This window comes from Salmo salar, chromosome 24 (genome assembly GCF_965601325.2).
Source record: "Salmo salar chromosome 24, fSalSal1, whole genome shotgun sequence".
Taxonomy (NCBI): Eukaryota; Metazoa; Chordata; class Actinopteri; order Salmoniformes; family Salmonidae; genus Salmo; species Salmo salar.
Window position 1 is genome coordinate 23,653,116 of NC_138314.1, and position 72,089 is coordinate 23,725,204.

A 72,089-nucleotide genomic window follows, 5' to 3' on the forward strand; every position below is an offset into this window, starting at 1 on the left:
ATAATGACCAAGCAAAAACATGTTTTTAGACATTTTTGCAAATGTATTAAAAATAAGAAACAGAAATACCTTATTTACATAAGTATTCAGACCCTTTGCTATGAGATTCGAAATTGAGCTCAGGTGCATCCTGTTTCCATTGATCATCCTTGAGATGTTTCTACAACTTGATTGGTGTCCACCTTTGGTAAATACAATTGATTGGACATGCTTTGGAAAGGCACACACCTGTCTATATAAGGTCCCACAGTTGACAGTGCATGTCAGAACAAAAACCAAGCCATGACGTGGAAGGTGTTTTATTTTTTATGTTTAATACATTTTACAAACATTTCTAAAAAACTGTTTTTGATTTGACAATGTGGGGAATTGTGTGTAGATTGATGGGAAAAAAACATATATTTAATCAGTTTTAGAATAAGGCTGTAACATAACAAAATGTGGAAAAAGTCAAGGGGTCTGAATAAATTCCAAAAGGCACTGTAAGTCAAAACTGTAACTCGGCCACTCAGGAATATTCACTGTCTTCTTGCTAAGCAAATCCAGTGTAGATGTGGCCTTGCGTTTTAGGTTATTGTCCTACTTAAACGTGACTTCATTTCCCAGTGTCTGGTTGAAAGCAGACTGAAGCAGGGTCTCTGCTAGGATTTTGACTGTGCTCCATTCCGTTTCTTTTTTATCAAAAAAAGTGAATTGTTTTTCCACATATTTTGCAGTATTACTTTAGTGCCTTTTTGCAAACAGGATGCATGTTTTGGAATATTTGTATTCTGTACAGGCTTCCTTCTTTTCACTCAATTAGGTTAGTATTGTGGAGTAACTACAATGTTGTTGATCCATCCTCTCCTATCACCGCCATTAAACTATGAAACTGTTTTAAAGTCACCATTGGCCTTCCTCTCTGGCATCTGAGTCACAAAGGACGCCTGTATCTTTGTAGTGACTGGATGTATTGATACACCATCCAAAGTGTAATTAATAAATTCACCATGCTGAAAGGGATATTCAATGTCTGCTTTTTTTTTACCCACCTATCAATAATGTAGGTGCCCTTCTTTGAGAGGCATTGGAAAACCTCCTTGGCCTTTGTGGGCGAATATGTGTTTGAAAATCACTGCTCGACTGAGGGACATTACAGATAATTGTATGTGTGGTTACAGAGATGATGCAGTCATAGTTAAACACTATTATTGCACACAAAGTGAGTCCATGCAACTTATTATGTGAGTTATTACGATTGTGGACTACAGGAAAAGGAGGACCGAGCATGCCACCATTATTATCAACGGGGCTGTAGTAGAACAGGTTGAGAGCTTCAAGTTCCTTGGTGTCCACATCCCCAACAAACTAACATGGTCCAAGCACACCAAGACAGTCGTGAAGAGGGCACGACAAAACATATTCCCTCTCAGGAGACTGAAAAGATTTGGCATGGGTCCTCAGATCCTCAGAAGGTTCTACAGCTGCACCATTGAGAGCAACCTTACTGGTTGCATCACTGCCTGGTATGGCAACTGCTCGGCCACTGACCGCAAGGCACTACAGAGGGTAGTGCGTACGGCCCAGTACATCACTGGGGCCAAGCTTCCTGCCATCCAGGACCTCTATACCAGGCGGTGTCAGAGGAAGGCCCTAAAAATTGTCAAAGACTCCAGCCACCCTAGTCATAGACTGTTTTCTCTGCTACCGGAGCCTTTTAGCCTTTTATGCTGCTGTTACTCTCTGTTTATTATCTACGCATAGTCACTTTAATAACTCTACCTACATGTACATTTTACCTCAATTACATAAACTAACCTGTGCCCCCGCACATTGACTCTGTACCGGTACCCCCGTATATAGCCTCGCTATTGTTATTTTACTGCTGCTCTTTAATTATTTTTTTTTGCATTGTTGGTTAAGGACTTGTAGTAAGCCTTTCACTGTAAGGTCTACACCTGTTGTATTCGGCACATGACAAATAACACTTGATTTGATTTGATTAAGCACATTTTTACTTTTTTACTTCTGAAGCTTACCATAACAAAGGAGTTGAATACTTTTTGACTCAAGAAATGTCATCTTTCCATTTTGTATTAATTTGGAAACATTTGGAAAAACATAATTCCACTTTGACATTATGGAGTATTGTGTGTAGGCCAGTGACAAAAAAAATCTAAATTGAATCTATTTTAAATTCAGTCTGCAACACAACAATATGTCAACGCTACACTTTCTGAAGTATATCCACCAGTCTATCAACTCTTTGAACAGTTGCTTGGCATCACACAGTGAAATAAAGATTGTATGCAGTTCAGGAAAGGCCAAAAGACATACTTAAAGGACATTAGGGACAGTAGGATGAACGTGGTGTTATAACAGCATCATAATGAATTATACCCACAGGCTTTAGAAGAAGACTGTTACTAACATCTTTATAAAATAAATGTAGTGAGTGTCAGAACTTCTCTTAGAAATACCCATGATTACATTCTTCTATTCATTTTACAGTACTCCATTCATGAATATGTCCATCCTAACATTCCATTCTCTTCTCCATTTGTATAATTATTCCATCCACACAAGCATCCATGGGACACTGACAAATGCAATTGTAAGTGATGTTGTGAGTTTTGTCTTGCTTGAATTAATAAATCACAGAAAATATGAGATATCTGCATGTCCAAAATGTAATCTGTGAATTTGCTGTATAGCAAACCCTGTATAATTCACAGGTAGCCTCATGATAGCTATTCAAAAATACAATATGTCATGCAAAATGTGTTCCGAGAGAATAAGTTTCAGGGGGAAAGCTAAAATATTATGAGAGGGAGCCAGTAATGTTATCTGCACTCTTCTCACACACTCTCTTTAATTACATTTCACAGATTGTACTGCTACAATAGCTGCTTGTAACCTTTAGAGGATGGGCTTTTTAATAATGCAAAGTACACATTTTCATATCTATTTTTTCCAGTGCGCTCCCCATTTATTAATTTGCTGAACATAATAAACCAAAGACTAGAAGTAATGTGCTCCTTTGCTCAATAGGCACCCAGCGAGAGGAAAATACAATGCTGTCGTATTGATATGAAGAATGGGCTTGCATGCAAACAAGTGGCATAACCTCTCATGTTTCCCAATTGAAACGGTACTGTGCTACTAATTGTAAAACTGTATGGATGAAACACCAGCATTTAGTGTCTCTCTTTGGCTTTCTATGATAGTTATTCAACTATTAATTTCCTCAATTGATGAGTAAAGTTATGTCTGTGGTATTAACATTCATGGGAACATACTTACAAACATGTTTAGGTGGCTAGCTAGAGCTTGGAAACATAAACAAATGCCATAATAAGATTTTGCTGAACATGCCAACACAGTTTTGAAGGCCTCATACATAAGCGATCTATTTGTAAAACATGTTGAATATCTTTATCATTACACTCATGAAAAGCTTGTATAATGGCGTTATAGTACCGTAAATGTGAAGTATAATGTGGATTATAGTATTTCATTTAACTGGATAGAGATTCATTTGCTGTCAGTGTTAACCTTGGAAATGTCTACCATTTCAGCTATCGTTATACTCTTATCCTTTTATCTTTGTGTAGTCCAACAATGCTGAGTAGGAGCTTCACTGTTCATTTTTTTCATGGAAAGCAAATGAGCTGGCAGGGTTAGCTGGAGGCAAGTGGCCACATCTGGCGACCGTACTAAGGATCAGAGTCCGGGTAAAGAGTCAGGGGTGATATGTATGTGCCCAGCATGACTTTATGTTAGAGCATATAATTCAACACCACTGCATATGCTAGAGTACACAGGGGAAGCTTTGCTTTGAGCAAATAACTACCGTAAATTCCGGACTATAAGCCGCAACTTTTTTCCCAGGCTTTGAACCTCGCGGCTTAAACAATATATATGGATTTTTCCATATAGACAACTAAAGCTTACTGCTAATTTTTTACTTTTTTGTTAGAAGCCGTGTTTCGTTAAAGCCTATTTATTTTTGTTACAAGCCGTGTTTCGTTAAAGCCTATTTATTTTTGTTACAAGCCGTGTTTTGTTAAAGCCTGTGTAAAGTTAATTTGTTTCAATGTACCGGTAGGCACCTGCGGCTTTTAGACATGTGCAGCTTATTTATGTTCAAAATAATATATATTTTTTAATTCCGTGGGTGCGGCTTATATCCAGGTGCGCTTAATAGTCCGGAAATTACGGTAATTGGATGATCCTTTGTCTCCATACACAAAAGTTGGGCAGGCATATGTGACGCATTCAACAAATATACACAAGTACTTGTAATGGAACTGTCACGGTTGTCGTCGGGAAATGAGGACCAAAATGCAGCAGGAATGTGGATGCTCATCTTTACGTTTTATTAAACTCAAAATGAACACCAAAACAACAAAACGAACTCACGAACAACGAACAGTCTTCTCAGGCTCACATACGCTAGACAAGAAACAATCTTCCACAAAACCTACACCAAACAATTACCCATATATAGGACTCTCAATCAGAGGCAACGAGGAAGCACCTGCCTCCAATTGAGAGTCCCAACCCCCCCATTAATCTAACATAGAAATACACTCACTCGACTAAACATAGAAATACCTAAACATAGAACATAAACCAAAACCCGGAAATAATAAATCAAACGCCGTTCAACAAACACACCACCCGAACCACATAAAACAAATACCCTCTGTCACGTCCTGACCAAACTACAATAACAATTAACCCTTATACTGGCCAGGACGTGACAGGAACTTAGGACCAATTATGTTGGATATTTAACATTTTTACAACGGGTGGGTCTAATCCTGAATGCTGATTGGTTAAAAGCGCATTTCAGCCGGTGTCTATTCCACAAGTTACCACTGGCTAAATCTATGATGTAAAAATGCATATTTACTCTGTTTCGTCTGACTGCGCAATCCACTGTCTCATGAGCCCAGCCAAGAAATTTATAAACTTGATCTCCACTATAAAAAGCATCTAGACGGGCCTACAGAATGTTGCAGTCGTCTAAGGCACTGCATTGCAGTGCTTCAGGCATCACTACAGACCCGGGTTCGATCCCAGGCTGTGTCATAACCAGCCGTGACCAGCAGTCCCATAGGGTGATGCACAATTGGCCCAGCATTGTCCGTGTTAGGGGAGGGTTTAGCCGGTGGGGCTTTACTTGGCTCATCGCGCTCTAGTGACTCCTTGTGACGGGCCGTGCTCCTGCAGGCTGACTTCGGTCATCAGTTGAATGGTGTTTCTTCTGACACATTGAGCCAGCTGGCTCCCGGTGGGTGTTAAGAAGCGTGGTTTGGTGGGTCATGTTTCGGATGACTTGACCTTTGCCTCTCCTGAGCCCGTTGGGGAGTTGCAGCGATCAGTCAAGATCTTAATTGGATCGCAGTTGGATATCACGAAAAAGTGTGTGAAATACACAAAAATAAGCATCTAGACATTATCTCACATTTCTTTTAGACTAACATTTAGTTTTCAACATCGGAGATTTGTATAAACCTTGCTGTCTGTCTCTTCGACATTTGTAACATTGTTTCAATATTCAAATGCGATCTCCAGCTGTCCAATAGTAACGAACGTGTTGGGAGTCGGGATTTGGGATGAGACAGATTGGCAGGCTGTAAGTCAACTGTAGTTGGGTAGCTAGCAAGCAAGGGATAAGAACATTGCCAGCCAGTATGGCAAAGGAACATTTAGAACAAACGACTGGGTTGCGTCCATAGATACAGAACAAAAAGACTGAATAACTGGGTCGTGGTTCTAGCAACCCAACTGATAGAACAACCGACCAGCCGGCTTGGGTAGCAACCCTAGATTTGTGTTGGGACTATATCTTGTGGAAGGATGAAATTCAGTAGTATAAATAAATTCATCAAAATAACGTTTTTAATGAAAATATGTCAATCATTATTGTTGGTAACCGTTGTATAAAAGTGATAATGCCCTCAAAGCCAGTGTTTGGAGTATATATTGACATGGTTTGCCGGCCCTCGACTTCGACTCTGGCCTAACAACACCCGTGCCAATTACGGGTATTATCACTTAACTGGCTTGCATTTAAGTTAGTAAAGCATTTATTTTGGGGAAATTCATTTAAATGGGATGTTATTCGTATGGTTATTCTTATTCTTTCAATACATTATTGTCTATTGAAATTACACAATAAAAATGTACATTACTTTTAGAAACTCTCTAGCAGCTAGGGGTGGCAGGTAGCCTACCCGTTTGAGTGTTAGGTCGGTGAACAAAAGACTGCTAGTTCAAGTACCTGACCTGACATTGTTAAAAACCAGTCAATGTGTCCTTGAGCAAGGCACTTAACCCTAGTTGCTCCAGGGTAGCTGTTGATAATGGCACACCCTGTCTGTGACCCCACTCTCTGAGGTTGTCTCAGGGAAATATGCAAAAAACAAATTTCCAATTCACACATGGGTATAGTGCAGGTTAGCGTTTTTTGTCATTAATCGTGTTCTGGAGTAAGTCTGCAGAGTGGTCACCAGCTGGCACAGCCACAAAGTCATAAAATCTGATTTTAACCCTAATCTCAACCACACTGCTAACTCTAATGCCTAACCCTAACCTTGCATTTCTACAATATAGCCAATGTTGACTTTGCAGCTAGTCCATCTAGCAGAAATTGCTCAGATCTGCTTACAGGACAAGACTCATCCCAATAAATGTCAAACTGCGAGTATAGTACACACTTGTACATGTGTGAAATAGGACTAATATAAGCACCCACCAAATATTATTATTCTAATTTTGATGTTGACAATTGGTGATACAGTTTGCTTCATGCTGAAAATAAAATGTTCAGTTGATACAAATCATCCATGGCAGCTGCTACAAGGGCTTTTTTAACTGAATTATTATTGTATTATTAAACAGTTGTTTTTAATGGAGCGTGCATTTCTGCAATTACTTCCACTTTAAGGACCTGAACCCTTAGCAGGTCTTTACAGCCATAGACCTTGGATTAGCCTGCACATACAGTATGCATAGTATATGTAGGTTCCCTTTTATTCTTAGGGGTATCAGTGGACAGTTCTGAATGTGATTTCAATAATAGCAGCAGAAATGCACCATCACCACCTCATCTCTCTGCTTGTGGTTAATCGGAGAAATAACCCTCATCATACTTAATCAGTTAAGGGGACATCAAAAATAAGATTTTATCACCTCCTCAAACTGGGTTGAGTTTGATTAAGTGGTAAGCTTATCTATAATCAGACAATGTGGATTCCCAATGACATGTGGAGAAAGCCTTTAGTGCCATGTGGCATTATGGCCTGGGGGTAACCCTCCCCTGACCTGCAGTGCAGACCAGGCCGAAGCCAGAGACGATCCAGGTTCATTTGGGTGCCACAGAGCAGGTGAATAGGCTGAACTTCTACTCCTCTGTGTTAGGACAAGACCAGCTTAATCAGCATGGCTGCAAGGCCAATGTGCTGCAGACCTTGCACATCTGCAAAAGTGCACTTGGGCGTGGAGAACATAAAGCGCATTGGCTGGCTTCAGGACACAGAAACTTGAATACGGTGGGCAGAGCAGAGGCCTGGAGCATCAGTTGGCAATGTTGTTGACAATCATCAGACATCCTCTGGAACGGGCATAAGGTCATGTGACCAGAAGGGTCTGGGTCAGATTATGGGCATGTAAGAAAGACAATAGTGCCTTGTATTAGAAGAGTAAGCCTGTATTCAGTTACTATGCATTTCACTGGATGCACCTAAAGCTTACAGATCAGTTCCAGTGTTACAGAGACTGGTCAAAGTCAAACCTGGCACTGTTAACAATATGTTTTTAAAGGCAAGATTGGTCACCCCTGGTGAGTCGCTCTTTCTTATCAGAAGGGTTTAACGGGACCAGTTAGTTTACAAGTAGGCCTAATTTGATTGCAAGTAGTTGGATTGCTGTATAACAGAAGGCACAAACATACAGGAAGGATACTCCAGTAAGGGGTTCATATACACAAGCTGTCATCCAGGCACAGGGTGGCAATTTGAAGAATCTCAAATATATTTTGATTTGTTTAACACTTTTTTTGTTACTACATGATTCCATATTTGTTATATCATAGTTTTGATGTCTTCCATATTATTTTACAATGTAGAAAATAGTAAAAATACAGAAAAACCTTTGAATGAGTAGGTGTTCTAAAACTTTTGACCGGTATTGTGCATATGAGTGTTACGCTCGTCGATGGAAAGATCTGTCCAAGGTGCAGCATGGTAAGCGTACATCTTTCTTTATTAGATGAACACCGAAACAAAACCAAAATAAATACAAAACGAAAACGTAACTTTCAGTAGGGCATACAGCTCAGTATCAAAAACAAGATCCCACAATCTAAGGTGGGAAAAAGGGCTGCCTAAGTATGATCCCCAATCAGAGACAACAACAAACAGCTGCCTCTGATTGGGAACCATACTAGGCCAACAAAGAAATAGAAACATAGATATCCCACCCTAGTCACACCCTGACCTAACCAAATAGAGAATAAAAGGGATCTCTAAGGTCAGGGCGTGACAGTACCCCCCCCCCCCCCCCCCCCCCCCAAAGGTGCGGACTCCGGCCGCAAAACCTGACTCTATAGGGGAGGGTCCGGGTGGGCATCTAGCCTCGGTGGCGGCTCCGGTGCGGGATGTAGACCCCGCTCCGCCGGAAGCTCCGGACTGTGGATCGTTGCTGGAGGAACCGGACCGTGGATTGTCGCCGGAGGAACCGGACCGTGGGTCGTCGCCGGAGGAACCGGACCGTAGATCGCTGCAGAAGGTTCCGGATTGGGAACCCCCACTGGAGGCTCTGGACCGCTGACCGTCGCTGGAGCCTCTGGACTGCCGACCGTTGCTGGACCGCCGACCGTCGCTGGAGGCTCTGGGCCATGGATCGTCACTGAACGCTCCATACCATGGATCATTACTGGAGGCGTCGGGCCATGGATCATCACTGGAGGCTTCGTGCCATGGATCTTCACCGGAGGTTCCAGACCGTGGACCGTCTCAAGAGGTTCCGGACTGTGAAACGTCGCCGGAAGCTCTGGACTGTGAAACGTCGCTGGAAGCTCTGGACTGGGAACTGTCGCCGGAAGCTCTGGACTGGGAACTGTCGCTGGAAGCTCTGGACTGCGAACTGTCGCCCTAAGCTCTGGACTGGGAACTGTCGTCGGAAGCTCTGGACTGGGTACTGTCGCCGGAAGCTCTGGACTGGGTACTGTCGCCGGAAGCTCTGGACTGGGAACTGTCGCCGGAAGCTCTGGACTGGGAGCTGTCGCCGGAAGCTCTGGACTGGGTACTGTCGCCGGAAGCTCTGGACTGTGAAGGCGCATTGGAGGCCTGGTGCGTGGAGCCGGGACAGGTGGCACTAGACTGGTGATATGAACTTCAGGAGGAGTGCGAGGAGCAGGCACAAGACGTACTGGGCTGTGGAGGCGCACTGGAGACCTGGTGCGTAGAACCGGTGCAGGATATACTGGACCATGGAGGCGCACTGGAGGTCTGGAGCGTAGAGCTGGCACATCCCGCCTTGGCTGGATACTCACTTTAGCCCGGCAAATGCGGGGCGCTGGCACAGGACGCACTGGGCTGTGAAGGCACACTGGCGACACAGTGCGTAGAGCTGGCGCAGGATATCCTGGACCAAGGAGGCGTACTGGAGACCAGGAGCGCTGAGCCGGCACAACCCATCCTGGCTGGATGCTCACTTTCGCCCGGCAAGTGCAAGGAGCTGGCACAGAACGCACATGGCTGTGAAGGCGAACTGGCGACACAGTGCGAATCACCGCATAACATGGTGCCTGTAAGGTCACACACTCCTTAGAGCGAGTGCGTGGAGGAGACACAGGACGTACCGGACTGGGGAGGCGCACTGGAGGCCAGATGCGTGAAACTAGTGCATATGACACCGGACTAGTGTCACGCTCCTCAGCACGCCCGCTCTGCAGCGCTCTCAATGCCAACACCTCTCTCGGGTATCTTTTGTCGAGTTCCTCACTCGACTCCATGACTGGCTCTGGTTCACACCTCGGCTTCGCCGACCACCCCGTGTGCCTCTCGGGCTTCCGTCGTGGTCGTGAACTTCAGAGTCGCCATTGTTCCTCCCTCGCTGCCTCCGTCTGCTCCCATGGAAGGCGATCCATTCCTGCCTGGATCTACTCCCACGTCCAGGATCCCTTTCCGTCCAAGATATCCTCCCATGTCCAGGATGTCTGCTCCTCCTGGCCACGCTGCTTGGTCTGTTTGTGGTGGGATCTTCTGTTACGCTCGCGATGGAAGGATCGGACCAAGGTGCAGCGTGGTAAGCATACATCTTTCTTTATTAGATGAACACCGAAACAAAACCAAAATAAATACAAAACGTAAGGTTCAGTAGGGCATTCAGCACAGTACCAAAAACAAGATCCCACAATCTAAGGTGGGAAAAAGGGCTGCCTAAGTATTATCCCCAATCAGAGACAACGACAAACAGCTGCCTCTGATTGGGAACCATACTAGGCCAACAAAGAAATAGAAACATAGATTTCCCACCCTAGTCACACCCTGACCTAACCAAATAGAGAATAAAAGGAATCTCTAAGGTCAGGGCGTGACAATGAGGGTTATATTAGTGGATTGTGTTAGATATTACAAGAGATGTCTTGGTAGGAAACTGAGTGCCCTGTATAGATATTTAGGGGGCAAGTGGCTTTGTCAGTCCGTTGAGAGAGAGCAAGAGAGAGAATTAACCACTGACAATATTATTTCCTTTCAGCAAATCTTTGTGTTAGACAGGACCTATTTCACTGTCATTTATTTAATAATACAATCCATAATCTGGGAAATTTTAAACACGAGTGATCTCTTTCTTAGTCCTTCTCTGAAGAGTGTTTGTCATTGCTCTCTCCTCTTTAACTGCCCTACCCCCAAAATGTCCAACCCCTCCCCTGACAGTCAAGCACCCACCCCCCTCCACCACCACCACAAACCCCATCACCCATCTCTGTCAATACCAGGGGGACTCAGAGTCGGGTGCACTGGGTTGTCCCTGCTCACCCGAGCCCCAGTGAACCTCCGATGGGGAAATGCTTGGCAGCGGAGAAACCTGCACGAAATTAAATTCTCCACTTGGCTGACTAGGGCGAGTCGTCTTGCTCCGCCGGCCTGTTCCTTCATTATTCCTGGGCCGATAACTGACTGAGTGGGATGTCTTGTCTGCTTAATACCAGCTCAGCTGCTTCATGGGAGGAATGGCTTGTCACTCTCCACTATAACACACTGTATTACCATCCCCACTTCATTTATTTTACTCAGATTTCACACGCCCGTCAAGGCACTTGCCCCCCCAAAGACACTCGCCTGTTTCCCCCCATTGTTTCCCTGTTGCATTTTTAGACACTCGCCTGTTTCCCCCTATTGTTTCCCTGTTGCATCTTTTAGACACTCGCCTGTTTCCCCCCATTGTTTCCCTGTTGCATCTTTTAGACACTCGCCTGTTTCCCCCCATTGTTCCCCCTGTTGCGTCTTTTAGACACTCGCCTGTTTCCCCCCATTGTTTCCCCTGTTGCATCTTTTAGACACTCACCTGTTTACCCCCATTATTTCCCTGTTGCACCCTAAAAAAATTTTGGTTATTTATTTCAGTGAGAGATTCACAAAATAAAACATCTATTTCAAACATGGACAGAAAACCATATTAGCTTAAAAAAAAAAGTTAAATGGTAAACCTCACTAACATACCAACCCAATGTTAATGCACATTGATTACAGCAAACACTATCATAGAAGTTAGCCTGCTGGTGCTGGTGTAAACAGTAAGCCTTGGTTCCCTGCATTTATAGGCATTGAGTTAAAGGTTTCTGCATGAGGGGATTGCATGATTGAGCGCTGTGAAATGGAAATTCAGCCAGGCAGCTATTGTCAAAGACATAACTTGCACTTGACCTCACAAGCACTCAGCCCCCATGCACCACCCACCCCCACCCCATCACAGGAGCCTCAAAACGCCTCCCTTTCCTCAGCTCGTAGCATTACTCCCCTTCAGAAGCACTTGAAAAATGTAAATTAATAAATCCATTCCTTTTGTCATGATACAGATTATAGTTCATCACCTTGGGTTTAGCTGTGCTTGTTGGTAAGGGGCTGGTCTAGGAGCTGGTCTACGTCTCACAAGTGGACAATTCTGATCTACTGTCTCATCAGTCATTTTCCCTTCAAAATACTTGTTACATTGCTATAATACTAGAAGGTACAGTACATCCAGGCAAATTCCTGGTGTGGCAATGTCATAACCAGTGACAAAACATACCACCTAGGCTTTATTCATATCAATTTCAAACACTATGTGGAGTAAAAATACATAGTCTTAACATACCATCATGCTTCATCATTGCTCTGCTTTGTGTGGGAGCAGACCAAAGCCAAAGCAAGGGTGTGGTGAATAGTAATGGAAGTTAAAAAAATAAAAGAGAAATTGGTATTTGGAAGTCATTAAACAACCAACACCCACTTCTTCTGTGTAACCACAAAGCCAATAGTATTGTGGGACAAAATGCTTTCCATTGTGACAATTGATTCCTTTTTGAGGGAGTTGTTGGTTGATTTCATAATTGGTATAATTTTTCACAAGTACATGAGTGTCATGCGATGATGGGCTTTAGAATTCTGGCTCTAATGCAAAGGCCCTGAGTTCAACCCAAAGATCAATAATGTATTAAAACCAAGTGCTTATTGAAATAATATAACGTTTTTGCTGAGGACAATGGGAGGGAAGCTAAAATGTGTCAACAATAGTCTCAAATGGAAGTAAGCGCCATGTCTTCTGTATGGAGTGCACTGTTTTAATTCCAACACGCTTACATAAAAAAAGAAAATTACTGGGAAAATAAAGAAATAGACAGAAGAAGGTCTGAGTGTGTGACAGAGTCATTCTTAACAGTAAACAAACGGTATGATTCAGTGTCGACAATATGTGATTAATATTGAGATTAAGGGGGGTTCATTCTGGTGATGCTGGCTCTACTTGATCAGCTGTTGACATTTCCCCAATGTTGTGTCATACTGATCAACTGCCATTCCGTAACATTCCATGCTGCTGTCCGATCCTATAGTGTTCTGTTTCTGACAGTGTTCTTAGAGAGGAACAGTCTGTGAGATGTTAGGTAAAGACTGCAGTATATGTGACAGATTTGGAAGGAGAAACAAGATAAGACAAACAGGCAGATACAGTGCCTTCAGCAAGTATTCACACCCCTTGACTTTTTCCACATTTTGTTGTGTTGCAGCCTGAATTTAAAATGGATTATGTTGAGATTATTTGTCACTGGCCTACACACAATACACCATAATGTCAAAGTGGAATTATGTTTTTCAAAAATGAAAAGCCGAACTGTCTTGAGTCAATAAGTATTCAATCCCTTTGTTATGGCAAGCCTAAAAAAGTTCAGGGGTAAAAATGTGCTTAACAAGTCACATAAAACGTTGCATGGACTGTGTGTGCAATATTGGTGTTTAACATCATTTTGGAATGATTACCTCATCTCTGTACCCCACACATATACATTTCTGGAAGGTCCCTCAGTTGAGCAGTGAATTTCAAACACCGATTCAACCACAAAGACCAGGGATGCGTAAAAATAAAAAAGCAGACATTGAATATCCCTTTGAGCATGGTGCAGTTATTAATTACACTTTGGATTGTGTATCAATACAGCCATCACTACAAATGTCAGATGTATGGCGATAAGTGTTGTTAACATGAACATGACAATCTGGCAGCAGTTAAGCTCAGGACACGCAGTCCCACTGGAGGCCCAGGACTGGACAACATTCTCAGTGATTGCTCTACGTGTTTTATGTGGTTAACAAAACACTTATAGTGAGAATTAACAAGTAAGAAGAAGAGCCCCCACTCCAACCAGCTCTACCTGCACAATCTCATGTCTTTGATGTTTCCCTGTTTCTCTTAGACAGTCAGCTTTGGTTTTGATCAAGGTTTAATTTCCCTTGACATATCTGATACATATTGTTAAAGCAATACAAACCCACTGAGAGGAGGTAGGAATCTCCACGCTCCACTGCTGGAGAGGAATGTACAGTAGAGAACGACAACGCCACTGCACTTCATTCCCACGTTGGTACACTCTGAGAGAAAAGGGTTCCAAAAGGGTCATTTGTGGAGGGATAGGGTTCTACCATTAACATTTTTTTTTCATCTGAAGAACTGTTTTTGGAAGAAAGGGTTCTTTGATCATTCTTTGGAAGGCAAAAAATAAATGTGGGATGCAAGAAGGTGTCACGTTCGTCGTAAAGATGGGACCAAGGCGCAGTGGGAATGTGTATGCTCATCTTTTATTACGAAGAAAACCAAAACAAACACTTAAACAAAAACAATGACCAAAAACAGTCCTGTAAGGCACACAGCTTACATACGTGACAGAACTACCCACCACCAACGGACCAAGCAGCGGAGGAAGGAGCAGCAGAGGGATTTGGAGTCATGGACATGGGAGGAAATTTTGGACGGGGCAGGACCTTGGCACCAGGCTGGGGAGTTCCGGCGACTAAAGGAGGAGCTGGAGGCAGCCAAGGCGGAGCGGCGTCATTATGAGGCATTATACGCACAGATTAGCAAGTGTGAGAGGCAGCCCCAAGACAGTTTTTGGGGGGGCACACGGGAAGAGTGGCTAGGTCAGGTAATAGACCTAAGCCAACTCCCCGTGCTTATTATGGGGAGCAGCGGATCATGAGAGCGCCGGTCTATGCGGAAGTGAGCACGATCTCGCCCATGCGCACGGACAGTCCGGTGCGAGCGATTCCAGCCCCTTGCAAGTGCCGTGCTAGAGTGGGCATCCAGCCAGGTAGGAGTATGCCTGCGCAGTACATCTGGCCACCAGTACGCCTCCTAGGCCCAGGCTACCCTGCGCCTGCTCTACACACGGCAGCCATCAGGCCTCTGCACAGCCCAGTTCGCCCTGTACCAGCACTCCGCCCATGCAGGGCTACTGTGACTACCCAGCCAGGACGGGTGGTGCAGGCTGTGCGCGCCAGACCTCCAGTGCTTGTTCATGGCCCGGTGTATCCAGTTCCTGCTCCTCACACTAGCCCTGAGGTGCGTGTCTCCAGTCTGGTACCTCCAGTACCAGCCCCACGCACTAGGCCTCCAGTGCGTCAGCCCAGTCCAGTTCGTCCTGCTCCTGCTCCTCGCACTGGCCTTGAGGTGCGTGTTACCAGTCTGGCGCCTCCAAAGCCAGCCCCACGCACCAGGCCTGTAGTGCGCCTGTCCAGTCCAGAGCTTCCGGAGACAGTTCCCCGTCCAGAGCTTCCGGCGACAGTTCCCCATCCAGAGCTCCCGGCGACAGTTCCCCGTCTAAAGCTTCCGGCGACAGTTCCCCGTCCAGTGCTTCCGGCGACGTCCTACAGTCCGGAGCCTGCAAAGACGGCCCACAGTCTGGAACCGACAGAGACGGCCCACAGTCCGGAACCGACAGAGACTGCCTATAGTCCGGAACCGACAGAGACGGCCCACAGTCCGGAACCGTCAGAGACGGCCCACAGTCCGGAGCCTGCAGAGACGGCCCACAGTCCGGAGCCTGCAGAGACGGCCTACAGTCCGGAACCGGTGCAGCCAGAGTCACCCTACAGTCCGGAACCGATGCAGCCAGAGTCGCCCTACAGTCTGGAACCAGCGCAGCCAGAATCGCCCTACAGTCCAGAACTGGCGCAGCCAGAGTCGCCCTTCAGTCCGGAGCTCCCAGGGTCGCCCTTCAGTCCGGAGCTCCCAGAGTCGCCCTCCAGTCCGAGGTCTCCAACGACGCACATCTGCCCGAGGTCTCCAGCGACGCGCATCAGCCCGAGGTCTCCAGCGACGCGCATCAGCCCGAGGTCTCCAGCAACGTGCTTTAGCCTTGAGCCTTCAGCGGGGGTGGACAGGTTAGGTTGGGGACTAAGGCCAGAGCCTGAGCCACCTCCATAGTAGGAGGATTGGGGAGGGGGGGGGGGTGTAGCACAAGAACCGTCGGTGAGGGTGGCCACCCTCCCTTCCCTCCCTTTAGTTTGGGATTATTTTTGTTTTGGGGTTTATTTTTGTGTTTTTTTGTTTGAGGTGCATCCGGGGTCTGCACCTTTGGGGGGGGGGTACTGTCAGGTCCTGACCAGTAAAAGGGGTTGTTTGTTATTGTAGTTTGGTCAGGGCGTGGCAGGGGTGTTTGTTTTATGTGTTTCGGGGTTTTTTGGTTAACGTTCTGTTAGTATATTTCTATGTTCGTTCTATTTCTATGTTTAGTTTATTGGGTTGACCTTCAATTGGAGGCAGCTGTTCCTCGTTGCCTCTAATTGAAGGTCCTATTTAGTAGGGGTGTTTTTCCATGGGTTTTTGTGGGTAGTTGTTCCATGTGTAGCTGTGTGCCTTACAGGACTGTTTTTCGTCGTTGTTTTTTTTGTTTAAGTGTTTATTTTGGTTTTCTTCATAATAAAGAAAATGAGTATACACATTCCCGCTGCGCCTTGGTCCCATCTTTACGACGAACGTGACAGAAGGGTTCTTTGGAAGGCAAGAAGGGTTCTACATAGAGCCATCTTTCCCAACAAACTCTATTAAAGGGTGATTTTCAGAATTGTTTGTTTTAATATCTGTGTTTTTCCATGTACATTGATTGGGTGATTAATTTTATGCTACACAAAAATAAAATAAAACATTTTTCTTCACTAATCCAAACTGTTAGTAGTTAAACAACTTATTGCACCCGTTACTGGGATGGTTGTTCCAGGTTAGATGATTGAGGTAGTCTCAGTATTAAATTATCCCTACCCAGGCAGTCATTCTGAATGCAGGTTGCAGGTGATAAAAAAAATTCCACTTGTTGGATATCCTAACTCTGGCAGGATTCCAATAGGAATTACACATCACTTTGCAAGCTAGCATAAAGTAACTTCCAGGTCTGATGTGGCATGTAAACCAGGAATTGACTAACACCACTGTGTTAGGGTATAACTAGGCCTTCAGACAAAGGCCTCATGATATATTTAATTATTGTCACAAATAATTTAATTTTAGAGCCTAATAAGGCTAGTGGAACCATTCATAGACGGTTCTAGGAAGAACCCTCCAAAGATAAAATGGTTCTTGGTAGAACCCTTCATAGAGGGTTCTAGCCATAACCTTTAGATGATAAAATGGTTCTTGGTAGAACCATTCATAGAGGGTTCTAGGTAGAACCATATGCGGGGGGTTCTATGAAGAACCCTACATAGAGGGTTTGCAAAGGGTTCTCCCTAGCACCAAAAAGGGTTCCCCTATGGGGACAAACCAAAGAACCCTACATGGTTCCATTTAGCACTTTTTTTCCAAGAGTGTAGAAAAAAACTGAACAGAAATCCTGCCAGGAAGTGTCTCACAAGGGAAATTAATTTGTAACGTTTCTTCACACTGGTCCTTGAAAGATAATTCCTTTTGAAATTGATATAGTCCTACAAAGCCTTGACAGAGTAAAGAGAATGCAGTTCATTATTTTGAATTATTTTATTCCTACAAAGCATCAGAGGAAGGTAGCCTAGTGGTTAGAGCATCGGACCAGTAACCGAAAGGTTGCTGGATAAAATACCCAAGCTGACAAGGTGAAAATCTGTCCTTCTGCCCCTGAATAAGGCAGTAAATAAGTAAATAAGAATTTGTAAATAAGAATTTGTTCTTAACTGACTTGCCTAGTTAAATAAAAGTATATATTTTTTAAATAATAATTATAATTAAAAAGCACAAGGCAAACAAAGCACCTTTGATTAACCACCTCTGGAGAGGGAGCATGGCCCTGATGATTTAGATGCCCCAGAGGAGTTTAGAGATAAATTACATATTGCCATACCTGGCTGAACAGCTATTGTATGCTTTGTGTTTACCAACGTTTCCCTAACAAATTGATCCTATTTCACAATATCTACTACAAAATCTACAATTACACATACCATCACCCCTACAAAATATATTAAACAAATAACACAGATAAATATCAGTTTTTGAAATACCTGCAAAGGGATACTCAGATGATCCCATTCAAGGGAAACCATTTGAATTACTGAACACAATTCTGGCATCTGCCCTCCTGGACTGCCAGATCATGAATATATATTGCATTATAAAGACGTGATAACATTTAGAGCAATCACATTTAACCCCCTCTTGTGACTGTGTTTTTCGGCACTCCACTGATGAAGAAATGCGTCCTAAGTTACAGGCTGGCATGTTGGCAGAAGCAGGTATGGTGTGAGAGTAAAGGTCAGTTTAGGATGATACACTCTTAGAGAAAAAGGTGGTATCTAGAACCTAAAAGGGGTTTTCGGCTTTCCCCATAGGAGAACCCTTTGAACAACCCATTTTGGTTCCACGTAGAACTCTTTCCACAGAGGGTTCAACAATGAACCCAAAAGGGTTCTTCAACCTCAAACAAAAAAGGGTTCTCCTATTGGGACAGCTGACGAACCCTTTGGAACTTTTTGGTACCAGAATGTTGAGGTACTGTACATACACTCTGCCTGTCTTTCTCTCTACTTCTCTACCTCTCTAAAGATTTCTGTTGGTTTACCCTAGGCCACCTGGTTCATGCGGAGCACAGGCACAGTAGGATAACAGTGGCTTGACCAGTTGGGCGCTGTTTCCCACCTCATTACCGGATGCAAATGAAACAGGTATACATGTTAAATATTTAGTGGCAGCAGAAATGTCAGGCTGGCACAAGATGGAATTAAACAGCACTGTCAGTGCAAGTGAATTCAGGGCTTTCTAAGCTATTTCACTTCATATTGAGTTACTGTAACAATGTATTTCATAGCAGTGGGAAGACTAGTGTGAACATGTTTAATGATGCCTTTAAGGAAGGACAGAGAATCAAGGAAGAAGTGGGGAGGGTATTGTTCTGACAAAGCTCTGTATTTAAAAAATGCCTTGGTTTAACTAATCCTGGTGATCCTATACTTGTATCAAATGTGTCATCCATACCACACTAACAATGGGAGTTCAGTGGTGGAGGCACCCAGGCATGGATTAAAAGTCAGATGGATTTTCCTGAAGGGAACATAAGAGCATTTTTCTTCATCCAAAAACACGATTCTAAAAGAAACAGTGCTGTTTTGCTTTCAATAGAAATCTCCAATATGAATTTTCCAGAGCTATATATTTGATCTGAGACAAGTTAATGTTTATATTCTAATCAGCATGGTGGATTACACTAAGACCCACTGGGACCTAATTAAAGATACAGTCCAGGAGAGGGCTATCTTCACAGCACCACCAATACTCCCTCCCCACATCTTTGTCCTGGGCAGAAGGGGCAGAAAGATTACTGTGCCATCTACTCAATGGCAGATGCTAGGCTACTTCAAAACAGGATCCTTCTTACATGAATATTCAAGTTAACCTCACCACGGATGAGTATACTAAGCAGTTACTGTTATGATAGAGACCATCTCTTAATGTGCTGTTTTATCATTTACTGTGACTGTGCCGATAAATTACATTTTTTAACATTTCACCATGAATATGCATATATACTATAGAACAACAAATCCCTCTTATAAATGTGTTTCGAATGCCCAACAATTTCTTGTTTGCCTTGCAAAGTGATGGTACATAAAATACCTGCTACTCTCCAATCCTGCTACTGTCCATGTTAAATGTGCAACCAGAGGGAAAAAGATTCTAGATTTACCTTTACTTCACATACAGAGACGCGTACAAAGCTCTCTCTTGCCATCTATTTGGCAAATCTGACCATATATTTATCCTCCTGATTCCTGCTTACAAGCTAAAATTAAAGCAGGAAGCATCAGTGCCTCTGTCTATAAAAAAGTGGTCAGATGAAGCAGATGCTAAACTACAGGACTGTTTTGCTAGCACAGACTGGGATATGTTCAGGGATTCTTCCGATGGCATTGAGGAGTAAACCACATCAGTCACTGGCTTTATCAATAAGTGCATCGAGGACGTCATCCCCACAGTGACTGTACGTACATACCCCAACCAGAAGCCATGGATTACAGGCAACATTCAAACTGAGCTAAAGGGTAGAGCTGCCGCTCTCAAGGAGCGGGAATCTAACCCAGAAGCTTATAAGAAATCCTATGCCCTCTGACGAACCATCAAACAGGCAAAGCGTCAATACAGGGCTAAGATCGAATCGTACAGCAACGGCTCCGACGCTAGTCAGATGTGGCAGGGCCTGCAAACTATTACAGACTACAAAGGGAAGCACAGCCGAGAGCTGCCCAGTGACACGAGCCCACCAGACGAGCTAAATAACTTCTATGCTCGCTTCGACGCAAGTAACACTGAAACGTGCATGAGAGCATCAGCTGTTCCAGACGACTTTGTATTCACTGACATTTTCAACCTCTCCCTGTCTGAGTCTGTAATACCAACATGTTTCAAGCAGACCACCATAGTCCCTGTGCCCAAGAACACTAAGGTAACCTGCCTAACTGACTACCGACTTGTAGCACTCACATCTGTAGCCATGAAATGCTTTGAAAGGCTGGTCATGGCTCACATCAACACCATTATCACAGAAACCCTAGACCCACTCCAATTTGCATACCGCACCAACAGATCCACAGATGATGCAATCTCTACTGCACTCCACACTGCCCTTTCCCACCTGGACAAAAGGAACACCTATGTGAGAATGCTATTCATTGACTACAGCTCAGCTTTCAACACCATAGTGCCCACAAAGCTCATCACTAAGCTAAGGACCCTGGGACTAAACACCTCCCTCTGCAACTGGATCCTGGACTTCCTGACGGGCTGCGGTGGCAAGGGTAGATAACAACACATCCGCCACGCTGATCCTCAACACGGGGGCCCCTCAGGAGTGCTTGCTCAGTCCCCTCCTGACAGCCTATAGGGAGGAGGTCAGAGACCTGACCGTGTGGTGCAAGGACAACAACCTCTTCCTCAACGTGATCAAGACAAAAGAGATGATTGTGGACTACAGGAAAAGGAGGACCAAGCATGCCCCCATTCTCATCGACAGGGCTATAGTGGAGCAGGTTGAGAGCTTCAAGTTCCTTGGCGTCCACTTCACCAACAAACTAACATGGTCCAAGCACACCAAGACAGTCGTGAAGAGGGCACGACAAAATCTATTCCCCCTCAGGAGACTGAAAAGATTTGTCATGGGTCCTCAGATCCTCAAAAGGTTTTACAGCTGCACCATCGAGAGCATCCTGTCTGGTTGCATCACTGCCTGGTATGGCAACTGCTCGGCCTCCGACCGCAAGGCACTATAGAGGGTAGTGCGTACGGCCCAATACATCACTGGGGCCAAGCTTCCTCCCATCCAGCACCTCTATACCAGGCGGTGTCAGAGAAAGGCCCTAAAAATTGTCAAAGACTCCAGCCACCCTAGTCATAGATTGTTCTCTCTGCTACCGCATGGCAAATGGTACGCCAAGTCTAGGTCCAAGCCCCAAGTCTAGGTCCAAGAGGCTCCTAAATAGCTTCTACCCCCAAACCATAAGACTCCTGAACAGCTAATCAAACGCTGCTGCTGCTCTCTGTTATTATCTATGCATAGTCACTTTAATAACTCTACCTACATGTACATATTACCTCAATTACCTTGACACCGGTGCCCCCACACATTGACTCTGTACCGGTACCCTCTGTATATAGCCCCGCCATTGTTATTTACTGCTGCTCTTTAATCATTTGTTATTCTTATCTCTTACTTTTTTCAGGTATTTTCTTAAAACTGCATTGTTGGTTAAGGACTTGTAAGTAAGCATTTCATTGTGAGGTCTACACCTGTTGTATTCGGCGCATGTGACAAATACAATTTGGTTTGATTTGATTTGATTTGTCCAAGCAGGTACAGTATGACAGACTATCATCGGGCATTTTTAACGGTGAACAGTGTGGACACAATATGCTTATCTTTGTCTCTGTACAGGCAAGGGATATTGTACAGTACGTGATCAGATCAAAAAAGTGGGGACCTTGGAAAGAGTGGGAATGAAGGTCAAAACCATCCTTTATTCAATTAAATATGCTATATTGTAAATGGCTGAATGGAAAATTAGAAAGTTTTCTGTTAAGTGTCATTCAGTGAACTCTCACAGCCTGAAAAAAAGAAAGGGAAAAATCGTAGGAGCATTTTATTATTCCAAGGTAAGGGCTTTAAAACAGCATTTAAAATGTTACCCTGCTGTTCAAGATCATGAAAACCTTTAATTTCATGCAAATTAACAGCAAGGAGCATGGGGTTTAATGTAAACGAATCCTTCTTTTGTACTGATGGAGGAGTGGGTAGGAGACAGGGAGAGGGAGGCCAGGAAGAAAATTCCCAAGTATTCTTTAATTGCTGTCTGAAATTATGTAAATCCCTCTGCTAGGCTGAGTGCAATTATCCAGTGCCTCTCGCTGCCAGCTTTACTAATGTCTAACAAAATATCAGTGGCTGACATTTAGACATGGTAATGCAAATGAGAATTAATTTTCTTCCAAGACAAAGGGCAGTCGAAAGATCACATAATTTTATACAATAAAAGCTGAAAACTACGGTTTGCATGATTACAAAAAATATTGATCATTGAGAAATGTATATTGTACCTCATATAGGTTTTATGCAGTAGGCGTATACAATTATTTTTTCTATTCTACACCATTAATCTATAGCTCGTCATCAGTGCTGCAGTATTGTGTTCCATTCATTTCTTGGTCTAAATTAATTGCATTGTACTGCATTTTTGTAATGATATTGGGAAATACCCTCTCTCCCCATTGATGAAGAAGAGCACTACAGCCATACCTGTGATATTGGACTGTTTGGGTACGGTATCTCCATTTATCTTCTGTGGTACAGAGATGGATGTAGGCCAGGCAATGCAGCCTGGTGAGACTCCCCTGTGTGCTGCTCACAACACCTGTCCCCTGTGTGTCTGCACCCCCAATCTTTACCAGGCCAAGCAGGAGCACCATTCCTCACCACAACACTTCCCTCATGATGCCACACTCTCTGGGGACCCCTGTAGGACCACGCCTGGAAGGGACCAAGGGAGTAGTAACGGTTTACTGGGACGTCTGACTGCAGCCCAAAACTGCATATATTAACCAGCAATTAAATTAGGCCCTGCTGATGTAAGGAAAAACTAGGCATTGATATTTTAGTATGGATACTGCTGGTGTGTAGCAGAGCCCCCTCAGCCACCTTACTAGAGCACTGAGCATTCTGTGCTGCCAAGAGGAGCCAAAAGAAGGATTGTGATACACCAACAAGTGCCTGTCTGCACTGGTGCTCCCATGTTGGCAGCCTCTGTAGAATCACAGTCATACTGTACCTAACAGACACAGTGCTAACGGTCCATGGTATTCCAGCGGAGGCTTACCATGACTTGAACAAGCCCAAATAAACTGTTTAGTTTTAGTGGTACACAAACTGTAATGGAATCATCAATCATAATTGCAGTGGCGGTTGCAGCAGTGATGTTAGTGCTGGGTGATCTGTCAACAACAACCCTCTGAAACATCACTAAGTCTGACAACTGTACAACTTAAAACAACTTCCCCGTTCGCCAGCTTACTGTATGATTTAATTACTCTGCTGTATTAAAAAACTTACTGAAGTCACTTGAATGTCTCACTATAAAAACAGAAACAGAAAGGTTCTAAAATGTCTCATGACAAGATGTAAGCCTACCCCTCTCACCTCAAATCAGCTCAGTCATTGGTCTAGGTGTCATTTAGATCAGCCAGTACAGCATTAGAAAGCAGAGCCTGTGCAGTATATTGTCTTGACTTGTTTATGTCAAAGTCCTGCTATCTGACATTTCGAGTGTGGGACTGTTATGACTTAGTTAGTTTGTCAAGACAAAACAATGTTCAAATGCAAAATATTTTTTTATTAATATTTATACAATTAAAAAACATAAAATAGTAAAATCACCTGTATAGATATATATCATACAGGCTGCCTTGTGGGCAGGTGTCCAACATCTCACATAAATAACTCCAGTCCTACAGCTCCAGCCCTACTCCTCTAACCCCCATACTCTCTGCCCCTCCTCCACCTTTGCATCCATCAGAGGCCTGTCATGGTGGAGGAGTCTCCGATGCTCCTTCCTGATGCCCACCATCTAATGCAAGCCGACACGTCATAATAACACTAAGAGGCCTTTCCTGTCCAGTGTCATGCTTGGAGAGATTAGTTCCCCTCCACAAAACCCAGGTAATTTGCTTTTGCTGAAATAGATTTGTAGATGGTATTCTTTCAGGTTAACTAGTTCATGGTAGGAGATGAGCCACTTGCTGCGTGAGGTCTTTTATTCTGATATTATGACAGGGAAATGACATTAGACATGAAAAATAATTTTACTACGTTTCACCACATCGCAAAAGCTTTACTTGATGTTTGGTGCTGCTTGCATTTGAGCATGATGCATGAAAATAATATGAGTATGTTAGAGTTTACAGTGTTTGTATTTGGGATAGTTTACCTCATTACAGTGACAATAGCGTCAGAATTTGAGAATTCCGAATTTTGACTGAATCAAATGGACCCCAGTCAAATTAAAGAACGTAGCTCGTAACAGTAGACACCATTATTTTAGATGTTTTATCTGAGCTAATAAAGTATTAACTTATGTAGATAATTATACATAAACATTACAAATATGATATGACTTGTAGTTTATTTTACACAGTTCATGTTATAATATCCATGAGTTGACCACTGATGGACAACGGTACACGTTTTGTGATGATCATTATTTTCCACTGACTTATTGGTTGGGTGAGCTAAGGGAAGGAGATGGTGTGCATATGTCACTGACATTAATGAGACGTGAATACATTTATAATCCAGGGTCTACTGGCATGATCAGAACTCAACTCTACTTTGGCTTTTTTTTAAAGAGAGAAAGACAATACTAGACATTCTTTTCAGAATCAATACAGAAACATTTTGAAGGACAGAATACTCCTGTGGGTCAAATGTCTGTTTCATTCTTTTTTAATCACAGAAGGGGGCATTATAATGTGGCATACCATTGCTATGTATGAATGAACTGTTGTGTACTCAGGTACAGTATGTGCACACCTTTTTAAGGTTGGCTGCGTGATCATATTTCATAAATAGTACATTTGAATGTTCATGTACAGAGTATGCAATATTCATGATAAACTGAATATGTAAATATGCAACCTTTATTTATTAGCCTCTGCCAGACTATTAGTCTTAAGTATTAGTTTGGATGAAAGATGGATAGATACAAATGCTTTTAGGAGGCCATTTGTACGCGCTCTACATGATTGATAATTAACACTTACATCTATACGCTGCTGAGGTAATAATTCTATGTCCTGCAGGTTTTTATTTACCCTGACAGAAATGTAAAAATTCTCTTTTCCTATGTGGCTGAAACCATATCAGTATGTTCAATATACTGAATGTTCAAAATCCCCCAAAATTAACACTCAGCCACTGCAGAGAAATACATGGTTCAATAGGGAAATGACATGTACAGTAGGCTTTATACTGCTCCCGGGCCCCTCCCAAATATGCTGCTGTATTAGGCTATGGAAATTTGCACATGTACTCTAATGATTCAATGGGGAAGTGGCCCAGAAGTAGTCAAGTCTGGATCTTTTAGTTACACATTTAATCCTAATGCTCTATTCCATGATATTTCCAGTCTCATCCTGAAGCAGTAGTTTTTTTCTTATTGCTTAGAGAGTGGTTAGCATGCTGGGGATGCTCCAAATACAATTGTACATCCACTTATGGAAATCCATTGCTCCTTGAACATTTCCCCCATACAAACCAATATATGCTTTTGTAAAAGGTCTAAGACCTCAATTACATCAAAGGCAGTTTGTCCCAACGCTCGGCTGCAACCTAAAGGCCTTGAACAACTGTGTCAATGCTACCCCCTTGTGACCAGACGGCAGCAGAAACAGCTTGCACTGCAACACAGAAGATGCGGGGATGGGAGGAGAATATAAGAATGAGAAGCAGTAGGTTCTTTGTCACTGTACCAGGAAACGGCAGGAACTTGCTTTTGGCAATGTGAGTACTACAATACAGTAGGTCTGTTTCACTTTATGTTACCATGCCTACTGTTAAATAATGTGTATCTCTGTCTGTGAGCATGCCAATAAAAACAGTGAAAATAATAATATTAAATCAACCAACAACATATTTCAACATCGTGAACATGCATTTTCTGGCATTTATTCATGGTCACTTACTATCCTACGTTTTACTAAGGACATGCCACATTTCTATGAAAAAACAATTGCTAATATGGTTGTACTTTACATATGTAGGATCAAAATTTGAGCCACTTTTCTACAGCAGGAAAATAATCCTGCAGCAACAGGGAATGTGAATTATTATGTGGATTATAATGAATGGACATTTTTGAAGGGGTTGATACATTTTTCATTTCAAAGTGGGAAAAACTTCAGAAGCCTTTTTAAACCTCAAATACAATGATCAAATTAAGATACTACATCTGTATATTGTTTTGTTCTCAGAGAAAATTACATTGAGTGGTAGAGATCAAATAAAATATGAAAAGAAAGAGAAATAAAGATTTTATTTGTACAGTGCTATTGAAACACAACATCACAGGACATATTTCATTTGTAGTATACAGATCTCTTTCATTAAATCGTGGGATGTCTAGAAAGTTGCTATGTTGACATGCAGACAGATGTGCATGTCAGAGGCATGAGAGGGAATATTTTGGAGGGCACTTCTCCTGACGTCCTAGTCCTTGCAAGTGGAAGGCACGCAGTCTTTTATTGTAAGGAGTTGAAATAATTAGACACACAGATATTATTCTGTGCAGCAGGATAGCTCGCTTGTCAGGAATGGCAGAGTGAAACGCTGCAGAACTCTCTGAAGTGCAGTTTGCCAAAAGGCCGCTGCTTTTATTTCCCAAGTTTTGTCTACCTCAAAGCACCGGTAAGGGATTGAAAAGTTGCATCACCTGGGTTCATTCTATTGTTACTGCAGTACATTGTGAGGGTGGGCTTGCTAGATATAGAAAAAGCTATATCACTTGAAAATGTAAAAACAATTAGACTGTTTATGTTAATAATTCTGAGGTTCATGTTTCCACACTAATGTGATATGGAGAAGGAGAGATACAAAACAAACCACAGTGTGAAGCTGGTGAACAGAGCTGTGTCCATAACTATGTCCATAACTCACATTGGTGAGTACGGTGATGTCGGTCAAGGCCATACTAGGGGGATGCTCTATGTTGACGCCTTAGACTGCCCCTCTGGTTAGGACGTGTCAATCACAGAGCATAGGATTGCAAGAGCCCCCCGCCCGCTTTCTCATTGACACCGCCCATTGACTTTCCTTCAAGCGCATCAGTGGGCCTAAACCATTTCATTAAGAGGGTGACCTGCACAGGCCCCTGCAATGGACAGGTTGATTTGTGCCTCGTTGGCAGGCTTCAATACATCCTTGTCTTTTATCCACTTCAGTATGTATATTTTATGTGGATGTTCAGTTTCATCTCGCATTGATAGGCTGTGTGAGTACCTCTACTATATGCTTCACAAGGGAAGTAGTGTGACTTTTTCCTTGGAAATACGTGCGTAAACACATGACCTAAGGTCCTGGTACAGCACTTTTATTCATGTCCTATAATCATCCCAACCCCCTCTGCACACAAACATGACCAAAATACGTATTTAGATTTATTTGTCTGCAGCTGTCAAATAAAACATATCCTTTACATCTCCATCTCTGGGCTTCAGTCCCAGAGGGTGTAGCTGGCTGAAAAATGGTGTGCTTTCAAGCTTTAGGGAGCAGAGATGTGAACAACACTCAGGGTTGAAAAAGCAGTGGTATATGCTGCCCAAGTGTTGTACTACCCAAATAGAAGAAGTGGGTTTTCATATTCCAAAAGCCTCCAAGTGTTTTATCTCTGGTGTTACATACTGTATACCATGCAAACATACTGTATATTTAACTCAATAGAGAGTAGACTACTGGGCTCTCTTTACCCTTAATTTGATTGTGCTAAGATGGAAGCCTCCGCATACACTTACATGGCTCCAATGGATATTCTCTTTTCTTGATATTGTACTTTCGGAATTGTCCACTGCTCGCTCTCATTGCACAAATGAAAGAACGTTAGCAATGTGGTCAAATGCAGCAAAAAAAAGTAAGGTATTTTGCTAAGGAGTTGTAAAGAGGCCACACAGGTTTTGTATCACAGGTCACTCGGGTGGGAGGGGTGGGATGGCGTGGGTAGGATGGGGTGGGTTTCATTTAGGGTTTATTTTTCTAATTCGTTTTTCTTTGGGGGGGGGGGGGGATTAGCATAGTATCTATTGTTGTTTGGTAGTGGGTACTATGAATTTACTTTATTTATTGAATTTGTGAAAATGTGTTGGACGTGCTCTGACAATGCAACTGTTATTTTATCATATAATAAAAACAATGGATAAATAGAGGGCTATCTACCACTCACTCTTTGTCTCACATTTTCTGTCTATTGCACTCTTTCTTTTCATCTGTGCCTCACTCATCTCTCCCACTAACTTCTACTGTGACAAAAAAACATACTCTTTTGACATTAGGGTTGAGCGCACATGTGGATAACTTGTTTTTTCATCTAGAAAGGAATACCATTCCAATAAAAGGTTTAAAGTAACTTTATAATGAAACAAGTTCATGGTAAGTGTGATTTCATAAGTTTTATGATGTGATTATGAAGAAAACAGAGCCAGAATGGAAGAGATGAAAACACATTTCGTTGTGGAATGTATCCTCATACCTCTCATGCATGTTTTAGGGTGTTTGTGGCTAGAGTGGCATCTCCTCTGTGACCAAACTCATAAATGAATTACTACAAAGAGGGTTATTCAAGGGCTAGATGGCTTTTACATAATTGTGTGGTGAAAGGGGGTAAGGGTTTCCTCATAAAGTTTCAATAAATTGTGCATTTTCTCAATGACTTGTTGGCAAAGCTGAAGTAGTGAAAATGGATTAGGAGTAAGTGCAAGTGCTGGCCAGAGTAAAGCCCCCACCACACGCTTCATTTTGAAATTCCCAAGGGTGACAGATAATGAGATAAAAAGAACAAACAACCATGCTAACATTCCATCACCGACATGAATACAACTCAAACTCCATAAGAAGTCAAACGAGGACAATGTCACAAATGAATAGGAAAATAATGACAGGAACGTTGAAACAAACAGACCATGCTTTCCAATAAAATGTGTCTTACCGAAGTTAAATATCCATATTATCTTCTTTTAGTAAAATGACTCAAATGTATTTAGTCAAATGAGCATAACATGAAACCCAGCTGCTCACCATTCAAGGTGAATTCACTTTGACAGAAACTCAAAACCTCCCCATAGAGAGACAACCAGAAAGTGGTCATCACACAGTAACAGAAGTCAGGATGACAAGACACTGTCACAATCTCATAACAACTCTAAGAACACAATGCTTTTTCAGTTCCTATTTGATGTTGTAGAATTTACAATATACGTGTCACTTTTCAAACCGTCTGATTTCCTTGAGTTGACTATCCTACCTCAACAACATCTAAATTGGCTGTCTTCTTCCTGCCATCAGGGTAGTGGCGTGATATTGGTTTCTCCCACTATCTGTAATTATCAAGAGGGATTATAAACAGTGGGTAACGTCGGTGGACTCGTCAATGACCCTGATAGATGGTCAATTATAATGATCAGGTCACGGGGTTTATTGGATTTAAAGCGGCAGTGATGGGCCCTTTTGGCCTAGCCTGGGTAATTATCACATTCATGCATGATTTAAGGCGACAGTGCGCAACGGGAGAGACCTGCCATTAATTTAATAATTTTGTTATCTATGTATTTATGCAAGAGTCAACAATGGATGCCAGAGTGGAATAAAGCAATGAGACTAGGATTAGTGTGATAATCATGCGTAAGGTCTGCACAGGCGCTATGCTAAGCATATTATAGCCAACATTGCAGCAATAATACTTTAATATGACTACATTTGTGGCAGCACTGTCCCCATAACAATGTACAGGCTTTGGTCAAATCAGCCCTCAACCATAACAGAAGTATGTGGGACCTATGCATGTTGTGTCTGCTATACCTTGTTCTGTTTGCATGGGATCCACACGAGTAGAGAGGTGATCTGCTCATCAAAGTTGTATATACATACTTCACTTTCTCCCCTTCATCCATTATTCTGCCTGTACACTGTACTGAGGCCCTCACAGTTGGTTTCCACAATGCAGACACCTGAATGTGATCAACTCAAAGACTGCTCAGCTCCTCTGGTGACAGAGAGAATACATCAGTGCTGTGTTTGGTTACTTTTTCCACATGCCAGAAAAGGTCAGAGTGGAAGTATGATGCTGCACGTCCCCAATAGAACCCAATAAAACCCCAAAATGAACACAATATCATCCATATTTTAAACAGCTCCTGCCTAACAGAGGGAGCCTCACACCGGGTGCCAATTATTCTACTTCTCAGGGCTTCAGAGCAACCCGAACCATAGCACAGCAGCTCAGGTATTGTTCTTTTAAACAAGGCTCTTTTTCCATTTCCATTGCAGCAGATGACGCCTGAAACGAGCAATGACATATGACAGCGATCAACAACATTCAGAATACTTTTTTGTTGTTGTTTTAACCATACTCTATCAATTAATAGCTTATTGTTTTTAAGAAGAAAACACAACTACGTGCAGATGTTGTTCAGGATGCAGAACCCTATGTGGTTCACCATGTTCCTGGTCTGGTGTTGTTTTCCCTCCATGGGCTTATTAAAGTCGGAGCTGCACAGTCTGTGCTCTATAATCCTGTTGTATTATTAATCATGTCTTCCGCTGCTCCTCGTCACGACTCCTAAAAACCTCCCTCTTGATTTTTTACCCGAGAATACACTGAATTTGATACAGAGCCAAGTTCAGTGGGATAGAACTCTTGTTATTTATTTCCTATTATTCTGAGCAAACAAATGCAAAAGCAACATACTGTTTAGGACAGGTTTAGAACAGAACACAATGTCTAAGGACGTTTGGACTAACTTCCGATAGTCATGTTTGATAATTGCTCTAGAAGACAACATTTGAAAGAGCCTCACAATTAATAAAATCCTGGCACAAGATGTATCAAATGTGATTTTGACAGTGATAAATCAAATTAATCCAGAAATGGATTTCTCCACAACCTATTCTTTTGGGTGACATTGATTTTGGTGAGAGAAGAAAATACATTTCATTTAACAGGATACCTACAAGATCATAGCCATCCCTTGTCTATCCCATAAAAAGTGGACTGTCGAGCATGTTACTTGGATTTCATGTCACAGAATCATGGTTTGGGGGGATACAAAGTTGAAGAATGAGTTTAGACATCATTCAAATTAACATAGGTCTAATAATACTTTGTAATAGTTTTGAAATACAACATCTAACAGTGATACAACTGAACAGACTACATAATCAATAGTTCCACCAAAATGTGTGTCTGCAACGGTTTGGGCATCAAATGCTTATCTAATACATCTGATATACAGTATAACATCACCACATTATAGCAGGTGCTGATGGCATGTTTTTTCTCTCTTTGCCTCAGTTGGGTAAAATGATAATCCAGGCCTAGCCCACTGACAGACTGCAACATGATTCACTTGGACAGTGACTGACTGCACATCCAATTTGTTTCAACTCCGGAGCAGCGGCTTATTATCTGAAATGCATGAGATGTCTGTGCGTGAGAGGCGCGATCAGCTGGGGCATGCGCTGGGGCTGCTGGGAAAGTAATCAATAAGGGATTGTCTCTTGTAGTTTAGGCCGACACATTATGACAGAGCTGAAAATTAAACAGGCAGATATTAATAATAATGGAAATGAGAGACTCAGGGGTGAGATTGGGTGGGGGAAAGACTCAAACTGTGGGTGTGTGTGTGTGTTTGTGTGTGTGTATATGTACAGTATGTATGTATGTGTATGTAGAGTATGTATGTATGTGTTTGCATATAAGAATGGCACAATGTAAATAAATACTGTATATAACACCTCTTATATTGCAACTTCACCCTGTTGTCAATAATGACTACCAGATAAACAAAAGCAATGTTTTCATTTTAGTGCTTCATGGTGAATTTACAGCACAAAGTGCCAAAAGGTGATTAATAAATACTAATAAATGTTCTACTTATATATCCTGAATTCAAGTTCATAGTAGAACAGGGGTGTCAGACTCATTTTCCCAGTGGGCCGGATTTGGTCTTCACCGATGTCCGGAGGGCCGCACTTAAAATGTATTATATTTCCTTGCCGTCAAAATTTTCTATTGGAATTTTCGATGCTCCCCGACTGTCTAGCTTTTGTTTCGATGACTGTTATCAAGCTGGGCAGAGTGAAGAGACTATAAATGTAGGTCCATTATCATTTCTACACAGTTTCGATTTGGTTTTAGTCATTTCAATGTCAATTGATATAGTTTCCCCCCGAATTATAAAAACGAAAAATCCATTACAAAGTTTGTTTTCACTCAAACCACCCGCGGGCCAGATTGCTATACTGAATGAATACGGAAGTTATTTATTGATTTAGAATATAAATGTTGGCAATCAATGCTTTCTTTTCTAAAGTGTTCATCCTTCTGAAACTCATTTAAATTTATCCCATGTGGGTCATTTTAAAGTGTTGTTTGATTTTTAATTACTTAAGTTTTATGAAAATGAGATGGCATCCATAATGACAAATGTTTTTGAACCATTGGCTTGGTCTATCCCACTAAGGGCGTTCTGCATCCAAGTTTGATCATGTGGCAATCCTGAACACATGGTGATAAAACCAAAACGTATTTACAGCTGCGTTGTTATAATGAGGAGAACAACAAACATGTTTCATTACAGATTTGTGCCAGTACATAGATGCGGTAAAGAAGTCAATGGAACTCGACCAAAACAATGGAAATGTCATGGAATTGCGTGGGGAAAAGCTGCCGTGGGGGAAAGATCGCGAATCTCCTCATTGCCCCCCAGCAAAATGGGCCTATATTTAGGCTATATGTGTATTTCACACTATGTTCAGGTAAAAAATGTTGTATAATGCTTATATGGATGTCAACCCCAATATATGTTCATGCCATCGTCACCAATCAACTGCGTTACACTTAAAAATGACCACCAATTTCTGTATGCTAGCTATGCTACCAGGTTATACGATCGGGAGTTAGCATTTAGCAGTCAGTTCTTCTAAACCTGAAAAGGGACATCTTCTAAATGTTATGCAGAGAAAACAGACAAATATATCAAAATCAGACTTTAGTAACCACATTGTGGGCCTGTTTTTTGTTTGTTTTTTTAGGGGGTAGATCAGCTTTAATACTGCAGATAGATTGTGGTTATATCAATGTAATTGTATGCATCTTTTCCAATTCCCCATATATAACAAGTTTTAAATTTGCCATCGTTTTGTGTTCATAAACCATGTGCCATGGAATACATCGACAATCTCTTCCTAACTATTTTGCAATATGTATGGCGCAGCTGTAAATGTTTTGGTCCTTAAATTACACTGGTATGCTTTTTATTAATCCCAATTTTCTTTAACCAATTCTGGTCTTTAATGCAGGGCCGACAGATAAGTTCATCCCCCTTCCACTTGCCTCCTCCGTTTTTGTGGTAATGCTGCAATCAGTTGGTTGTAATTTTGGATTGAGCAGACATTTCCATATATTTTTGTTAGCTGCATGTGTGACAACTCCACCAGTCCTATTTATGATATCATTTACAAAGATTATACAGTTTTAAAACATTTTCTCCAATGAAAATGTAGGATTAGTGGCGCATGCATTGACCATAGTTTACTGTTCTAGCTACAAGGTCTAGATCTAACGTGTGCTATGTGAGAGCTGCTACTTGTTTGAGATGTGTTCCCACTTGCCCAACCTCTTGCTTGATAGCACAGTGCTGATGTGCACAAGTCACATGTCTCAAAGTAAAATAATGACATAAATGTCACAGTCAGAAAATAATGCAAATCATAATTCAATATAGTGGAATGGAAAAGGGTAGCCATTGGCAAGGTTTGGACAGTAGGAGAGACAATTACTGAAATGGAAAGCAAAGAAATCCCTCTATCTGTCCTTTCAGTCACTTACGAATATCTCTTTCTATTGTTTGTACAGCTGGCAACATACCATTCTGATGGGAGCTTAAACAAACAGCATTACAGGCCATTTACAGATGCAGTGTCATTCATTATTTATACCCTTATAAAACAGTGGGTTCCCCAGTGGAGTTTGCTTGCCTGGCTAGCTCTGATTAAAGGTTCACACTAAATCACCAGACCAGGGCCAACAGCACATACAAATACATGAGAGAGTTGAGTGACAAAAGTCCTGGGTGTATTTCATAGCTATGTATATCAGTGAATCAAAACATGACAGAGAAGTCAACTCTGGCTTTGTGATACTATTGCTGTCGCTTATTAAACTAATAACTCTTGATATTCACCCTTCACTCTTTATGTATCTGTAACAATGGGTGATTAGGATAATTGGCAATGCAATTCCACAGAGAAAGCTGTGAATTGGCTGGATGGAGGATCAGAGAGTTCAGAGAGTGAAGGGATGCCATATGATTTCTAAAATTTCCAAGTTGTACAGCTAGTACAACACCCAATGTAACAGCTAGCAGCAGTTACAATAGTAAGGCAAAGGAGGATTCTAGCTTGAAGGGAGCATGCATCAAGCTGTGAAGGGAGTGCAACCACTAACATGAATCAGATACTTTCTTCAGCGTGAGTAATATAACCAAATGTGCTCAACAACAAGTTTATGAGCAAGGGAGCAGGCCACCTCAGCAGAATGCCCAACAAGCATCTATTCACACTAAGAAAGTCACTGCATGTTGTCTTCTCCTAACAAGACACACTCTCGAAGGCTGTGTATAGAGACAAAATGTATATTCCAAAAGTCAGAATGCCAGTCAGATGTCTCATTTGATTGCAGAGGCCACCAAAATAACGTCTTACATTTAAGAATAGAAGATAAAATTAAACTGACTGACGTCAATGTGATGTGTGAGCATTGTTACGAAATACTTACCAGAGAATAGTAGAGTAGTAAAACAATTCCCTATCGGACACACTTCCCAGAGCAGCGAGAGTGTGAAAGAGAAGACAACATCTTGTGTCATCTATCTTCCTTAAATACTGAAGCTGCGACAAAGTGGATGGAGAAATTATGATAAATGATAAGATATATTTAGTCAATACCTGTATTTCTCTTTCTTCACCTCACTCTGTTTTATTCTCAGAAGGGTTGGTTGAAATAGAAACAAATTAAAAGCTTATTGAAGGCCATATTGTGACAAAATTAAAATGGGCATCTGATAGGTAAATATCAATAACGCCATCAAGGAGACAAATCACTAAAGGGGCCTTTTAGGAAATGTTGTATCTCATTTACATGTTTAAGAAACCCCATCTAGAAATCACAGCCTGCTCTAGTGCCTGTTCATAAACACAGGGGCATCATTTATTTTACTGCCTCATTTGAATATGATGAATGTCGCAGCCATTTCTTTTTTTCACAGCAACCAAATAATTGCGGATCTGAAGACTTGGATACAATTGAATGACTGTATTCATTGTCTCTGTTTTACTTTTCAATAACGGTTTTAGTTTCCAAGTTGTTAATTAAGACATTTTGGTAACTGGTGATTTAGATACAGAATTGTTTTCCCCGTTGATCACATCCACACAGTGTAATGTAACTACAGACAATAGGCTGCATTTAGCATCAGTGAGTGACCACTGGTATTTCAGATGTTTGAACTCATAGTCGTCTAACATAAAGAATATGTCACTGTCATTGCGTAGCCATTGGGCAATAGGGAGGCACTCTGGGGTGGCAATGAACTTTGTGAGATGTGTTTCGCTGTGAGCCGCCCTCAGGACTGGGGAGATGACAGGAAGACGAGTGAGAGGTGCCATTCGACACAACCAAACATCCCCTTCAAGGCAACCAGAGACATGATAGCATTACACACTCACGCACACACACGCCTCACACACTAGGTAATAAACACAACCATTTATAATGATGCATTTCCTAAGGAAGAGAACCAAGAATGAAACCTATAAACTATGGTGCCAAAATCCAATTCCATACTGTAAGTTATATTTGACACTAATGCAGAGTGGAGCGAGGGGTAAAAATGCTTGGAGAAGGACTGTGAGACCAACAGTGTGCGTCGTAGACTTTGGGCACTGTGCTTTTCATTACTGAAGGTACTACAGCAGCAACAGAAAAGCTAGTGTGAATGAACACTAAACACTCTCTGGGTTTTATCACATGGAGGGAGGCTCGCCAACACCCCATGACTAAATAGATATGAGCAGAGCAAAGGGTAAAAGGATGACACTGTCACCCCCAAAAAGTTTGCAGAGCCGATATCGAACACTGTTGTCGAGGTTACTATTTATCTAATTCCAGCCAAGTTGGCAAGCACATCTGGTGCCGGGTACTTAGTGCAATTATTTATGATTTCCTCCAAGATTTAAAAGCTCTTCGCCCTGCCTTGTAATGCAGTAACTGATTGCGCTGCTAATGTAATTAAGGAGAGATTATGATGTCCACGTGGCACACCAGATGGTGGCATTCACAGCGATGGGGGAAGGCACAACTGGCACACCACTGCACAAGGGCAGTGAGGCGCAGTCAGTCAGAGCAGGCCAGACTCCCCACCAGAAGGGAGTGTCTGTGTGTGTGTGTGTGTGTGTGTGTGTGTGTGTGTGTGTGTGTGTGTGTGTGTGTGTGTGTGTGTGTGTGTGTGTGTGTGTGTGTGTGTGTGTGTGTGTGTGTGTGTGTGTGTGTAAGTGTGTGTAAGTGTGTGTGTATGTTTGTGTGTGTGTCCCTTAAGGGTTGAGTTGAGTTTGACACCCCAGCATCGAGATGAGAACACAGCCAGTGTGGCTTGAGAAGTGAAGCAGATGTCATGACAATGACATTAGAGTTTAGTCTCATCCCCAATGGAAACATCATCTTAAAAATCGAGTAACACTGAAGGAAAGTAGCATGTAATCCAGCAGAATACCACTGTACCCTCTGATGGCATTCCTAAACATGTATAATTGGTGGATCTAATTCTTCTTCTAATCTACCTCTCAATAACTACACTGTGAACAACCACATTACTGATGAGACATTTTAGTGTGCTGGTAAGAGGTACACTTTCAACTAATGCATTTTAGTGCCAGGAAAACAGATGGCGCAAAAATAGATTTAATCACATTTGGCAAAGCCATCACGTTTCGGGAAGAGAGAGAAAGCATGGGAGATTTGTCATTCAAGGCAACACAGGGCTATAGCCCAAACTGACCTTTAATTACACACAGAAAAGCATGGATATTATATAGCAGACTGCTGCACTGCAATGCTGGATCCTTTGGGGCACTAAGGGTGGGCTTCTTAAAACATGTTATTATAAGCTATTCAGGAGACATGGGAGTTCTTTATGGGCAGACAGAAGAGGGGGAAATGGAATAATATTTGAAATAAGACCTCTAGATTTCAACACATCCGCCAGTAATGGGTTCACACAGTTGATGGGGGCATTGGGGCGTTGAAGATTTCCCAGGTCGAGATACGGCTATTATTACCCTCCATGGTAAGTTGGTCACAAAGAAATCTCCATCTTTAAAGTCCCCAGACTAGTGTCAGCAAATTAGAAAACACAGCAGATGACTTTTACACACAAGGAGGAAAACCCCTGCCGTTTGGATCAACGTTGAAACTATGTGGGCAGTTCACTAAAGCACATATTTTTATTTGCCTTTTGTTTCACTGAAAAATTACTGTTCACTGAGCAGTACTTCATAATGATTTTGCAATTTTGCAGATTTTGAGAGATAGCTATCAATAGTCAATCCCAGCTTCTGCAAAAATGTGGACCAAAATGACAGCATGATGTTGTAATCAAATGATATTTAGCATGGACCAGAGTGATAAGAGTGCCATAAATAAAGAACATGAACAAAGGGGCATGGGTTTTAATGAAGCCCTCCCTCATGCCATCTGTAATGATCTGCACACTTTCTACATCTGCACTGCTCCCCCACAGAATCTGCCATAGCCATCATTCATCTTACCCCACAATCCTCAGTGTGAGATGTGACGCACATTAAAAACAATGTAATAGCTGATGGCTTCCACAGTTAGCATGTTGCTGATATCTTGAGAATTTCGCACTCAAGCAATAAATCACGAGGGGGTGTGGTATATGGCCAATATACCACGGCTAATGGCTATTCTTATGCACGACGTATCGTGGAGTGCCTGGACAGAGCCCTTAGCTGTGGTATATTGGCCATATACCACAAACCCCCGAGGTGCCTTATAGCTATTATAAATTGGTTAGCAATGTAATTAGAGCAGTAAAAATAAATGTTTTGTCATCCCCGTGGTATAAGGTCTGATATACCAGGGCTGTCAGCCAATCAGCATTCAGGGCTCGAACCACCCAGTTTATAATGAGAATTGAATCACCTTTTCCATAATTAGACGATTACTTTAACAGGTGCACCTCTTCTCAGCCTTCACATGTTTTTCTCTGATCCATCTGAGATCTTATTTTATCCACTATCAGTAATGAGAATGCCTGTTTCATGGGGGTTGTCAAAACTTCCTGGTGTGAGAAACAACACAAATAAGGCAAAGGATGTGTGTGTGTGATCATTGGTGTGATCTAGCTAGCAAAATCATTTGGATCTCTCTGTCAGCATGCATTCTGTAGTTGGGACATAGGGAAACTAGGACACCAGGGTTCACTAGTCTGATCTGGTGTACGTTGTCTGACTCAGCTTTTTAGTGCTGGTGTTTTGCCAATCTGACACAGTCATGCTCAACAATGAGTGCCAATCTCATTGACACACATGTACAGTAGCACTCCGCTCTTATGAGCTATGGGCATTGACTCATTGTCAGTTTGTCATGAATAATGATGAGCATAAGAGGTCTCATTACCTTACTATGTTCATTAAATCTTGTTTAGTTTCTGTGTGCTTGATCTCATTGAGCATTATTAACTCAAATAAGATGTTCGGTCTGTAACAGATGCTTTTACCATATTTCTTGCTCACAACCACATTGCTCTCTGTACACTTCTAAACTTGTTCCTAGAAATGACAGGCCCAAATCAATCAGCGTTATGGCTCTGTGTGCACGCCATTACAAGATGCAGATTGATGTATTCTAACGCCACTCAATTGGCTGCAACATAATTTGTTCCATCCCACTGTGTTCCAGTGGTATGGCTGCTTCAGCTTCTACCGTTACAGATTCTTCGTAGAAAGTGCTTGGGTGGGATTACAGCCTGTTCATTTCTATGCTTGACTTGGCTGAATGGTTTTCGTCATATGAATGGTAAAAAGGGATCAATGTGGCTATACGAATAAATTAAAACATGTTAACTCTGCCCAAAGCACAAATACATGACAGGAAAACAGGAAATCATTAGGCCTACAACATGACAAGAAAATATCAACATATAGCACACACCAATTATGTGTATTTGATGTAATTATTGTCCACAAAACAATAGCAAAGGGGAACAGAATTTTAGGTTTTTACTTGAGAGAGGCTTACAACAATTCTAGGACACCGGGAGAAGTAAATGCTATTTTGACAAGCTTGTCTACTTAGATAGAACAAAATAAACCTCTTCAATATCTTATTCAGTCATCATCAGATTAGTGCCTGAAATGGGCCTTCCCAAGGTTCTTCCAAAAGCATGGGACAATATTAGGCTGTGTGTGATAGGGTTAGATAGGCCTATGGAGATAGGTCTAGCCTATAACCTACACTGACATGACCATTGCAGGTGGGCTTGTGACACCAAACCATACTGTCAACTCACAAGACATAAGAATAAACAAACAAACACTTAATGTACAAGTCCAATATGCAAATTTGAGTTACGTACCAGAGGAAACAAGGTTGACCCATCTCTGGTTGATGTTAATTATCTTAACCATGATAGCATTCCTGGAAAAGCATTGACACTGGCTCTGTAGTGGACATGTGAATAGTCCCATCAAAGGACACACAACAGAATGAAATTGACAAAACAGTTGACCATGGTAAGATACAAAATATTTATAGGCCTACAGTACCTTTCCAGCACAATGCATCCTCTCTCACCTGTTCCATTTGGCAGACATTTCTAATTGACATTTCCAGGTGGTGTCATTCTAAGGTAAGAATGCCAGTTGCTGGCTGGTCCATTCCAAAAAGTTGACGGAGAATCACTCCAACACGTTTTTGAAACTGTTAATTGACATCCATCTGGGTAATCAGGTCATGGCTAGAAGGGATCCTGCTTTTGTCAAATTAACGTCAAAAGTAGATTTGTTTTGTGCATTTTAGCTAACCCTAACCCTAACCCTTTTCTTAACATGAACCTAATTCAATTCAAATCAAGTCCAATTGTATTTGTCACATGCGCAGAAAACAACAGGTGTAGACCTTACAGTGAAATGCTTACTCACAAGCCCTTAACCAAAAATGCAGTTAAGAAAAAGTGTTAAGTAAAAAAATAAATGAGTAAAAAGTTAAAAGAGCAGCAGTAGAATAACAGTAACGAGGTTATATACAGGGGAAACCGCTACAGAGTCAAATTAAATCAAATGTATTTATATAGCCCTTCTTACATCAGCTGATATCTCAAGATGCTGTACAGAAACCCAGCCTAAAACCCCAAACAGCAAGCAATGCAGGTGTAGAAGCACGGTGGCCAGGAAAAACTCCCTAGAAAGGTCAAAACCCAGGAAGAAACCTAGAGAGGAACCAGGCTATGAGGGGTGGCCAGTCTTCTTCTGGATGTGCAAGGGAGGAGATTATAACAGAACATGGCCAAGATGTTCAAATGTTCATAAATGACCAGCATGGTCAAATAATAATAATCACAGTAGTTGTTGAGGGTGCAACAAGTCAGCACCTCAAGAGTAAATGTCAGTTGGCTTTTCATAGCCGATCATTGAGAGTATCTCTACCGCTCCTGCTGTCTCTAGAGAGTTGAAAACAGCAGGTCTTTGACAGGTAGCACGTCCAGTGAACAGGTCAGGGTTCCATAGCCGTAGGCAGAACAGTTGAAACTGGAGCAGCAGCACGGCCAGGTGGAGTGGGGACAGCAAGGAGTCATCATGCCAGGTAGTCCTGAGGCATGGTCCTAGGGCTCAGGTCCCCCGAGAGAGAGAAAGAAAGAAAGAGAGAAAGAGAGAATTAGAGAGAGCATATTTAAATTCACACAGTACACTCCAGAAATACTCCAGATATAACAGACTGACCCTAGCCCCCCGACATAAACTATTGCAGCATAAATAATGGAGGCTAAGACAGGAGGGGTCAGGAGACACTGTGGCCCCGTCCGACGATACCCCCGGACAGGGCCAAACAGGCAGGATATAACCCCACCCACTTTGCCAAAGCACAGCCCCCACACCACTAGAGGGATCTCTTCAACCACCAACTTACCATCCTGAGACAAGGCCGAGTATAGCCCACAAAGATCTCCGCCACGGCACAACCCAGACAGGAAGACCACGTCAGTGACTCAACCCACTCAAGTGACGCACCCCTCCTAGGGACGGCATGGAAGAGCACCAGTAAGCCAGTGACTCGGCCCCTGTAATAGGGTTATCCCAGTGGAGAGAGGGGAACCGGCCAGGCAGAGACAGCAAGGGCGGTTCGTTGCTCCAGTGCCTTTCCGTTCACCTTCACACTCCTGGGCCAGACTACACTCAATCATAGGACCTACTGAAGAGATGAGTCTTCAATAAAGACTTAAAGGTTAAGACTGAGTCTGCGTCTCTCACATGGATAGGCAGACCATTCCATAAAAATTGAGCTCTATAGGAGAAAGCCCTGCCTCCAGCTGTTTGCTTAGAAATTCTAGGGACAATAAGGAGGCCTGCGTCTTGTGACCGTAGCGTACGTGTAGTTATGTACGGCAGGACCAAATCGGAAAGATAGGTAGGAGCAAGCCCATGTAATGCTTTGTAGGTTAGCAGTAAAACCTTGAAATCAGCCCTTGCCTTAACAGGAAGCCAGTGTAGAGAGGCTAGCACTGGAGTAATATGATCAAATTGTTTGGTTCTAGTCAAGATTCTAGCAGCCGTGTTCAGCACTAACTGAAGTTTATTTATTGCTTTATCCGGGTAGCCGGAAAGTAGAGCATTGCAGTAGTCTAACCTAGAAGTGACAAAAACACAGATTAATTTTTCAGCATCATTTTTAGACAGAAAGTTTCTGATTTTTGTCTTGATATGTTCGTCAAAAGAGAGATCAGAGTCCAAAGTAACGCCGAGGTCCTTCACAGTTTTATTTGAGACGACTGTACAACCATCATGATTAATTGTCAGATTGAACAGAATATCTATTTTTTTCTTGTGACCTAGAACTAGCATCTCTGTTTTGTCCGAGATTAAAAGTAGAACATCCACTTCCTTATGTCTGAAATACAGGCTTCCAGGTAGGGCAATATTGGGGCTATACCATGTTTCATCGAAATATAAAGCTGTGTGTCGTCCGCATAGCAGTGAAAGTTAACATTATGTTTCCGAATGACATCACCAAGAGTTAAAATATATAGTGAAAACAATAGTGGTCCTAAAACGGAGCCTTGAGGAACACCGAAACTGATATCTTTCTGACAGATAAGATCTAAACAGGCCAGAACTTGTCCGTGTAGACCAATTTGGGTTTCCAATCTCTCCAAAAGAATGTGGTAATCGATGGTATCAAAAGCAGCACTAAGGTCTAGGAGCACGAGAACAGATGCAGAGCTTCCGTCTGATGCCATTAAAAGGTAATTTACCACCTTCACAAGTGCAGTCTCAGTGCTATGATGGGGTCTAAAACCAGAGTGAAGTGTTTTCGTATACATTGTTTGTCTTCAGGAAGGCAGTGAGTAGCTGCGCAACAGCTTTTTCAAAAATGTTTGAGAGGGATGGGAGATTCGATATAGGCCGATAGTTTTTAAAATATTTTCTGGGTCAAGGTTTGGCTTTTTCAAGAGAGGCTTTATTACTGCCACTTTTAGTGAGTTTGGTAGGTCAACGAGGTCAATGTAAATGTTAAGTAAATGTTAAGGTCAACGACGAGACAGCCTATAGGGAGGAGGTCAGAGACCTGGCCGGGTGGTGCCAGAATAACAACCTATCCCTCAACGTAACCAAGACTAAGGAGATGATTGTGGACTACAGGAAAAGGAGCACCGAGCACGCCCCCATTCTCATCGACGGGGCTGTAGTGGAGCAGGTTGAGAGCTTCAAGTTCCTTGGTGTCCACATCAACAACAAACTAGAATGGTCCAAACACACCAAGACAGTCGTGAAGAGGGCACGACAAAGCCTATTCCCCCTCAAGAAACTAAAAAGATTTGGCATGGGTCCTGAGTGTCTCCCTTGATCCTAGGTCCTGGCAGAGTTGTGCAGACAACTGAGCTTTGGAGGAATACGCAGATTTAAAGAGGAGTCCGTAATTTGCTTTCTATTTATCGTGTTCTTTTCCTCAAAGAAGTTCATGAATTTATCACTGCTGAAGTGAAAGCCATCCTCTCTTGGGGAATGCTGCTTTTTAGTTAGCTTTGCAACAGTATCAAAAATACATTTTGGATTGTTCTTATTTTCCTCAATTAAGTTGGAAAAATAGGATGATCGAGCAGCAGTGAGGGCTCTTCGATACTGCACGGTACTGTCTGTCCAAGCTAGTTGGAAGACTTCCAGTTTGGTGTAGCGCCATTTCCCTTCCAATTTTCTGGAAGCTTGCTTCAGAGCTCGTGTATTTTCTGTATACCAGGTAGCTAGTTTCTTATGACAAATGTTTTTTGTTTTTAGGGGTGCAACTGCATCTAGGGTATTGCGCACGGTTAAATTGAGTTCCTCAGTTAGGTGGTTAACTGATTTTTGTACTCTGACGTCTTTGGGTAGGTGGAGGGGGTCTGGAAGGGCATCTAGGAATCTTTGGGTTGTCCGAGAATTTATAGCACGGCTTTTGATGATCCTTGGTTGGGGTCTGAGAAGATTATTTGTTGTGATTGCAAATGTAATAAAATGGTGGTCCGATAGTCCAGGATTGTGAGGAAAAACATTAAGATCCACAAAATGTATTCCACAGGACAAAACTAGGTCCAGAGTATGACAATGGCAGTCCGGACTAGGTCCGGAGACATGTTGGACAAAACCCACTGAGTTGATGATGGCTCTGAAAGCCTTTTGGAGTGGGTCTGTGGACTTTTCCATGTGAATATTAAAGTCACCAAAAAGTAGAATATTATCTGCCATGACTACAAGGTCCGATAGGAATTCAGGGGACTCTGTGAGGAACGCTGTATATGGCCCAGGAGGCTTGTAAACAGTAGCTATAAAAAGTGATTGAGTAGGCTGCATAGATTTCATGACTAGAAGCTCAAAAGACGAAAACATCAGGGGTTTTTTGTCAATTGAAATTTGCTATCGTAAATGTTAGCAACACCTCCGCCTTTGCGGGATGCATGGGGGATATGGTCACTAGTGTAACCAGGAGGTGAGGCCTCATTTAACACAGTAAATTAATCAGGTTTAAGCCATGCTTCAGTCAGGCCAATCACATCAAGATTATGATCAGTGATTAGTTAATTGACTGTAACTGCCTTGGAGTGAGGGATCGAAAATTAAGTAGCCCTATTTTTTTTTAGATGTGAGATATCACAATCTCTTTCAATAATGGCAGGAATGGAGGTCTTTATTCCAGTGAGATTGCTAAGGCGAACACCGCCATGTTTAGTTTTGCCCAACCTAGATCGAGGCATAGACACGGTCTCAATGAGGATAGCTGAGCTGACTACATTGACTGTGCTAGTGGCAGGCTCCACTAAGCTGGCAGGCTGGCTAACAGCCTGCTGCCTGGTCTGCACCCTATCTCATTGTGGAGCTAGGGGAGTTAGAGCCCTGTTTATGTTCGTAGATAAGATGAGAGCACCCCTCCAGCTAGGATGGAGTCCGTCACTCCTCAACAGGCCAGGCTTGGTCCTGTTTGTGGGTGAGTCCCAGAAAGAGGGCCAATTATCCACACATTCTATCTTTTGAGAGGGGCAGAAAACAGTTTTCAACCAGCGATTGAGTTGTGAGACTCTGCTGTAGAGCTCATCACTCCCCCTAACTGGAAGGGGGTGGGGAGCAGAGACAATTACTCGATGCCGACACATCTTTCTAGCTGATTTACACGCTGAAGCTATGTTGCGCTTGGTGACCTCCGACTGTTTCATCATAACATTGTTGGTGCCGAGGTGGATAACAATATCTCTATACACGCTCCAGTTTTAGCTTTAGCCAGCACCATCTTCAGATTAGCCTTAACGTCGGTAGCCCTGCCCCCGGCTAAAGTGTATGATCGCTGGATGATTTGTTTTAAGTCTAATACTGCGGGTAATGGAGTTGCCAATGACTAGGCTTTTCAATTTGTCAGAGCTAATGGCGGGAGGCTTCGGCGTCTCAGACCCCGTAATGGGAGGAGTAGAGACCAGAGAAGGCTCGGCCTCTGACTCCGACCCGTTGCTTAATGAGGGATAACTGGTTGGAAGTTTCTGTTGGCTGAATGAGCGACATCGGTTGAGCATTCCGACAGCATTTCCTTCCAGAAGCCATGAGAAAATTGTCCTGCTGCGGGAACTGTGGAAGGGAATTTAAATTACTATCTGTACTTACAGGTGGCACAGACGCTGTTTCATCCTTTCCTACACTAAAATTACCCTTGCCTAACAATTGCATCTGAAGCTGGGCTTGCAGCACAGCTATCCTCGCCATAAGGTGATCGTTCTCTTGTATATTATGAGTATAGCGACTGCAATTAGAAGGCTTCATGTTCATGTTACTACTTAGCCTCGGCTGGTGGAGGTCCTGACGAACCACGTCCAGATAAAGCGTCCGGGGTGAAAAAGTTGAATAAAAAAGTAGAGCGAGGGAAAAACTAAACATATAAACAGTAATTAAAAAGTAAAAACCGTAAAGTTGGCAGGTAGCAAAGTAAGGATAAACACAAACCGCACAGCAGCACGTAAACAAGTCTACAAACTGTGACCTGAAATTGAGTATGCCGATAAGAATGTGGTGTCTGACAGAGTCGAAAGCCTTGGCCAGATCTCCTAACCTGCTGTGTTAAATTATGTAACCTGCTTGGTAATTTCTCATAATCTGCTATGTTAATTCTCCTAACCTGCTGCGTAAATTCTCCTAACCTGCTGTGTTAATTCTCCTTAACTGCTGTCAGTTCTCCAAAACTGCTGTGTTAATTTTCTTTACCTAATGGGTAAGATATCCTAACCTGCTGTGTCAGTTCTCCTTACCTGCTGTGGGAATTCTCCTTTCCTGCTGTGTTAATTCATCCAACCTGCTGCGTAAGTTCTCCTCACATGCAGGGTAAGTTCTCCTAACCTTCTGTGTTAATTCTCCTAACATGCTGGGTAAGTTCTCATAACCTGCTGTGTAAGTTCTCCTAACCTACTGGGTAAGTTCACCTAACCTGCTGGAGAGTGTTCTCCGAACCTGTTGTGTTAGTTCTCCTGACCTGCCGCGTAAGTTCTCCTAACCTGCTGTGTTAATTCTCCTAACCTGCTGCATAAGTTCTTCTAACCTGCTGTGTTAATTGTCCATCCTGCAGTTTTAATTCTCCTAACCTGCTATGCTAATTCTCCTAATCTTCTGTGTTAATTTTCCTAAGCTGCTGTGTTAGTTCTCCTAAGCTGCTGTGTTAGTTCTCCTAAGCTGCTGTGTTAGTTCTCCTATCCTGCTGTGTTAGTTCTCCTAACCTGCTGTGTTAGTTCTCCTAACCTGCTGCATTAGTTCTCCTAACCTGCTGCGTTAGTTCTCCTAACCTGCTGCGTTAGTTCTCCTAACCTGCTGTGTTAGTCCTCCTAACCTGCTACGTAAGTTCTCCTAACCTGCTGAGTAAGTTCTCCTAACCTGCTGAGTAAGTTCTCCTGATATGCTGCGTAAGTTCTCCTGACATGCTGCGTAAGTTTTCTTAAACTGCTAGGTAGGTTCTGCAAACCTGCTGCATAACATATCCTATCCTGCTGCGTAACTTATCCTAACCTGATGTGTTAATTATTCTATCCTGCTGTGTAAGTTCTCCTAACGTGCTGCGTAAGTTTTAAACTGCTGGGTAAATTATCATAAACTGCTGGGTAAGCTCTCCTAACCTGATTGGTCTAATTTCATTATCTGCTGTGTTAGTTCTCCTTACCTGCTGCGTTAGTTCTCCTAACCTGCTGCGTTAGTTGTCCTAACCTGTTGCGTTAGTTGTCCTAACCTGTTGCGTTAGTTCTCCTAACCTGTTGCGTTAGTTCTCCTAACCTGCAGTTTTAATTCTCCTTACCTGCTGTGTTATTTCTCCTAACCTGCTTCGTAAGTACTCTGATCCTGCTGTGTAAATTCTCCTAACCTGCTGTGAAAGTTCTCCTAACCTGATGCGTACGTTCTCCTAACCTGCTGTGTTAATTCTCCTTACCTGCTGTGTCAGTTCTCCAAAATTGCTGTGATAATTTTCTTTACCTAATGGGTAAGATATCCTAACCTGCTGTGTCAGTTCCCCTAAACTGCTGTGGAAATTCTCCTTACCTGCTGTGTTAATTCATCTAATCTGCTGCGTAAGTTCTCCTCACATGCAGGGTAAGTTCTCCCAACCTGCTGTGTTAATTCTCCTAACATGCTGTGTAAGTTCTTCTAACCTGCTGTGATAATTCTCCTAACATGCTGAGTAAGTTCACCTAACCTGCTGGAGAGTGTTCTCCAAACCTGCTGTGTTAGTTCTCCTGACCTGCTGCGTAAGCTATCCTAACCTGCTGTGTTAGTTCTCTTAACCTGCTGTGGTAATTCTCCTTACTTGCTGTGTTAATTCACATAACCTGCTGCGTAAGTTCTCCTCACATGCAGGGTAAGTTCTCCTAACCTGCTGTGTTAATTCTCCTAACATGCTGCGTAAGTTCTTCTAACCTGCTGTGTTAACTCGCCTAACATTCTGTGTAAGTTCTCCTAACCTGCTGGGTAAGTTCACCTAACCTGCAGGAGAGTGTTCTCCAAACCTGTTGTGTTAGTTCTCCTGACCTGCTGCGTAAGTTCTCCTAACTTGCTGTGTTAATTCTCCTAAGCTGCTGTGTTAGTTCTCCTAAGCTGCTGTGTTAGTTCTCCTAAGCTGCTGTGTTAGTTCTCCTAAGCTGCTGTGTTAATACTCATAACATGCTAACATCCTGACATGCTGCATAAGTTCTCTTAAACTGCTAGGTAGGTTCTCCAATCCTGCTGCATAACTTATACTATCCTGCTGCATAACTTATCCTAACCTGATGCGTTAGTTATCCTATTTTGCTGTGTAAGTTCTCCTAACGTGCTGCGTAAGTTTTCCTAACCTGCTGCGTTACTTCTCCTAACCTGCTGCGTAAGTTCTCCTAACCTGCTGCGTAAGTTCTCCTAACCTGCTGCGTAAGTTCTCCTAACCTGCTGCGTAAGTTCTCCTAACCTGCTGCGTAAGTTCTCCTAACCTGCTGCGTTAGTTCTCCTAACCTGCTGCGTTAGTTCTCCTAACCTGCTGTGTTAATTCTCCTAACTTGCTTCATAAGTACTCCGAACCTGCTGCATATGTTCTCCTAACCTGCTGCGTAACTTCTCCTAACCTTATACGTAAGTTTGACTAACCTGCTGTGTTAATTATCCTTACCTGCTGTGTTAATTTTCTTTACCTAATGGGTAAGATATCCTAACCTGCTGTGTCAGTTCTCCTAACCTGCTGTGTAAGTTCTCCTAACCTGCTGTGTAAATTCTCCTGACATGCTGCATAAGTTCTCTTAAACTGCTGGGTAGGTTCTCCTAACCTGCTGCATAACTTATCCTATCCTGCTGCATAACATATCCTATCCTGCTGTGTAAGTTCTCCTTACCTGCTGTGTCAGTTCTCCAAAACTGCTTTGTTCATTTTCTTTACCTAATGGGTAAGATGTCCTTACCTGCTGTGGGAATTCTCCTTACCTGCTGTGTTAATTCACCTAACCTGCTGCGTAAGTTCTCCTGACATGCAAGGTAAGTTCTCCTAACCTGCTTCGTAAGTTCTAAACTGCTGTATAAGTTCTCCTAAACTGATGGGTAAGTTCTCCTAAACTGCTGTGTTAGTTCTCCTTACCTGCTGTGTTAATTATCCTTACCTGCTGTGTTAATTCACCTAACCCTCTTGGTTGTTCTCATATTCTGCTGTGTTTATTCTCCTAACCTGCTGCATAAGTTATCCTGACCTGCTGTGTTAGTTCTCCTGACCTACTGCGTAAGTTTTCCTAAACTGCTGTGTTAGTTCTCCTAACCTGCTTCGTAATTACTCCGAACCTGCTGTGTTAATTCTCGTAACCTGCTGGGTAAGTTCTCTTAACCTGCTGTGTAAATTATCATAATCTGCAGTTTTAATTCTCCTAACCTACTGTGTTAGTTCTCCTAACCTGCTGTGTTAGTTCTCTTAACCTGCTGTCTTAATTCTCCTAACCTGCTGTGTTAATTTTCCTTACCTGCTGTGTTTGTTCTCCTAGCCTGCTGGGTAAGTTCTCCTAACCTGCTTTGTTAGTTCTCCTAACCTGCTGCGTAAGTTCTCCTTAACTGCTGGGTAGGTTCTCCTCACCTGCTTTGTAAGTTCTTGTAACATGCTGTGTTAATTATCCTAACCTGCTGGGTAAGTTCTCCTAAACTGCTGTGTTAATTCTCCTAACCTGCTGTGATAGAAGAGGAGTGGGAGGCCCTGGTGCAAAACTGAGCAAGAGGACAAGTACATTACAGTGTCTAGTTTGAGAAACGGACACCTCACAAGTCCTCAACTGGTAGCTTCATTAAATATTACCAGCAAAACACCAGTCTAAACGTCAACAGTGAAGAGGCGACTCCAGGATGCTGGCCTTGTGAGGCGTCTCTTTCTCAAACTCTTTCTCAAACTCAAACTAGACACTCTAATGTACTTGTCCTCTTGCTCAGTTGTGCACCGGGGCCTCCCACTCCTCTTTCTATTCTGGTTTGCGCCAGTTTGCACTGTTCTGTGAAACGAGTAGTGCACAGCGTTGTACGAGATCTTCAGTTTCTTGGCAATTTCTGACATGGAATAGCCTTCATTTCTCAGAATTAGAATAGGCTGACGAGTTTCAGAAGAAAGTTCTTTGTTTCTGGCCATTTTGAGCCTGTAATCGAACCCACAAATGCTGATACTCAACTAGTCTAAAGAAGGCCAGTTTTTTTGCTTCTTTAATCAGGACAACAGTTTTCAGCTGTGCTAACATAATTGCAAAAGGTTTTCCTAATGATCAATTAGGCTTTTTGAAATGATAAACTTGGATTAGCTAACACAACATGCCATTGGAACACAGGAGTGATGGTTGCTGATAATGGGCCTCTGTACACCTATGTAGATATTCCATAAAAAAAATCAGCCGTTTTCAGCTACAATAGTCATTTACAACATCAACAATGTCTACACTTTATTTCTGATCAATGGACAATTTAATGGACAATTTATTTAGCTTTTCTTTCAAAAACAAGGACATTTCAAGGTGACCCCAAACTTTTGAACGGTGGTGTATATTGTTTTATTGGTTATATGATTTTGCTATTGATTACTGCACTGTTGAGTAAAGCTTGCAAGTTAAGCAATACATGATCTTGGCCGTCAGAGGGATATTTAAACCTCCAAATTCAACGTTTACTTTTGTTCTGCTTGGTCTGTAACAAGTATAGTGACCCAATATTGCATGATGCATCCTTGACTAGGCTACAAGCTGCTAACAACATTAAACAACATTCAAAAGGCACATTTTTGCATAGATGACAAAATCCCATGTTTTTGCTTATCCGTTTCACACACATCCCCCCCCCCCCCCCCCCCCCCCCCCCCCCACACTCTATTACCATCATACACCACTAGTAAGGAGGTTAACTCTAAATCTTCAGGGGATGTAACTGTGGATCGCGTAAAGCTTTTTTTGTTAAGAAAAAACTGTTCACTGCTGGTCCTCGACGCTAGATTCAAATAAGCCATATGTGACGAAGTGGATGATTATAATAATGCATATAAAATGTTGTACATGTAGTAAATGTGGCCTATACGTCTGTTATATAGCCTATATTGTAGGGGAAATTATTTATGTAGCAGTAGCCTATGTGTCGGTCTGCAAGAAGGACTTCCGTTTGCAACACATTAACAAAATAAATGTAATTTTACATTTCAACTGGAAAAATGGTATCTCTCCTTGGATTCGAACTTGCCAGAAACTGCAAAATGACCAGGAGCCAGGCTAGCTAAACTGTATGCTATTCGTCCAATTGAAATGTTGCACATGTTTTAGTAATATTTAATAGCAGAATTGACTTCAGTTAAGGACACTTTTGTGAAAAAGTGTTCAATCATGGTCAACTACGCCAACATTTGTAATTGGCTGATGCAGATTTTGAGATTTGTTCTCAAGTATGGACCCATAGGGTTCAGATGTATTTACTGCTGAATCTCAGGTTGCCACATTTCAGCTAGCCCTAGCCCTAAACTGTCTGCATCACACAAGTGCAGCATGTCAAAATCTGATGGGATGCATTTGCTCTATTGTTCCAATTTTTGTTGGTGGTGCACTCTTTGATGGTGTGTACATCTTACAGAGTGTGGCTTAATGGCAGTTTGCCTCCAACCACTATGCTGCAGTTAGGAAAAGCTAGATTGATTAGTGCACAAATTAACGCAAGAAACAGATCATTCTCCCTCCCTAAACTAATTTGCTGTCCTGGATCTCTTATTAATAAGTCAATCCAATTAACATTTCTAAAGAAATGGCTATTGCTGTAGTAAATCTACTAAATTCAATAAACTTAATTACAATAAATTCAGTAAACATTTAGATTGAATGCAGTAACTGTGTCACTTACACCACTAGGATGCTTTAAACATAATTTAATAAAATGGCAAAGGAACCTCTGCAAAGCCACTTAACCTTGTAAAAGCCTTGCATACACATTAAGCTAAAGCTTATTTGGACAGGAATAGATAACAATTGATCAGGATTTCCTTACAAATATTTGATCACTCCATCTAAGTTGTTATTGGGTGACTTCACTGTGGTCGCCTCTAATTGCTTTTTGTCACTGGTCTCACTTGTCATGCGATGCAAAGCTCGGCGGCCACTTTTTCTTTTGGATCCCAAGAAGCCGGCAGAAGTCAATACTGGGGGATACTAATCTTTCTGGGTTTAGTCATGATGTAGTATGCTTTATTCCAAACGAGCAGTGATTAGAAATATATGAGCTGTGCTGTAGCTCCAAATCTTCTGTGCAGGAAGGCAGTTGTCAAGTCTGCCCAACAGCACTAGACTACATGCAGCACTACAGGAAAAAGCAGCATAATAAGAGCGAGCAAGACCTTGTTTAAATACTGTAGTTCAATGCAAGAAAAAAAGATTATTGACTCTGAAGCTAAGATTCTAGTCCACTTCTCTCAGATGTTCACCTGTGTTGCACAGCTGTTTTGTGAAGGAGTGACGGGTACTACAGTATTACCTCGTTAACTAGTATCCCAGTAAGGCCTTGAAGTTAACTATGCCGTCTTTCCAGAGGTCCAGTATAATGCCTGAGTTACAGGACACCCTGTCTGAGGCCCTGCCAGAGCTGACCACAGAGGCCATCACTGGAAGTGTTGTGGTGGTGTGCCGAAGCAAGGAACCTGCTGGATACTTTTTTGTGAGTAACTTCTTCTTGCTTTTTTAATCATTCACTCTTTTAGATTGAGGATACATTATGAAGCATATTATTTAATAAAAGCATATAGCAATGCTTATCATGGAATATAAATAAATGTTACTGCACTTCGCTCAGCATTTTCCAGTTACTTTGACTTCAACCTCATTTGAAGGCAAATAAATTGTTAAGCTTATACATATGCATATGTTGTAAAGTAGGTACAGTATTATTTTGGTAAATGCAATACCTTCTGTAATCAGCATTTGATCAAAACCGTGTTCTCAATAACATTGTTGTGGATTCTACCATTTTGTTTTTGGAGGGTAGCCATGAAGCACTTGGACATGCCCTTGGCTGTCACTTCTGAGTAGTGTTGTGTTTTTTGTGAGACGAATCATATAACTAATTCATGCAGTTTACTTTGATGATGGAGACGATTACTGTAGACCTATTTGTTGCCGTTAGTCCTTTAGCCTTACCCAAGGCTATGGTTTAACAACCCTTGGTGAATGCCCCCCACAGTTCTGGCACTGTGTCCCCATGTTTGTTTAACACTCTCAGTGAAAAGGGGTTGCCGGCTGTTTGGCACCCCAGCAAGTTTGAACAATCTGGTTGTGAGAGAGAGAGGAAAGTAGGACAGCAATATCACTGGCCCATGGGAACCATGTTCATATTTTTGAAAGAGTGAGAAGTGAGAGCTAGCGAGAGAGAGAGATGGAGAGAGGAAGATGTTTTGTGAATTTAGCAAAGCACAAAGCATACACAGTGATATAGCCCGAAGTGGGCTCACGGGCAGATCTCTACTCCTTTTCTTTCTCTACCCTCTCTTTTTCTTTTTCCTTCCTCTCATCCTCTTCTCTCTCTTCCTGCCCCAACCCACACAGCCCAACTGTTGTAATCTCTGGTGGGTGATGGTGGGTTGGCATTGTGACTATGCGTTGCCTACTGGCATTGGGACTGCATGCATACCACATGGCAGTGAATGAGAATGAAAATGCTGCTTGACTTCCTGCTTGGTTTCTTCAGTAGGATAGATCCCTCTGTTACTGAAGGGAATGGAGGTGTTGCTCCGCTTTGGTAGTCTGGTTACGTCAATGGTAAGTCATGTTCTTCTGCTGTTCATGTTATAGGCTAGACCTTCTTTGGTTGCTCCTTTTGAATTCCTCTTCAACAATGACTGCTTTTTAGAAATATGTTTTATGCCGTAGTAGATCAATGAGCTGATTAACTCTTTTGCTCTCCACTACAGTGCACTCACATCTCTGAACTTGAACAGGTTGTTCCTACACAAGAGAGCAGGCCCAGATCAAACACCGTTCCACAGGGATCAGGATCTTTGCTCAAGCTGCAGCAGCCGCCCCACATCAAACACCTTAAGCGGGCACTGACACAGACACTTAGGGCCGCAAAGGGAAGCTGGGTGTCATTCAAATTTGCCTGAGCATATAACATACTACCATCATGAACACATTAACATAAGTTTATTTGAAGGAGTGTGGCGCTAGCCTGAGATCTGAGCCTCCTGTAATTGGCTAGGACCTCCGCTGAATCGGTTTACCAACCTCTGATGACTCTGAATCTTGTGTCTATTTTATACTGTAGAAGCAGGGTTGGGTAGGTTACCTTCCAAATGTAATCCGTTTCAGTTACTAGCTTCCTGTCCAAAACTGTAATCATTAACGTAACTTTTGGATGACCCAAACTCATTAACATAATCGGATTACTTTCAGTTACTTTTGGATTGCTTCACCCTTAGAGGCATTCAAATAAGACAAAATGGATCCATCAAACACATTTGGTGTGTCATCATAGTGGTCTCTGACTTGTTGTAAGACTCAATCACATGGAACAAACTTAAAATCGCGCCTATTTTCGATGCTGAAATTAATGTCGTTGAGAAAACAGAAAGGTGTCATAATGTATTTTTACCCAAACATCCTTTTTTAATTGAAAAGTAATCCAATATGTAATCATCTAGTTTTCCAGAAGTATCTGTAATCTGATGACAATATTTTTGCTGGTAACGTAACTGATTATACTTAGTTTTGTTTTGTTAATCAGATTACATGTGACTGACTATATGTAATCAGTTACTCCCCAACCCTGTGTAGAAGAATTATCATTCAGCAGTTTATTTGTGATCTCTCTGACTGGGAGGCAATGTGTGCTTCACCTACGGTGCATTCGGAAAGTATTCAGACCCCTTCCCTTTTCCCACATTTTGTTACATTACAGCCTTATTCTAAAATTGCTTAAATAAATGTTTTTCCTCATCACATTTATTAAAAATACAGAACAGAAACTCAGACCCTTTGCTATGAGACTTGAAATTGAGCTCAGGTGCATCCTGTTTCCATTGATCATCCTTGAGATGTTTCTACAACTTGATTGGAGTACACCTGTAGTAAATTCAATTGATTGGACATTGGTCTGATGAAACCAAGATTGAACTCTTTGACCTGAATGCCAAGTGTCACGTCTGGAGGAAACCTGGCACCATCCCTACAGTGAAGCATAGTGTTGGGGATGTTTTTCAGTGGCAGGGACTGGGAAACTAGTCAGGATTGAGGGAAAGGTGAACGGAGAAAAGTACAGAGAGATGAAAACCTGCTCAGGACCTCAGACTGGGGCGAAGGTTCACCTTCCAACAGGACAACGACCCTAAGCACACAGCAAGGACAATGCATGAGGGGCTTCGGGACAAGTCTCTGAATGTCCTTGATTGGCCCAGCCAGAGACTGATCGAACATCTCTGGAGAGACCTGAAAATAGCTGTGCAGCGACGCTCCCCATCCAACCTGACAGAGCTTGAGAGGATCTGCAGTGAACAAGCTTGTAGTGTCATACCCAAGAAGCCTCGAGGCTGTAATCGCTGCCAAAGGTGCTTCAACAAAGTACTGAGTAAAGGGTATTTCATTTTTTTATTTGTAATACATTTGCAAGCATTTCTAAAGACCTGTTTTTGCTTTGTCATTATGGGGTATTGTGTGTAGATTGATGAGGGGGAAAAAACGGTTAAATCCATTTTAGAATAAGGCTGTAACGTAACAAAATGTGGAAAAAGTCAAGAGGTTCGAATACTTTCCGGATGCGCTGTAAATGCTCCCTCAGTAGTATGAAAGATCTAAAATGTGGTCTACTGTATGAACACAATGGTTTGTCTTCAAGCTCACGTGATTAGGAAATAATCTACTATATCTGATTTTTTTTTTGTTGGTGGTATGGCTCTAATGATATTTTGGTTTCAAGGGTAGCAGTTGTCTTTCATAGCCTTTTCCCAGCTAAAGTCCCACAAGGCTCCGTCTTTTGAGATCTGTCAGGAATTACCAGTACTCCCAATAGATTGACCTATTCCATAGCAGTTTTTCATTTGTGCAGAATTGGCAGTTGGATATGTCAGTCAATCAGCCCACTTTATAAGTGTACATGATATCAAAATGACAATATCGGAATTCAAAGATTGATATAAAGTCAGATACTGTGATTCTTCTGTTCTTCAGACTTTTGGAAAGTGGAAGTGGAAACACTCACAGCAATGAGCCCTGTTGGACGATGGAAGTCACATAACAGTACATAGTATAAAGAAAATCGAGAGCAAGTGCATCCAAACTTTCCTCCTGCTTCTCCCTCTGTGACTCTGCGATTGGTGTTTCAAATTCTGGCCGCGTCGCCCCCTGCTGCTGGAGCTGTGGCAGGATGACGCCTGAGGTGCCGCCTACTGTAGGAGCGGTGTGCCCTCTTACTCCCCTGCTTGACTTTGGGTTTCACACAGCCAGTCCTTTGTTTACGCTGACAGGATGCGCTGGCTACTGACCTGGAAAAAGTGGCCAAGACGTGTTGTCTTGTAAGGAGGTGGGGCTTTTGGTGATGTATGGGCTTCTCATCGGACCTTTTACCTTGCCCGCTGGAGATGCCTGCACACCCTCTCTCTCTTTCTCTCTTTCCCCCTCTCACTTTCCTCCTCTCTCTCTTTCCCCCTCTCACTTCCCCCCTCTCTCTCTTTCTCTCAGCCCCTCTCTCATCCCATCTAGTCACTGGTGGTTTTGCATGAGTCAGTCCCTACTATGTTTTCCACAGCCAATCACCAGGGTCATTCATCATTATTGTCAGGGTGGTAATGTGTGTGGGTGGGTGCAGAGATCCAGGACTTCTTCGTTTGAATGAACCTCATTAAATATACTCTTCTTTGTGAAGGATCCTCTCGGAGAATAAGTCTGGCAGTCATTTTGGTGATTTACCGACGATGGCCAATGTAACATGACGTTTCAGCCAAGCTTATTTGCTGGTAGCTATGGAGAAGTGTCTGACTCACTCATGTGAGGGTCGTTTTGGCTTCATCATTCTTTAGTTCATGCACACTAGGTGGGCTGCCAACACTGTCCTTCATAGCCTTTTCTAACATGTGCCTGGGCTCTTGTGCATTAGGTTGCCATATCCGAATACACAATACAGTGTAAATACTCAAATCTCCCCATTCCCATCAGAATCTTTTAGCAGCACAATGAAGTTTGGTTTTCCTTATTACAGCAGATATTTGTCGGGTTGTCTTTAATTAATCAGCCCCATCCCAAGGGATGATATTTTTAGCCACCTGTTTGGGGGCTAAGGCTCCTTCTTTACCCACACAGGGCACTAATGAGATGGATCTGTAGCACAGGCGACCGTTAATTAAGTATGCAAGAGAAGAGGCTAAAAGCAAAACACTCACACCATACATACATTAACTTTATCCCACCTCATGCATGTTCTTCTCTCCTTGTATATTTTTTTCCCCTTTTTTCACGTAGGTTGCACAAACAACAGATGGCTCCGACCCCAACCTGTGGAAGGACGGCTTATTCAAATCCAAGGTCGCCTGCTACCTCTCTTCCACCAGAGATAATGTAAGTGGAAATGTAAACTTCTCCCTTTCCCTATGCATCGTGCAGTAACACCTCATCCCTAACACCTTTTTTGGCACTGGTTTGCTTGGTTTGTCCTCTCTAGCGTTCTCCTGTAGAGCTCTTTGATCATTGAAAGTCCAATAATGTTCCATGAATTTTAAAAGTCTGGAATTTGAAATGAATGCAAAAACCAATCTGAATGTTGTGTTATATGATTGCATTTTATTATTGATGTGTGATACCTTGGTGGGCTCCCAGGATTATATTGTTGATGTTCTTGTGTCCTCCAGAGAGGGAGATTTATGATTATTCATAGTATTAGAATGAGCTTTTATTTAAACTATTTCAGTTTATTCAATGAATCTTGTCCCTGTACAGAATGTGGATACCTTCCAGTTATTCTTCAAAGATGATGCACACATAAAACAAAATTACATTTTGAATATTTCCTTTTATAAGAAATGGAACTTCAAAAGCGCAGTTCAATAGGGTTGGAAATGGGGCACCTATTTCAAATAACAGTATTAACTCTGTGAATTGAGCTCTCTTTGAACGTTCTCTAGAAATCAACCGGTAGGCAAATTTTCATGGTCTTTTTTTACATATTAAAAACATTTGCGAATAGAGAACAGCGATGCTCCTAGTATAAAGCCTAAAGTTACCATGGAATAGAAATATATTCAAGTAGTGGGCACAAAGTGTTGCATAGTTGTCATCCATACATCTGTTCCAACATTCACAATTCCTTTGCTTTTCCTGTGGCTAAGTTGCCTATTTAATTAAAGAAAATGTAACAGTTCATAACCATATACTACCAATGCTAACTATACAATTGTTTTTTAAACTTAAACATGGAGAATTTGCACAAACGTTGCTAAATATGTGACATGGGTTTACTCCATTCATCAGACTGACCAAGTAATGGGCTTACATTAAACAAGCGATGATTTAGATGGGACCTATACAGTACATTAACATTCTTCAGTCCAAAAGACTGATAGTACGTAAACAGGATTGTAATGATTCGACAGCCACTTCAACCTTTGTTCCTTTCCACAGTTTCTGTCAGTGTCTTCATTTACAGCCTTGTGGTTAGAGTTTATCAGCTGAATGAATGCCACATTGTACAGCCCTCAACTTTTATTTTACCTCATTGGTATACATAACAGGATTTTTACCTACAATAAATGTTTTCTGTGTGTTCACTTCGACATATTCTTGTGCATGACAAATCATTAATTTATGGTTAGACACTACTACTAATTCTGAAAATACTTCCTCCATTAGAATCCTTGTGAGTGTGATTGAAACCTCTGAGATATTTGAGGCCTTGTAAAGGCACCTGTAGACGGAGCTCAGTCTGGTCCACAGTTTAGTACGTGTCACACAAATAGCTTTGCCCTCATTGCTGTGTATTATCTTAAAATTTGTGTCCGCACTGTTTTAAAGACTTTGACACAAATAAAACATGACAGAGCCATCAACAAAGGCTATTTTGTCTGCCAGTCATTGGAGCCCTCTCTGTAATTGTCATTGACAAAAACAGATTCTGCAAAATTAGCCACTGAATTATGTGGAAGGGAAGTAAACAGTTTGTGATTTATCATACTCTAGGTTGGCTGTAGATGGCCCTTTTGTCAGGTCCTGATGGGAAAAATCTATCTTGCAACCAAAAAAAAATAAACAAAAAAAAAGGTTTCATGCATAGTAATAACATTCATCCATATTCCACCCTAAGTCAGAATAAAAACAATGAATAAAACATGTATCTAATGGCAATGACTGCTGGGTAAAAGGAGCAGTGGAATCCAGATTTTCGGACGCGTCAAGTCACGGCTCGGTCGCCACACTCTCCAATGCCGCTGTGTATTATTGCAATTTATTACGGGGAAAATGTTCAATATAATGACTGGAGGCTGGGAGGAGTCATGCTTGAAAATGACAAATAAACAGTCCCTGATTGTTTTTAACCAGTCCCATTCTGATGAACAGGCAATCCTGCCTCGCACATTGTGCATCTCTCGGAGGGTCGAGAATGATTGCAAGTTCACAGATGCATTCTAATTTTTTAAAGAAGCTATTTTGGAGTAATTACTTCCACCATCGTGTCAACTCCTCTCTTCAGAGACTTCCCAAGCTTTTAGGAAATCGCAGATTCAATTGTCTTTGTAATTTATTTTCAGACCCTTACAAAAACTGAATAACCCTTACCCCCCTCACTACTTTTGGAATGAGAATTGGTTCTTACAGTCTATTACATTATATGTGAAATGTGCATAAAGTATGTGGATATGTCATTTTTTTTATGTTTTCCTGTAGAGCCAGTCATCAGATGTGCTCATTGACATGAGGTTGATCGATTTGAAGGACACTTTACCAAAGGACATTATACCCATCAAAGAAACCGTGGACACCAGTAAGTAAGCAGTTTCCCCTAAACCACATCTTTGCTTGAGAAGGTGAATGTTTTATGGGTGCAGGTTAGCTTTATTTACGATAGTCGGTGGGAATAAAATAAACATTTTGCCCTGGAGGTACAAGTGAAGAGAATCATGAGTCATTGTTTATCTCAGCTGGAGCTGTGCTTTTCTTTATGAGGGGCTTATTTATTTATGTATTTATTTGGGGAGAGGACGAGTGGATGGGATTATCTAATATTAATGAAATGCATTCCCCAATGCTTTAGTGGTCTTTGAGTGCTATGTATTCCCCCCTCACTATCCAGGCATTGAAAATGTAATAATATTTTGGTGTGGGGAGTGAGGACAGCTTGTTTATTATTTTTATTACCATTGCATTTACTCTGCACTTTCTATCCCTGGTTGGAAATAAATGGGCAAGGCACAGAAGTAATATGGGCAAGCATGGCTATGTTTTCTAACTAGAATAAAGAACAGAAATATTATGTATTGTTGGGCTATGTTTTAATGTAATTTTTAGTACTTTATGTGAATCCATGTTTAATGTATACAACTTACATTATGTATGACATATTTACCCTCCATATCCAGTAAAAATTGACATTTATATTAGCTAGCAATATACTGTGGCTGCTGTAGGGGTTAGCATTTGTCTTTCATTTTCTAAACAAAGATGTTAAACGATCATCATCATTTGGTTTTTGTCAGTGCTTACAGTGTATTCTCTGTGTTTATATTTTCTATCATTCTACCACGCATAGCTGTGACCAAGAGTATAATTTGGCCTCTAGTTAATGATCCCTAATATGGTGTGTCTCTGTTCTTGCTTGTCAGAGGAGCCTGCCTTGAGGAAGAGGAGGCTGTGTGTAAAGCTCGGCCTAAACGTAGCCACAAAGACTGCTGTGTGTGACATCCAGATCCAGGGGATGTCCGAGCTTACCCCTGCACACTACACTTGTTCCGCGTATTTGGACAGACCTGTGGAAGGCAGAATGAATATTGTAATTATTTTCGGACTTTCTCACTGATACCCATAGCATTGTATTTGTTTGGGCATGCAGTACCATGCCAAGATTCTCAGTAAGCTCAGTAGGTTTGGCAAGATGGCACTGACAGACATGGCAGCTCTGCTTCTAGCTCCTAAGCAACTTTGCAGTATTTAGTTTTTTTGTGTGTTATTTCTTACATTTTTAGCCCAGAACGTTTTTTGTGTTATTACACTCGACCACTGTTACTCTCCCTTTTGAGTTGCCCTCCCTTTGGCAAATCAGATCATGACTCCATTTTGCTCCTCCCTTCCCATAGGCATAAACTCAAACAGGAAGTACCCGTGCTAAGGTCTATTCAACACCGGTCTGACCAATCGGAGTCCATGCTTCAAGATTGTTATGATCATGCGGACTGGGATAATGTTGACGTATACACGGACATGATGACTGAGTTCATCAAGAAGTGTATAGGGGAAGTTGTTCCCACTGTGACTATTAAAACCTACCCAAACCAGAAACTGTTTATAAATGGCAGCATTCGCACAAAACTAAAAGCATGAACCACCGCATTTAACCATGGCAAGGTGAGTGGGAATATGGTTGAATGCAAACAGTGTAGTTATTCCCTCCGTAAGGCAATCAAAAAGGCAAAACGTCAGTACAAAGACAAAGTGGCGTCGCAATTCAACAGCTCAGACACAAGACGTGGCAGGGTCTATAGACAATCACGGATTACAAAGGAAAAAACAGCCAATTTGAGGACACCGACTTCTTGCTCCCAGACAAGCTAAACACCTTCTGTAGTATTGTGGTGTCTCTCTTGTCGTGATGTGTGTTTTGTCCTATATTTTATTTTTAATCCCAGGCCCCGTCCCCGCAGGAGGCCTTTTGGTAGGCCATCATTGTTAATAAGAAGTTGTTCTTAACTGACTTGCCTAGTTAAATAAAGGTTAAATGATTAAAAAAATAATAATAATTAACACCATTGTACCCTCCAAGCTCATCATTAAGCTCGGGGCCCTGGGTCTGAACCCCGACCTGTGCAATTGGGTCCTGGATTTCCTGACAGGGCGCCCCCAGGTAGTGAAGGTAGGATACAACACATTTCGCTGATCCTCAACACTGGGGCCCCACAAGGGTGTGCGCTCAGCCCCCTCCTGTACTCCCTGTTCACCCATGACTGCGTGTCCACACACACCTCCAACTCAATCATCAAGTTTGCAGACGACACAACAGTAGTAGGCCTGATTACCAACAATGATGAGACAGCCTACAGGGAGGCGGTGAGGGCACTGGTGGAGTGGTGCCAGGGAAATAACCTCTCCCGCAACGTCAACAAAATGAAAGAGCTGATCGTGGACTTCAGGAAACAGCAGAGGGAGTGTGTGGAGAAGCAGTGGAGAAGGTGGAAAGCTTTAAGTTCCTCGGCGTACACATCACTGACAATCTAAAATGGTCCACCCCCACTGACAGTGTGGTGAGGAAGCACAACAGTGCCTCTTCAACCTCAGGAGGCTGAAGAAATGTGGCTTGGCCCGTAAGACCCTCACAAACCTTTACAGATGTCGGGCTGTATCACTGCCTGGTACGGAAACTGTACCGCCCACAACCACAGGGCTCTCCATAGGGTGGTGCGGTCTGCCCAACGCATCACCTCTGGGGGCACACTGCCTGCCTTCCATGACACCTACAGCACCCGATGTCACAGGAAGGCCAAAAAGATCATCAAGGACATCAACCACCCGTGCCACGGCCTTTTCACCTTGCTGTCATCCAGAAGGCGAGGTCAGTACAGGTGTATCAAAGCTGGGACCGAGAGACTGAAAAACAGCTTCTATCTCAAGGCCATCATCCTGTTGAATAGCCATCACTAGCCGGCTACTATCCAATTATTCAACCCTACACCTTAGAGGCTGCTGCCCTATATACATAGAAATGGAATCACTGGTCACTTTAATAATGTTTACATACTGCTTTACTTATCTATTATGTATAGACTGTATTCTATTCTACTGTATTTTAGTCAATGCCACTCCGACATTTCTCATCCTAATATTTATATATTTCTTAATTCCATTATTTTACTTTTTAGATTGGTGTGTGTATTGTTGTGAATTGTTAGATACTACTGCACTGTTGGAGCTAGGAACACAAGCATTTTGCTACACCCACATTAACATCTGCTAAATATATGTATGATTTAATTTTGATTTTACATAGTCTCCAATGAGCAGGATTCCTATTTTCCTGCTCAAAACTAACTTTGCCTGCAGCCTGCTAGAGGCACCTGCCTTGACATGAACAGTGCACAGCCTGCCAGTAGTACCTACTTTTACCATAGGGACACAAGAGCGACATGGGGTCACTCTTCTACTCTGATCATCCTGATTTATGACATTGTTCATCAATGATATACATATATGTGCTGTACTCTCATTAGTTTTTTCCCCCCAATAGTTCATTGTGATGATGTTGCTCATGAATTGAGGGGTACTTTTACATTTGAGTGGTGTGCGACTTTTGTTTCTACAGATAGCTAAACAATTTGGGGAATTGGTACCGAATGAGGAATGTCCATCCATCCATCCACAGAAACCTCTGAATCAATGCCCAACACAACAAGGTACATACCGAGTTCATAATCATACTGTTATGACCAAATGAGCTTTAACACCCTCTGTCTCAACTTGCCATGCCTTTGTGTTGTTGTTTAGAGTATTTGGAAACATTCGAGTCCCATTTTAAGATGTACACATGTTTACCTTTTTGGTAAATCTGTGCTCCATTAGTCAGTCAATACCTCTAGAGTGATGGGATCTATTAGACACAAGTGATTGACACTTGTTCACACTCATACAATACATGACCTCATGGCTGTGCCTGGTCAGAGAAAGCAGTGAGGGAGTACTGAAGCAAAAGTGAACCTAGACAGGATCCCCTGAATGGGAACATGAGTTCAACAAGGTCTAAACTCCTACTATTTGTGCTGTCCCAAGAGGGAGAGCTGGGTTGCTCTCTGACTATGGTGGCAGAAGTGCTGTTGTACTGTGCAGACAAAGGGGAAGAAACGTAGCCTAGAGAGGCAGAAACAGCTGAAGAGGAAGGGAAGAGAGCGGCAGGCAGTGCAGAGAGCTCCACCATGCCATACTGTTACCATACCATGCCCCCATCCTCAGCTACTCTGTCTTCCCCTGCCTGGGGCCCACAGAGAAGGAGCAGGCCTTTGTACTGCAGCCAAATCCAACAGCTCAATTATTTATTGCAATGAAGTACTGGGGATTTCCAGAGCAAATTGTAAATAAACAATCAAGGCTCCTTTTGAGTGGCGGTGGGGAGGGAAGCTTGGCAGGGGTATCCTGCCATGAGGTTGCCAGCTTGAAGTGCTTTGTCCTGGCATGTTAGAGGCTCGGTGTAGAGTGCAGTCTGAACACCAACCACTTCACAGCAGAGGTCAGACTGAGGGAGGGGTATTCAGAGGTGAGACACTGTTCAGATGGCTACTCGGTGTGATGAGTGAAAGTTGCTAGTTTTAATGGCAACGTTTAAAGTCAGCAAACTATGGTTTGACAGGAGAAACCCAATAAATAGAGTTGTGTGAATCACACAAATTTGTGGAGGAGATAGTTAATAATGTTTGATGTCTCGAAACGATCGAGAAAGCCTAGGCCGTATACCCCCTCAACTGTTACCGATAATCCTTAGCTCTTTTGAAGCACACTTTCAAGTTGCTGAGGCGTTGGGGGGTAAGAATAAATTGCACATCGAAGCAACACACTTACACACCCCCTCTTGATGCCTGCTGCGATCACACCCTCCTGTTTTTGTATTAGCATACAAATTCATACCACAGTGTGAGAGCCTTGCTTTAGTGCATTTCCATCGACAATGCACAGACACACAGGAGCAAGGTGGGCTGAAGAAGAAGCTCCCGCCAGCCAAAATAGACAATGCCATTTTATTAAGTTTATTTTGCTGTTCTCTTCTTGTTTGGCTGCTCCAGAACCCTCATTATAGACAGATAAACAACTAACACTGAGAATGTGCACCCTTTCACTATACTGAGTATCTTGTGCTACCATACATTGCAATATGTGTTTATGTTTGATTAAATTCAGTCAGTAACTGCTACCAAAATAAGCATTTCTGTGTTTTCGAACTACTGCGGCAGTTCGGTATCTGTCATTTCTGAAAACTTGGTTGCATCACTTGACCATTTTCCTTATCCATGTTCAGCATATGAGAATTCCCTCCCATGATATATGCTGCCTTGGGGCTATCTATAAGAACGTTATGGCCTTTTAGGAATGGCACCCCTTAAATGTTAGGTAAGTGCCTTTCACAGTCAGTGGAAAATGTGTTTTAAATGCAGTCAATATTGTGTAAATATTTTATGACCCTTATAATTTTGAATGCTGGTGATTCCTTACATTTAAAGCTGTCAGCATCTAGGTTAAAGTTACCTAGGCATTGTTTTGAATAACCTGAGCCTCTAGCTAAACTGAAGAGCTATGATGTTACAGATGTAGAATCTTAATTTGAGCCAGTTTGCTACAGCAGGAAAATAATCCTGCAGCAACAGGAAATGTTAATTATTATGTGGATTATAATTCATGGATATTTTTGTAGGGGTTGACTAATTTTTCAAAGTGGAAATTACAAACTTCAGAAGCCTTTTTAAATCTCAAACACTTAGGAAAGTTATCCTGCAACAGGATGATATCAAATTAAGATCCTACATCCTATTGTACTTTTTTCTGATCAGTTTTGTCTGGAACATCCTGACTTGCTGTGTGTCCCGTTTAATGAATTTCTTTGGCCTGATGTCAAACTCTCTTTCCATTTTGAGAGGGGCCAGTCGGCCAGTTCCTGACTCCCTTATGTGAAAAAGCTGTGCCGTCCGGTCAGGCTTTTAATGCGTCCACTACAGCAGCCCCCTCTCCTCTCCTCTTTTCCAACGCTGCCATTTGTTCTCCTGATAAAACTGTCATTGCTGAGGCTGATATCTGACCTCTAGACAGACTGGTGGCATAAATTAGCTTTGTACTAACAATGTCATGTCTTTTCCCCCCCACAGAATCAAGGTTTTTGGCATTTCTCTTAGAATAATAGCCTGGACACTTTTTAAATCAAATGGCCTAACGATAAAAATGTTGAGGCCAAGAATCTTTTACACACTGTAACTGGACCATATTTTTACGATTTCGGTTTTCAAAACTGTTATTCATAAAGTATTTGTGTCTGACGGAGGTCAGGCACTATAATTGAAGGAAAAAAAAGTCTCCATCCCAATGCCAGGGTTGGCATGCTTGCACTCTCTAACTTTTATATTGTCCTTTCCTCTGCCTTTGACACTTTCCAAAGTGTTCCAGCTGTGTGTTGGCATTGTAACTGTCACCATTCCTCGCTGCCTAACCAGCACTCTCCCTGTACCTGATTCTTGAGGGAGGCCATCATTGTCTGTGAGTGTGCTGTTTTGACAGAGCTCCCAGCCGTAACGTCACCGTCACACTTCTTGAAAGCACTCTTTTTCTTTACTTTGTGGAATCCTAAAAAAGTTGCAAATGTATCTCAAAATCAAGCAAATGGATGCAGAACTGTGCCACAAACGATAGAATCATCAAGTGAGATCTGATGCTCAGTGTGCTCAGAGATTCCTGTGAATTCAGGCAGCTATTCTTTTCAGCACCTGACACAAAGCTTAAAGGGAGATAATGATGGTTGAGAAAGCAGCCCCTGCAAATCAGGACTGTCTGCATGTTGAAGGTGTGGAGATGTTGTCATGGAAGAGGCTGGATGAGTGTCAAAATAAGAACTCCCAACTCTATCAGAGCTCAGGCTCTTCACTGATATTATTTTTATCCTTGTCTTGCCTGTCTGCAGACTACTACTTGCCTGTCTGCAGACTACTACTTGTCTAACAGATAGACAGCTTCATTTTATTTGACCTCATTTCTATCTCACGACCACATTAAACAAATATCTTAAACCATAAATTGATATTGTGCACTAACGTAGGATTTAGACAGCTAATTGATCGTATCAAGCAATCAGCAGTACCCTAGTTTTACTTAGAAAATTCTGGCTTGAAAATGTAATGTGAGCCAGCTCAAAGTGAATCAGGTTTTTATGCATATGGGTTTTATGCATATGTGTTTGTGATTACATTCCACATCGGTTTCATTGGGCCAATGGGCTCCTGAGTGAAGTTGTAATTGTTTAAATCTTTCAGGCTATGTTCCCAGTTTTACAGTAATTTAATGAGGAGCTACACTGTAATTAAATATTCAAATTAGGAACAAGTGTCAATATGGCTCTCGTTGCCTAGAATGATGATGAATTGTAGTCAAAACTCCAGTGGCCAACATAATCTGAGCCCAACCGCTGCCGTTGATTACGTAGCAATACACTTGCCATGTTTTTGTTTTAAGAATTAGACATGTAATTGATTTGCCATATGGTACCCTATAGCCAGTGCACCCAAATTATGTCTAGAAATCCCAGAATTTGGATTGACACAGTTCTTTGTGTTTTGTATGAATATGAACATGAAAACTCTTAGACCTCTTACTTTATATTAGAACCAAAAGAGTTGCAATTTATGTGAACAGTTTGCTGATTTCATTCAATCCAGTTCTTAGATTCTATGTTCGATGAAGATCTGTGTTTGTAGGAGAATCAGCTATGCCCTATTCTATGGCAATGTCTGATCTTCCCTTGATTTCAGTCAGTGGCAACCCATAATTTCATTATGAAGTGCTTTGTTCTTAAACCAGGAAAGATGCCATTTTGAGTAGAATTGTTTTCAAAGGCTGGCTAAACAAATCTCCATTTTGACCTTATCAAATTGGTGATATTTGAGTAAATGGATGTTTTAAAATAGGTTTTCTCTGAATGCTTCATTTACATTTGTGTATCTCAATAGATCTGTTCATTGTTCTATGCTATATCATGAACCAAACTGCTCAAGCGTATTTCTTCAAAAGAGCGTCTAAACAATCTTCCTTCAGTTTATCAGTGTTTGTGAAATGTCTCACAGCTTGGAGAGACATGTCCCTTCCTTTTTCAGCATTGGAGTCAACCTTTGCAAGGTAAGGGAAGTCTTCATTAAATGTGGCAATCGGTTCCACAAGATTGATGCCAACCTTTTAAAAATTCACCATTGGCCTGGATTTAACATGGCCAAATGCTGATGTAAATGAACAGGGAAAAGTCGACCCTATCATGGCAAATAAATCTGACTTGCAGACTTCAGCTCATAAATACCACAAACTGTCAGGGAGCTTGTTTTATTGCGTTTGATATAAATTATTGCATTTATTTATCTCATCAAAAGAGATAAAAACGTAAAATAGTGCAGTGTTGCCCTCAGAATATGCAGATACTGTCAGATATTGTATGTCGTTAGTCTTGCATTTTGGAAATTAATTGTTCAGCCTCCTGAAGATGCATTTTCCTAACCACAAACAGAGCAAATGGGCAAACACACATAAACATACACATAATACACAACTATATTTTTCCAAAGTTAGTTGGAAAATCTTTTTTTTCTGTCTAAAGAGTATTTTAGTTATTTGTTTGAATCCTTGAAATCAAGTTTCCGTTAGCATGATATTACATTAACCTCTTGCTCAGCATTGCCCTACATTTTTGCACACACTGTAGCCTTGCACACACTGTAGCCTATAGCTACATCAGATATGTTTAGTAATGTTCTGGAGGAGCTCATTTAACTTCAAAGCATGTCCAATGTCACATTATGCAGTTCTCCTGAAGCTGAGAAATTCCTTGCGCTTGCTGTGGATTTATCGATCAGTGGGGGTGAGTCACAGGGTGTAATTCATGATAGCTTGATTGATGAGGATTGCAATCTTATAAAGTTTGTTAGCTCCAACTGCCCATGAAGTGCCTGCTTTTTTTTGTAGTACCAGCCTATAGTATGGTGAAACAGACAAGTTCTATTCCTTTAGCACAAACCAGCCCCTAATCCTAGACCCAAACCATTAAAGGTCTACCAAAGCCCCCTGGGCAGCTCACACACAGGATAGCTTTTATTTCACGTCTCTATATCCAGCACTCTTCTGTCAGCTGTGTCTTGTCCTGATCAGGTCTCTGTTTGATCTTGAAGGGAGTGTGGGTGTTGTTGTGGGGATGATGGGGTTGGAATAAGAAGATCCTGCCCTTGTGAATCCCTTCCCCTCCTGACACCGAACCCACACCTTGGCATTCTTCTCCAGATCTCAGAGAAAATGTCACCTTCAATGTTGTGGTACACTCGTTTGACATGGCATGCTGCTTTATCTCCTCCAGGCAAATACCTGCAGCTCTCCCCACCAGTGATGTAATGAACTTAGGTAAAAATACTTTAAAGCACTACTTAAGTCATTTTTGGGGGGTATCTGTACTTTACTTGACTATTTATATTTTTGACAACTTTTACTTTTACTTCACTACATTCGTAAAGAAAATATTGTACTTTTTACTCCATACATTTTTCCTAACAACCCAAAGTACTAGTTACATCTTGAATGCTTAGCAGAACAGGAAAATGGTCCAATTCACACACTTATCAAGAGAACACGTGGTCATCCCTACTTCCTCTGATCTGGCGGACTCACTAAACACAAATGCTTAGTTTGTAAATTATGTCTGAGAGTTGGAGTGTGCCCCTGGCTATCCGTAAATAAATAAAACAACAAGAAAATTGTGCCTACTGGTTTGCTTAAAATAAGGAATTTAAAATGATTCATACTTTTACTTTGATACTTAAGTATATTTAAAACTGAATAGTTATAGACGTTTACTCAAGTCGTATTTTACTGGGTGACTTTCACTTTTACTTGAGTAACTTTCCATTAAGGTATCTATACTTTTACTCAAGTATGACAATTGGGTGCTTTTTCCACCACTGCTCCCCACCAACCCCTACAGGAGGAGCACCAGCAGGTGCTCTATACCATACCAGCTTAACTGTCTTTTTATTGCACCAAACTCAACAACACATATAGGGAGTCTCATTGTGTAGACCCTCCTATAATATAGAAGGTGCAGATTATACAGTATGTAGCAAGGTGTCTTGCAAATGATCTGAACTGTATTCTAAATCTGTTTAGCTCTCTCACTGTGCCCAACTTGACCCACCGATAAGTTAAAGCTAGTGTTAAATTCCACTCACTTTTAATCAATGCAGAATCAAGTTTTTTTTCTCATCTTTTTAGCTGTTATGTTATGAAAGTATTTCATCTTCACCAACGAGTAGATCGCTCCTTTGGTAATTGATCTATGCATATCGTATATGTCTATCTTTTATCACAGACGGGTAAAGAGCTGTGCTTATCTGAAAGAGTGAACACTGCTTCCCAGAGGAGCTCAGCATTACACTCAAGAGAACATTTAACAGCTGTCAAATATGATTCATCACATCACATGCCATGCTAACATTTACCTGCAGTTGTAGGAGAAATGCTCTTTTAGTAATAATAGAGTGGAAAGTGTACTGAAATTGATCTGGACTGGGCTTGGTTGTAGAGTCAGAACTTGCTAAAACGTCGTACTGGCTGGGGTGGTGCTGCTCCAGACGAGGTGTGTGGAGAGGAGATCAAGCAAGTTTTATCCAGCTGGAGAGAGACACCATGTGGTGAGGATTCCTCTTGTTCCACAGTGGAGAGATAGCGGGGCTGTGGCATGCAGTTATCATCTCAGTTATCCCTGTCACACACATACTATCTCCTTACTTGTTTTTACAGATAGTCAAGCCTACCAGTCTGGAATTATATGAGCTCACACAATTTGGGGATTCATTTTTTTCAGTGTTATTTAGAATGTTCATGTTATTGTTTCTGCTACCTGCTACCTACCTTGGTCTATTCAGTGGCATTCCATTTGAGTGACTATAAGAACCATGGAGGTTCAGTGCAATGCCAAAAATCATCCTTTATCAATAGAGGCTGTGCTCTATAATTGTACCAATGTCATTTGGTGCCTGCTCTTCTATCTCCATGTCACAAAGCTGACACGCCTTTCTTTCTCTTTTAATCACTTTGTGGGGTTAATCTTCCCAAAGTGGCATACTGTACAAAGGCTTTATCTTTCAGCTTAATTTGTCTTGGAAAGAGAGCCTTCCAGCCACACGTAGTAGCCTTCCAGCCACACATTTAGATTGTTAGAGGCAGTATCTTTCCTCCTTCATTAACAGTGTGACGACCTGCAGACCAAGTGTGGGGTTGGAGCAGACGGTGGGCTTGTGTTAATTGTGAGCTGTGTGGTGTAGTGTGTTGACAGCTGGCCAGGTTCGAGTTGGTCTAAAACCATGTGCGCTCTGTCAGGGTTGTACAGGCGGCTTCTTTAGGATTGATGAATTGCCTGCTTTCTTGATTAAACCCTCCGTCACTTCCCAACAAAACAAAAACCCCAAACAAAAAAAAGAATGAGTCGAGGGGAGGAGAGGCAACATGTCTGAGAAAACTGTCATCTTCAGTCACATTATGTGCAGATGTGATGTGCAGGCGCTTTGACATTCATTACCAGAATATTAAAAACGTATTCACATTGATTTTGCAACCTTCTCTCCCTTGACAGTTCAAGCTCATTTTAACAAAGATGGAGTTTTCAGAACAGCCCCAACATTTTCTTTATTTCACCAGTATCTCTTTGATCCAAGGCAAGTTTCTTTGCCAATTATTTCCTATACCATTGACAGGGGAGCAAGTTTTTCTTGGTGCATTTAATTATATTGAAAGATATATTTATGAAATGTGTTAGGAAATGTATTGTATTGCATCAAAATGCATCTTCAATGGTATATAGTATTCTATGAATTTACATAATGAGGAGTACTGTTTTATTTCCCGTTGCTTTACTTCACTAGATAGCATCATACGATGATGGTGTTTTGAATGGAGTTCATATACTATCTGCTTTATTGTGTATCCATGGAACAGCATATCATATTCATCAGACATCCTTATGATAAAAAGGTAAACTAATATATTAACATATCTATTGCGTTAATAAAAAGAAAGTGACATTGGCCCTGATCTAACCTAATATGGAGTGCAAT